The 68,730-nt window shown below is 39.8% G+C and overlaps 9 protein-coding genes across 13 annotated transcripts; 5 read left to right on the top strand and 4 right to left on the bottom strand.

Moving 5' to 3' along the window:
- Window positions 1-10,558: 10,558 nt before the first annotated feature.
- On the top strand, window positions 10,559-14,708 carry LOC104456556 (putative kinase-like protein TMKL1). Its single transcript, XM_010071371.3, has 2 exons — window positions 10,559-12,069; window positions 13,594-14,708. Exons 1-2 carry the CDS (start codon window positions 10,668-10,670, stop codon window positions 14,232-14,234), a joined length of 2,043 nt encoding a protein of 680 aa, XP_010069673.2. The 5' UTR covers window positions 10,559-10,667; the 3' UTR covers window positions 14,235-14,708.
- An 832-nt stretch (window positions 14,709-15,540) lies between these two features.
- On the bottom strand, window positions 15,541-17,717 carry LOC104456555 (protein LATE FLOWERING). Its single transcript, XM_018861697.2, has one exon. The coding sequence runs from the start codon at window positions 16,292-16,294 to the stop codon at window positions 15,728-15,730; it is 567 nt and encodes a 188-aa protein (XP_018717242.1). The 5' UTR covers window positions 16,295-17,717; the 3' UTR covers window positions 15,541-15,727.
- A 239-nt stretch (window positions 17,718-17,956) lies between these two features.
- On the bottom strand, window positions 17,957-28,534 carry LOC104456554 (sterol 3-beta-glucosyltransferase UGT80A2). Its single transcript, XM_010071369.3, has 15 exons — window positions 28,502-28,534; window positions 27,975-28,302; window positions 25,837-26,024; window positions 25,059-25,301; window positions 24,321-24,432; window positions 23,219-23,389; window positions 22,061-22,124; window positions 21,837-21,894; window positions 21,576-21,753; window positions 20,940-21,070; window positions 20,536-20,638; window positions 20,315-20,391; window positions 19,340-19,387; window positions 19,092-19,241; window positions 17,957-18,401 (listed from the first exon to the last, which is right to left on the bottom strand). The coding sequence occupies exons 1-15, from the start codon at window positions 28,532-28,534 to the stop codon at window positions 18,234-18,236; spliced, it is 2,052 nt and encodes a 683-aa protein (XP_010069671.2). The 3' UTR covers window positions 17,957-18,233.
- Window positions 28,535-33,051: 4,517 nt separating this feature from the next.
- LOC104456553 (thioredoxin-like protein 4B) lies at window positions 33,052-37,568 on the bottom strand. The gene is made up of 4 exons (XM_010071368.3): window positions 37,247-37,568; window positions 36,972-37,129; window positions 36,316-36,382; window positions 33,052-33,264 (listed from the first exon to the last, which is right to left on the bottom strand). Exons 1-4 carry the CDS (start codon window positions 37,376-37,378, stop codon window positions 33,166-33,168), a joined length of 456 nt encoding a protein of 151 aa, XP_010069670.1. The 5' UTR covers window positions 37,379-37,568; the 3' UTR covers window positions 33,052-33,165.
- A 1,065-nt stretch (window positions 37,569-38,633) lies between these two features.
- LOC104456552 lies at window positions 38,634-43,399 on the top strand. Of its 3 annotated transcripts, none has more exons than XM_039299016.1 (3): window positions 38,634-38,789; window positions 39,824-40,003; window positions 41,701-43,399. In XM_039299016.1, the coding sequence occupies exon 3, from the start codon at window positions 41,711-41,713 to the stop codon at window positions 42,890-42,892; it is 1,182 nt and encodes a 393-aa protein (XP_039154950.1). In that variant the 5' UTR covers window positions 38,634-38,789; window positions 39,824-40,003; window positions 41,701-41,710; the 3' UTR covers window positions 42,893-43,399. The 3 variants fall into 3 exon arrangements, with proteins under 3 accessions (XP_039154950.1, XP_010069667.1, XP_010069665.1); XM_010071365.3 differs by having other exon boundaries at window positions 39,824-42,910; window positions 43,013-43,399; XM_010071363.3 differs by having other exon boundaries at window positions 39,824-42,910; window positions 43,003-43,399.
- Window positions 43,400-46,582: 3,183 nt separating this feature from the next.
- Window positions 46,583-48,495, top strand: LOC104456551. Of its 3 annotated transcripts, none has more exons than XM_039299303.1 (5): window positions 46,583-46,876; window positions 46,986-47,061; window positions 47,172-47,644; window positions 47,809-48,064; window positions 48,165-48,495. In XM_039299303.1, exons 1-5 carry the CDS (start codon window positions 46,871-46,873, stop codon window positions 48,182-48,184), a joined length of 831 nt encoding a protein of 276 aa, XP_039155237.1. In that variant the 5' UTR covers window positions 46,583-46,870; the 3' UTR covers window positions 48,185-48,495. The 3 variants fall into 3 exon arrangements, with proteins under 3 accessions (XP_039155237.1, XP_010069664.2, XP_039155236.1); XM_010071362.3 differs by having other exon boundaries at window positions 46,977-47,061; XM_039299302.1 differs by having other exon boundaries at window positions 46,583-46,894.
- Window positions 48,496-49,619: 1,124 nt separating this feature from the next.
- Window positions 49,620-53,360, top strand: LOC104456550 (ribonuclease P protein subunit p25-like protein). The gene is made up of 8 exons (XM_010071360.3): window positions 49,620-50,012; window positions 51,359-51,439; window positions 51,544-51,632; window positions 51,729-51,803; window positions 52,021-52,121; window positions 52,198-52,290; window positions 52,390-52,452; window positions 52,853-53,360. Exons 1-8 carry the CDS (start codon window positions 49,887-49,889, stop codon window positions 52,951-52,953), a joined length of 729 nt encoding a protein of 242 aa, XP_010069662.1. The 5' UTR covers window positions 49,620-49,886; the 3' UTR covers window positions 52,954-53,360.
- Window positions 53,361-57,610: 4,250 nt separating this feature from the next.
- LOC104456547 (pantoate--beta-alanine ligase) lies at window positions 57,611-60,813 on the top strand. The gene is given in 5 exon segments (XM_010071358.3): window positions 57,611-58,148; window positions 58,151-58,440; window positions 59,284-59,397; window positions 59,703-59,834; window positions 60,428-60,813. Coding segments are annotated over 5 exon segments (936 nt in total). The 5' UTR covers window positions 57,611-57,865; the 3' UTR covers window positions 60,545-60,813.
- Window positions 60,814-61,129: 316 nt separating this feature from the next.
- On the bottom strand, window positions 61,130-63,830 carry LOC104456548 (vesicle-associated membrane protein 722). The gene is made up of 5 exons (XM_010071359.3): window positions 63,449-63,830; window positions 62,468-62,609; window positions 62,259-62,379; window positions 62,003-62,065; window positions 61,130-61,455 (listed from the first exon to the last, which is right to left on the bottom strand). The coding sequence occupies exons 1-5, from the start codon at window positions 63,636-63,638 to the stop codon at window positions 61,309-61,311; spliced, it is 663 nt and encodes a 220-aa protein (XP_010069661.1). The 5' UTR covers window positions 63,639-63,830; the 3' UTR covers window positions 61,130-61,308.
- Window positions 63,831-68,730: the final 4,900 nt, after the last annotated feature.

Raw genomic sequence — 68,730 nt, 5'->3', positions numbered from 1 at the left:
TTTTTACTTAAAAAACAAGGGAAAGAAAATTATTCATATGGTATTAGGGGTGTGCATGGTCTGAATGGGCGGTACCCACCCTAAAATCGAGAACCGCCTACTAGGAATCAGTTTTACAAAATTAAAACCGAGAATCACTCGTTGGTGGTCTGATTCCCTGATGGATCCATAGAATCGGTCTCACCAAACATCAACCAAGTAGCCCGATTCCTGAGTGAATCCATGAAACTAGTCTCGCCAAACATCAATCAACTATTATTAATCTTTTTATTATAAAGTCTACGCAACCAAAATGAGAGAAACCAAAATTACCAATACAATGAGAAAGAATTTTGTGGCCTTGAGCCTTGTAATAAAGAAAGCCTAGTGATGAAGAAACCAAAGTAAATTTGATCCCACAGGGTGCCGTAAGATCACAAATCCTACCAAACCGACATGATGGGTTTCATCTCGAAAGATCCCCAACAAAAGAACACTTAATGCAAACCTGGAAATACAAGTGATGAAGGGCGAATTACACACACATGGCAGTTAGTAATACAGAACTAATTGTTTCGACAGAGGGAAAATGCAACACCAAGGTAATCTAATTCTCATCTCTTATAGAACACTGGACCTCCTCCCTTTAAGGCATAATACCTTAATAAACTGCTGTCCGCTTTCATTGTAAACATACTTGAGCTCGTCCGCATCCAGCAGATCGTGTCCACAATTGCTTTTCCTCTTCCTCGAAGGCCGAGGTTTGCTCTCCTTCCTCAGTAGTTTTCTCTAGTAATGATGGAAGACATGAGCAAAGAAATTTAGGGATTTAGGATTTTTACCTAGACCGACCAAATAGACAAATAACTTACGGGATTTAGTGAGTAGATTGAAAATTAGAGGTTCAAACTTATAGCAAATGGAGGCGAGAGAGGGAGGTGATAAGTTGTGGCACAGCCGTGCATCGATCGAAGGTGAGAGGCATGGTGGTGAGTCAAGAGAGGGAGGCGATGAACTACAGCACAGCCATGTGTTGATTAGAGTTGAGAGGCACGATCGTGAGTTGAAACGTGCGTGTGGCCATGAGTTGAGATGGAGAATTCGAGATGGAGACGGCGACAGAGACAATGAGAGCTCGAGTAATTTCGAGAGAGACAAGATGGACTAGAGGACTAAGAGAGAATAATGTGACTAAGTTGAGCCCTAAATTTTAGATTTATTAATTTATAATTTATATTTTTTAATATTAAAAATTAATATATTATTATATGGTGGAAGTTATCGGTTCAAGCTTGATTATCCCTAAAACCAATGCAAGTTAGTACCGGTTCAGTTCGGATAAGCGGTTGGGTGAATCCACCCGTGGAACCAAGAACCGTACCTGTTCCCTTAAGAACCATTGGTTCCAGGACCTTCCAGTCCAATTCCGAATGGTTCGAGCAAGTCCCGATTCCTGTGCATAGTCCTATATGGTATACGAGTTATAAAGAGGTTATGCATGTGGAAATATAAAAGAATGTCTCAAGACTGGAAATTATGTTAAGAGGTTGTCTTAGACTCGAAAAAACTCAAATTGTTAATATCAAAGCGGGTTATAAATTCATCAAGAATATTTGAAGAAGAAAAAAATGATTGAGATCCTTTGAAAAGTATAACGCTGTCTTTGCTTTTATATGATAGTGTAGATAATTATTGCAATTTATTAGGCAATGGTTAAAATAGTATAATTACTCATGGATTAGGCTAGAATTACAAGTACGATGCATGATTTATAAATCTACAAGTTTCGATTGTTTCCTCAGTCCGATAACAACCTAAACTCTTCTAATAAAATAATTTCGCGAAGACAAATGTCTCAAGACTGGAAATTATGTTAAGAGGTTGATTTAATCCTGTTTTAGTTTGAAAAAGCTTGTATAGACCAAAAAAATTATAAATAAGGGCCTAAAATACTATTATTTTCTCAAATAAGGATATGAATTGGATATTATTTCAAATAAAAGATTGAAATGCCATTATTTTTTTCAAATAAAGACTAAAATGGACCTTGTTTTCAATAAAAACATAAATGCCTATATTAGTCTTAAAAAGGGCGTGGACTCATTATGTGGTGAAACACAATTTCATCTTTTCATTTTTTTTTTCATTTTTTTCTTTATAAAATTTTTAAAAATAAAAATAAAGAACACATAGAGGAGGGAGGGCTCCCTCCTATTTGTGGCCACAACCCCATCGCTGGTAGGGTGGTGGCAATGGTAGATGCCATTGCTTGCGTAAGGGCCAACGATCCTTGCCACCCACCTTAGCCCCGATTTGGATGAGGGTCACTAACTTTGACATAGGCCTAGCGATCCTCGCCCAACAACTCCCAACCTGGGCAAGGAGGTTCGAGAGTGTTGGGCAATGGCTGCCCAGCCTACACGAGGGTCGACAACCCTCACCCAAATTTGAGAAAGGGTCGCCACTCTCTCCCATCTCTAACAAGGCCTATTGGCCATTGTCACCACTAGGGGTGAGCAGCGGTCAGGGTCGACCCTGGACCGACCCTGGACCAGCCCAACCTTGCTGGTCTTGGTCCGATCCCCAAGGGGACTAGGTCGGTCCTTGGTCCTAAAATTCCAGGACCAACACTGTACGGGTTGGTCCTCGGTCCTAAGAGTTTTGGGTCGGTCCAACCCTAGACCAACCCTGTATATTATATTATATTGTATTATATTATATTATTTATAATTCTTTTATATATTCAAACCTAAGTAAAATGTCTGTTATATTATATTATATTGAGATGTTCTATTAATAGCACTAATAGTAATTTCAATTTAAAACTTTTGTTGAGTATTAATTATATGTAGTTTGTTTTGTTTTCAGGTGTTTAGAAGTTCAAGTGAATCAACAAGATATGAAGTTATATATTCATGGTTTATATTACGTATTTTGACTTTTTATGGTTTAATTGTACTAATGAATTTCAGTTGCACTTTGCTTTTCAATTTGTGTCAAATGATAGAAGTTTTTGAAGAGTGGAGTAGTATTGCCTTGGATACAGTGATTTGCTAGTCAAGTGGTGTGAAACTCATTTTTTGGTTGAGTGAACTCTATGTGATTATGAATATTAAAGATAGATGATTACAAGAACTTTCCATCTTGTCCCATATCTCGATGAGCGGTTAGTAGGTACGAAATTTTTATTATTGTGTCATCTTAGATTTGCTAAATATGTATTGGTATTTATAGTTTAATTGCACAATGCCGTATTGTCGATGGATGTGTAATTTGAATTTGTAGATTTGTTTTTTTAGAAAATATAAAAAATAAGACGAAAAAAATTATCGATCGGTCCCGGGTTGACCCTGAACCCGATCAACTCATTGGGTCGGTCCGGTCCTTGTCCTGCACTCAATAGGGTCGGTCCTTGGTCCTAAAATTGAGAACCGACACCGTACGGGTTGGTCCTAGGGTTAGTGGCCCGGACCAACCCGGACCATGCTCACCCTTAGTCACCACCCCACCAACAATGGGGCAGCGGCCACAAGCGAGAGGGAGCCCTTTGGCCTCTATCTTTGCTTCTTTTTTAAAAGAAGAAAATTAATCCGACTTAAATTATATTTGAATGAAAATACCCTTGATCAACTAAAATTTTTGTTAGGCGATAAGACTATACCCTTATTTGAAACAATCACAACCATTTCATATAACAATCACAACCATTTCATATCCTTATTTGAGACTAATATTACCACTTCAACTCTTATTTGAAATTTTTTATTGAACCAAATGATAGTTTAAAAATACACGCACCTCTCTCTTGGGAAGATTTTGTCCTCTCATAGGAAAAAATATGCCACGATTCTGTAGACAATGTGGACTGAAGTCATCTCGATTAATCGTATGGATTCTAGCTCACGTGACCAAATCTATTAGTTTACATCCTTCGTAGAAGAAAAATTCCCAAAAGCTCACTACTGGATCGCCTTTTTTCTCCAAAGACCAGCCAAAGTAGGACCTATTTTAATAGTAGGTTTGGTCCAACTTTGCAAATGAGTTTTAGGAAAATGCAAACGACTTTGACCTTAAAGCTCATTGGGAAAATGCAAATTACATTTGATAAGAAAATCCTTTGTAAAGTTACTTTTTTCTAAATAGCGTTTGGCAAATATTTTGTTGCAAATGGCTTTTGGATCTATTTTTTCTTTTTTTATTATTAAAAAAAATTAGATCCTAATTATTATAACCTAAGTAGCCGACTGAGTTCGCACGACCTTAGGTCTTATCACCCGAGGTCGTGCCACCCCATGCGGTCTTTGCCAAAGTCACATGACCTTAGGTGACCTGATCTAACCTCACCAATTGTCCTTGCTCCAAAAAGATAAATAATCACGAGGGACAAAATCAGAGAATTAAGCAATTGATTAGGGTAATTTTGGAAGAAGAAAGCTAGTTTCGACATTGTGTCTTTAGCTTTTCTAACTCATCCGTAAATGGGTTAAGAAGAACATCCAAACATTTATCCAATAGACTTTGAGCCAATTCCATAAAAAACACGAACTTTAGGTGTTGTCTCAAATTTGGCCCGAACTTTATTTTGTCTAAAAAAAAGCACGAATTTTAGATGTTGTCCCAAATCTGGCATGAACTTTTTTTGTCTAAAAAAACACAAACTTTAGGTGTTGTCCCAAATTTGGCTTTTTTTTTTTTGTCTAAAAAAAAAAAACACGAATTTTAGGCGTTGTCCTAAATCCTACTTGAACTTTATTTTATCTAAAAAAAAAAGCACAAACTTTCTCCTATGTCCCAAATCTGGCCCCCTGTTAACCTCATTTCATAGTCATTCGACATGGTATTCCCACGTCAGCAATAATATCCAACACAGCAAAATGATCATGCATTCGAATGTTTGGAGGAAGTGTTAAATTTAAATCTACCCTCCAATGAGGTGAATTGTATAGATGATTCTCATGGGAAAAATAATTCAATAGCTTCAGTTCCAAGGGATGAGGCACATAGCTAGGGCTATTAGATCAATTAACAATTGGTAAGTTGTTTGCCATGTCAGAAGCTGGGTTGGAAGCAGAAGATTACATTGCATTAAAACGAGATATTAAAAGCGTATGCATCTTGTAGTTAAATAGAGATGTGAAGCTTATTTGTAATAGGCTTACTTTATTTTGTCTCAAATAAAATTCGGGTCATATTTAGGATAACACCTAAAGTTCATGCTTTTTTATGGAATTGGCCCGATAGACTTTAGAGGTTAAAGGCCTATTAAAAAAACTAAATCAAACACATCTTAAAACACCCTGAGGGGAATCACATCGTTCCAATTGTCCCTCCAACACATTGCTGGCGCCGAACACTTCCATTCGATGAGCACGCGACAGTCAAGTGCCAACTTTCCGGCAGTTGGGCAGAGGCAACTTCGTCCCGAAAATATTCGTTTCCCCCCGATTAACCTTGAATGAAGTCCCATGTGGATCAGGAAAAAGCATCCTGAACGCCCTCAATTGAGATAATATAAGCCCTGAATCGGATTCCATCGAATTGGGCAGGCTCGTGGGAACCTACAGGATCGTTAAAAATTCCATAAAGTGACAAGAAGAATCATGGAAAGCGTCCTAATTATAGACCAAGTTCGGCCACAAAAAGCAAAAGAAGAAGAAGAAAAATTGAAGAGAGAGAGAGAGAGAGGAACAGAAATAGTACTTTTTGCCTCCACTAGAAATATTGTATTAACGGGAATAAAACACCTTTTAATGATGGTGCTTCCACCACGCCGGACTTCTTGTCAGTCCTACTGCTTTTTATGAAATAAAAATTAAATTGTCATATTTATAAAAATTACCAGTTTATGCTTGGAGAGAGAATTCCAACATCTCTATCTTTTCCTTTCTTTCCCTTTGTACTGACAGTGCATAGTCTAATTTTTTTAAATAAAAAGATATTCTTATATGATGTTCTAAATGTGCTTATTAATACATTCGAACCAACTCGCAAAAGTTCGATTGTTATATTATCAAAAACATTTTGAATTGACAACCTCAAAAAATAGTCCATTATATAAGAAAAATAGGTGTTTTTGGTCAATTCTCACTTTAGAGTAGCTTAGTTTTTAAGACACCTTTTGATTGTAAATTTCGAACCTAGTTACTTTCGGTGACGTTAATGAAAGGGTTTATAGTTGGAATTATAGTAAAAAATAAATAAATATTTAGATTGATTTTTACATATTACTTTTTACTTAATCAAAATCCCACGGCCCATGCTTTTTTTTCTAATTCAAGATATCGAAAACTTTCATCCTATAAATTCTCATTCTCCACATATATCAACAAATAATTATTTTTGCAATTTTTTAAAATTTAGATAATATTTCATATCTTATCGGAAGATTAAAAAAAAGGTACTTTTTGCTGTTGAACAATGGCGAACAAACATGCCCTATCCAATCAAAGGTGCTTTAGAATTGATAACTTTTGTATTTCATTAATTAATGGCTCTTTTAAGGGAATCAATGTATTAAAATCAAAAGGGCCACGAGACAAGCAGTCACTTTTGCCCCCCCAAAACAGGTCGAGCGTGGGAATCATGTTAGAGCTTTTAAGCCTAAAGTCAATCGGGTAAAATCATTCCATTTCGGACATGCATGAGCACCCACAGTGCAACTATGTCTCCGTAATCATTCCTCATCTTTTAGCTCCAATAAATCATTTCAAAATGAGATGAATGCAATAATGCCATGTTTAGAAGCAATTTGGTGAAAGCAAAAAGGCTTTCTAAATTAATTTATCTGTTTACTTTCTTCTCACGATGTCCGGATAATTTTTTTTATTTTTTACTTTAGTTTATCTTAATTCAAAACTCTCGAAACATTTTTTTTTATATGAAAAAGGGTTAAAGTGGAATACACAAATCATCTCAAAATGAGATGAATGCAATAATGCCATGCGTTAGAAGTGATATGATGAAAGCAAAATGCTTTCTAGATAAATTCTCCACCTACTTCCATCTCATGAATTTGTCCGGATTAATTACTGCTTTTTATTTTTTACTTTAGTTTTTTTTTTTTTTTTTAAATTTGAAACTCTCATGATATTTTTTGTATGCAAATGTGATAAAAACCAAATACAATAATTTAACCTTGTAAATCTAATATATATATCTTATAACCTAATCAAACATAACATAACTCTATAGGAAGTAATGAAAAGAAACTAATATTGAAGCACTTATAGATCCAAGATTATCCAATCAGTTAACAAAGCTACTATTTAATAACACCCAAATATTGATGTGTAGATTCATGTATAATTCTTTTATAATTTCCTGAAATTCGAATGATGTCTTAGATTTAGACGAAAAGGTGAAAAGGGTTTTTTTTTTTTTTTTCGGCTCATTTTAAAGTGTGAACAAGAAAAGTTTTTCACATGAACTTTTTCCACCGTTCAGTCCAATTCCCAAACATATAGCCTAGGTGACCTGCGATTGTCCCCACTCGGTCCATATGCCGCATGTATTTATTCTTTTGACTTGGTGTAAAATAAATGTTCCAGTGAAAAAAAAAAAATTCCTGACCTTTTCCTCCTCTTTTCACATTTATGCCCACCTTTTCTATGTTATCAAGATAAATCTTCACTTGTCACATGTCAAATCCATCTCGAGATTATATTCTCTCCAAAAGCTATACCTCAGTTACTTTTCTGCCCTTTTCGGCATTATGTATCTACTAAATTCCTATCCGGGCCTCTTTTTTTTTTTCCTTTTTTTTTTTGGGAAAGAAACCTAACATGTTATTTTTATTTATTAAAAAATTGACATATAAAAACGGCCGATATAAAGTGGGATAAATATTCTCCAGCTCAAAAGATAAAATTGAAAAAGGGAGTGGGAAGAATCCCGCAAACAAATGAAATATACAAGCAGTGCAAAGTTGGAATTTTTTTTTTTTTTTGGAATTTGAGGAGGAATCTAATGGGTTCTTTCCTCTTACAAATGATGACAAAAGATTTCGAACGAATTTGAAAAAGTCAGGGCTGCCTTTTGTTGCGAAACTAACTGGGTCAGGGTAAACTTGAAAATTGCTCCAAAATATTGAAATCCATTCTCCATCTATGTTCATTTTAAGATTTTTTTTTTTTTTTTTTATATCGAAGATCCGGCCAAACACACCTTATAGATGCTCACAGCCACCGCCGGTCCGATAGGCCCAACAGAGACCACCGACTATACCTGGAGAGAGGCTAGCACCAAATTCAAATACCATGGTCCCCCACTCAAGACATGTTAGCAACGCAATGATTCAAACTTTCGACTTCAATGTTGAAGAAGAAAACTAATACCAAGGCAGCTGCCCATTATTAGGTTCATTTTAAGATATTCATTAGCTAAAGTAGCCATTTTTTTTTGTTCAGATTTTTGTGGTGGGATTTTACAACGATAATACTATATTACTGTCCCTAGAAAATTCCTCAACTTTTTTTGCTTTTGATATGGGATAATGACCTCAAATGAAATCATTATGTAATTTAGGATTAATGTCACGAAAAGTTCTAAATTGGTACAGCTACTTGAAATAAGTATATCATACCAATCGAATTGAAAACTATCCAAATCGAACCAAATTGGCCTATTTGGTCTAATTTCTAGGTGCGTCAACTCGGTTCTTGATTCCAAGGGGGATCAAATTGATTCTTTTTTTTTTATAAATGTTTTTAATTTCTTAAAAATAACAATAACCTTAAAATAATAACAAGTCTAGTGGTTTTTTTTAATTTTTTTGCTAAGTGACCAATTTTATTGGATTGGATTGAACCGGTCTGATCCTTGATCCTAGAAACTAGAAACCAATCCTCCTGATTCGATTTCCAATTCAAAAGTGGGATTGAATCGAACTGAGACATATCACCCCTAACGCATGTAATAAATTTGTTTCAAAATTAATTATTTAATCATCATAAGCCCCAAATTGATGCAGCTATGACAAATTCATTTTTTGTTAATTTTTGGTAAATTTTATTATTAAATTATTAAATTGGATAACACGTTACACTTGATAGGTTCATCAGTTTGAGATTTTATCTTCTATTTGTTAGATGTGTATTAATTTACTATTTTTTGTGATATTAATCAAACTTAATAAAAATCAACGAAGTATAAATTTATCATAAATATAATAATTTATTATAAATATATTAATTTGGCATTTTTCATAATATTAACCCAACAATTTAATAATACTCCTTAAGTTCCTCGAACGAGGCCCACCGAAGGTACCGGTGGACCCTCCCCCACTTTAATAATGCCCACCTCAAAAGACATCCATACTCCATAGGACTTTCCCTATCCTCAGGTTACCTTCGTGGGGCCCACTCCCCTCCCCCCCGGGCCCCACCCTCGGACACGAAAGTCGCGCCACCCTAGTCGCCCCCACCTCCCCCGTCCGATCCGGAAAAGCCCCGAGTGCGGGGCCCCCGCCACGTGTGGGGTCGCTGGGGCAGGAGCACCGGCCGTCCGATGCGCCTGTCCTCACGCTTCCGCCCCCCGAAAAGACCGCACCTCAGGGGGTTAGCGTCCCGCGCACACCAAGCTCTCCTCGCCAAAAAAGAATTTTATTTTATTTTTTATAATTCCAAAGGACAAAGCGTGCGGGGGAAAAAGAAAATACAGACATGAAAGACAAGACCCTTTGATTGGTGCCAAAGGGTACCAATCAAAAATTTGGAAATGATATATATATCTGTCGTGTTAACTAGCATTTCGAGATTCCAATTAAACTTTCTTATAAAAAAGAAAATTCATTCTTTTTGAACGCAATCGAAACCAGTATATCTAGTATATTGACATTTCCTTATTTTTTTGCTGCTTAACAATCAATGATAAAAATTTTCATGGTATGAGCCACCGAGAGTTGGCAAGTCTCGTGACTGTGTACTATTTTTAACATCTCAAAAGCAATACAAGTAATTATTGATTTTGGGAATAGCCTTATGCCACCACCCTCCTTTTAGATAGATTAAAATTTATATTGCGATAGCTCGTTTTTCATTTTACATGTGTTTTTTTTGTGTAAGGAAAGAAGATGGAACCCTTTTTATTTTCTTTAAGATTCGGAATGTTAAAGGAGATTTATAAGCTGATTTATGTGTTGATATATTTATATATTAGCTAAAAAACTTATTTATTTTACATAAAATAAAAACAAAAATTGCGGGCGGTCCAAAATTCTTTTTGAGTGGGATTATTTCAATTCACAGCGACTATTTCGAAACATGCTTCGACCAAAAAAAGGAAACACTATTTCGAAACATGGGGTGCAGGGTACCGGGAAAAGGAAACTATTTTCGAAACATCAACTTCCCATCCGTCCTCGACATCGCCATCATCGTCACCGTCCGATCATCATGAATCATGCGGCGAATGGTTGTGGGGGCGGGGCCCACCCTGTCGATCCAGCGGCGGGTAATGAATGAGGAGGGGTCATGCCCTCACTTCGCCGTTTGGAGTCACGTGCCGTCAAATCGTGGCCGTCCAATCGGTAGACTTTGACAACCCCCCACCGCCATTTCAGTCAACACACTCCTGTCAGCTTTCCCCAGAAAGAGAAACCTCCTTGAAAACTGCAGTCCACCACACAAGCTACTTTCCTCTCTCTCTCTCTCTCTACTTTCTCTCTCTATTACTCTCTGTGTAAGCTTATGGCTTCCTCATTCATGGCGGTTTGGGGACTTTATGGTCCCTGCATTGTGGTCTCATTGCTCGTTTCGCTGCTCGCTTTTGCTCAGTCTTCTTCTTCTTCATCTGATGTGGAGCTTCTCCTGGGAAAGATCAAAGCTTCACTGCAGGGCGATGCAGAGAACATCCTGCTCTCTTCGTGGAACTCTTCGGTGCCTCTCTGCCAGTGGAGAGGGCTCAAATGGGTGTTCTCCGACGCGACCCCTCTCTCCTGCAACGTGTCGTCCCCCCATTGGGCCAATGGCTCCCTCTACAGGGACCCGTCCCTCCACCTCCTCTCCCTCCAGCTCCCGTCGGCCGGCCTCGCCGGGTCGCTTCCCAGGGAGCTCGGTGAGTTCTCGATGCTGCAGAGCCTCTATCTGGGCGTCAACTTGCTGAGCGGGACCGTCCCGCTCGAGCTCGGGTACAGCACTTCGCTCTCCGAGATCGATTTGAGTGGAAATTTGGTGAATGGGGTTTTGCCGCCTTCTATATGGAACTTGTGTGACAGGCTCATCTCCCTTAGGCTTCATGGGAATTCCTTATCTGGGTCTGTCCCTGAACCTGCTCTGCCTAACTCTACTTGTGGTAGCTTGCAAGTTCTTGACTTGGGTGGCAACAAGTTCGCGGGAGAGTTCCCTGAATTCATCACCAGGTTTCTGGGTTTGAAGGAGCTCGATCTTTCGACCAACATGTTTTCGGGTGTGATTCCCCAGAGTCTGGCTAGTTTGGACCTTGAAAAGTTGAATCTTGCGCATAATAATTTCACCGGACCATTGCCAGTGTTTGGCGGGACGAAATTCAGCGCGGCAGCTTTCGAAGGAAACAGTCCTGGGCTTTGTGGGTTGCCCTTGAATAGTTGCGGCGGGGGTTCTAGAATGAGCTCTGGCGCTATAGCTGGTATAGTGATTGGTCTGATGGCTGGGGCTGTGGTCTCCGCTTCATTGTTCATCGGGTATATGCAGAACAGGAAGAAAAAGAGTAGGGGCGACAGCGATGATGAATTGGAGGAAGGTCAGGATGAGGAAAATGGAGTTAGTGTTGGCGGTGGCGTTAGCGGCGGCGAAGGCAAGCTTATTTTGTTTCAAGGCGGTGAGCATTTAACACTAGAGGATGTACTGAATGCGACAGGGCAAGTCATGGAGAAGACGAGTTACGGGACGGTGTACAAGGCGAAACTTGCCGATGGCGGGACGATTGCTTTGAGGTTGTTGAGGGAGGGAAGCTGCAAGGATAGGATTTCTTGTCTACCGGTGATTAGGCAGCTGGGAAGAGTTCGGCATGAGAACTTGATCCCTCTTAGAGCTTTTTATCAGGGAAAGAGAGGAGAGAAGCTCCTCATCTATGATTATCTCCCTGTTAGAACTCTTCATGATCTGTTGCACGGTACGCCCTCATCTTGTTCCTGTCTTTTTCATGGAGTTTTGTGATCTATGATCTGTCCCGTTATGATTCTGAACTTGAGAACGTGAGTAATTATATGAAATTGACAACTGTATTTACTTGGTCGATGAATTGTACACGAAATATGCAAGCTGTAAAAACTAATGCCTCGTTGCTCTTTTTGTACACGAAACAGCCTCTGTCTAGCTTGGTGGCAAAAAAATGCTTTCTCCAAAAGTGGATTTGTCGTGATTAGTTGAAGAAAAAGTAGATGCTTGCTGTCAATCTGTATTTACTTGGTTGATGAATTGTCACTTTCATGGGTCTTGGACATAACCACGGGTTTTCCGATATTCCTTGATAAAAAGGACATTTACTAAAGAACAGGGCATAAAATTTTTGTCAAGTATAACCCTGCACCCTACTCTTGCCAAAGGTTCATCTTTCTTTAGTGTCGTGATTTCGAAAATTAAGCTCTAAGTGCATCCGAAATCAGAATAAAACCTATTCTAGAACCTGCAATTTGCACAGTTAACTTCCTTTGAAATGCAAAATCACCTAAAGCAAACTTTGATTTCCCCAACACAATATAGTGTGGCTGTTAATTTCTTCATCCGCTGAAGGGGGAGAGGACCATGTGGTACTACTTGTGCTAACCTAACCTCAAAATTTTTTTCTCAATTTGTGGGCCTTTATCAACAATTGAGGCTAATGTAAGGCTTTTCTAGCTTTGACCCTTTGCTACTCCACCTTAGTTTGATCCTACAGCCTAATGTAACTGATGTTCCTCACTAAAGGACTACCTTGATTTCCTGAGCATGGTCTTTTTTGCTTCCATCTGATACGAGCAGTCTCATGATGGTGAAAAAATGTTGCATTCTTAAATCTGCTCTTTGTTGTTCTATTGCTATGATATGATGGCCTCCCTACATTATTTTGGGGGAGTTTCTAACTTAAAAAGCTCATCCTTGTGATAGTTCCCTGATAAAAGAAGATAAATCATATTTCTGTCAATTTTTAGTAATATTTTGAGTTTTCGGAGTATTGGGAAGTTGCAAGGCACCTAACAAAGGTATTGGCCTTTTTATGGTCGAGAAATATGTTGCTGGTTGTGCCAGGCCCTCTTTGCCTCAGTAACGGAGTACTTGGGCAATTTGGTCGCATGGAATGGAATCGTAGCTAATGCCCCAGTGCATTCAGAATACTTTTTTTTGGCATATTTAGTAGATGCTCCATCAAACTATAGATTCGATTAACCACTATACAGCTTTTCGGTGCCACCAACATTTGGAGTTCGGTCTAAAATTAATGAATATTGTTGTAGCTGTGTATAAAAGTACTTATTATAGTTTGAAGGATAGGACCAGATATGGATGCATCTTGAAATGAAGAGCTAATTTTAATAGGAAGTGAAAAAGAATGTCGACATGATCTTTAAAAGCTTTTGTGTTCAGGTTCTTATGTCAATGTCATGTAGGATATGTTTGAAACTCACGAAACTATCTCAATCTTGATTATTGAACTCAGAAACAAGGGCAGGGAAGCCGGTGTTGAACTGGGCCAGGCGACACAAGATTGCGCTGGGCATAGCCAAAGGGCTGGCACATCTTCACACAGGCCCTGAAGTACCAATCACTCATGGAAACATAAGATCAAAGAACGTTCTCGTGGATGAATTCTTCGTGGCCAGGCTCACCGAGTTTGGACTCGACAAGCTGATGGTCCCTGCCGTCGCTGATGAGATGGTGGCACTCGCGAAAACTGACGGCTACAAGGCGCCGGAGCTGCAGAAGATGAAGAAATGCAATTCCAGGACAGACGTCTATGCCTATGGAATACTCCTGCTCGAGATACTAATCGGCAAGAGACCTGGGAAAAATGGTAGGAGCAGCGATTATGTTGATTTACCTTCAATGGTGAAAGTTGCGGTCTTGGAGGAGACGACGCTGGAAGTCTTCGACGTTGAGGTCACGAGGGGGATCAGGAGCCCAATGGAGGAAGGGCTTGTCCAAGCACTGAAGCTTGCTATGGGGTGTTGTGCCCCAGTGGCTTCAGTGCGACCCACCATGGATGAAGTCGTGAAGCAACTTGAGGAGAACCGGCCAAGGAACAGGTCGGCCTTGTATAGCCCTACCGAGACAAGGAGCGAAGTCGGCACGCCTTTCTAAGATAAAACCTTTCGGAATCATCTCATGATAAGTATTGACTTTTTCGTTTATCTCAATATGGTCTTCTTACATAGGAAGCATCAGTAGTTTGTTGGTGATTTTCTCCGTTATAGCGAAGGCAGACTTTGTCATAGGATCGAAAGTGGTTGGTAATTGTAATGTAGCTTTTGCAAAATGCATCTTTACTAGTTCAATTTTCATCAGAGTGGTTGGCTTCGCCTTGTGTGCTAGAAAATGCTTCAGTCGCATGACCGGGGATAAAAAAAGAAGGGAATTGTGTTTCCGGTCATTGTAATTTTTGGGGGATTTATTTTTGGTCTTATTGTTTGTTTGGTTGTCATTCTAGTTCATGGACTGATGTCAGATCGTGGCGATTTAAGTCAATTTTGTCAAATTTCCTTTTGAAATTTTACTGAAATGGCTAAATCAGCACGGGTACTCTCTCTCAATGTATGATTAGAGTGGTTTTTGTGTCCTTAAAGAGTTCATGAAGAGCATAACTAAAATGGAATTCAAATCAATTCGATTGACATGGATGGCGATCACCGAGACTGGTTCCAATGTAACTGCTGAAGGTCACGAACTTAAAGTGGGTCGGAGCTAGTACGCTATGGTTGAACGGCTCGTGGTGTGCCTTTGGTATCTCTCGAATTTTAAGAACCAAAGAGGCTCCGCAAGTGAGTTGTGTTCATAATGCACTTTCAATGCAGTTCTGATCAGCTACCCCTGATTTCTCCTTCACCGGTGTCTGATTAACTTGATTTTCTTGATGCGTAAGAAAGCTTGTAATCTCTAGTTTCATAGAAGATGTTAAAAGTTAGAATCCGTGGACATTCTAATGATGTGAGATATAAAGCATGAGTGCGATAAGTTACCATCGATCCAGATGATTCGTGATTCAAGTCTTTTCGTGATTCTCTAATCTTTGATTTGCTACTATCCTTTTTCATATGAAGATTCGCTTCATTTGTGGAAGACAGACCGGACGGTGCGCAATTTAGTATGGGAATGTGTAGTAGGCATGTGCAATTTTATGATCGGTTGTATACACAGCGGAATGTTTCTTACCACAGATTATGCTCCACTTTATACTTCTGGGAATTGAATATATGCGGACTCCTCATGCATCGCATCAAGCGGAACATATGGGAAGAACTCATATGGTTGTCATCTCTCTTCTTCTTCTCTCTCTCTGTTGCGTTACCTGATAACCTGATGTTCCCCGGACCCTGCAAAATGGTGGGTCTATGGGAGTTCCTAGAACGCTGACAATGGAAATAAAAGCTTGAAAGAGTACGAAGTCAACTGATAACTCCTCGATGTGTTAGCATGGAGGAGGAGGTCAAACGACTTATTTCTTCTCTAAGAACAAAATGGAAACCCAACCGAACTCCTAGACCTCTCGAGAAACTAAAGCATACCCCGAAAGGAAAAAAGTTTGAATCCGCCAAAATTTCACTCCCCACTGCCCAAGAAATCGCCTGTAGAGATATCTACAAGTGGAGAGACAGATCGAGATTTTTGCTTTTGTCCTTTTCACGACTCTCAAAGGCCTCCTCTTGATGCGCTTCGTGATGGGCAAGCTTGCCGCCGTCGATGCCATTGCACCCGACCACACTCCTCTGCCAGCTGAGCAAACTGGGGTCACTGTCTTCGGGACAGAACCTGCCGTTACCAGAGCAAACGCCGCCGTACACGAGACCGCCGGCGTCGAACCTAGGCGCGCTGTTGGTTCCGAACATGTCCGAAGGCACGGCGTGGTGGGCGGGCAGATAATGGGCGTGCGCGGAGACGCGAATGGAAGGGCTCACGAGTCCGCCGACGTGGTTATGGTTCGGAGAGAAGATCAGGGGCGGGGTGGCGGGGGAGAAGTTCCTGGCCATGAATTCCGACGCCCTCTTGGCCTTTCTGGCTTGCGTTCTCTCCTTCTTGTGCGCGTTCTGGTGGCCTCCCAGCGCCTGGGAGCTGTAGAATTTCCTTGAGCAGAACAAGCAAGGAAAGACCCTGCTGGCCCCTACGTCTTCTCCCATGGAGTGGACCGCTTTCTCTTCATCTTCCATATCGTCTCTGTTTGTGAGAGAGAGAGAGAGAGAGAGGGAGAGGGAGAAAGAATTGATGTCAGATTGTGGGGGAGGGAACCAAGTAACGGGGGAAGAAGTCGATGAAACGTTGCACGAAAATGAGGATTCTTTTTTGGGTTTTTAGGAGTAGGAGAATTTGGATGAATAGAGGGGAATAAAGAAGTGGGGGAGCAGAACTGGTGGAAGTGAATGGGACTGAAACTGAATAATGAATGTGGGTGTTTTTATAGGTGATCTGATGGAAGAGTGGAGAAGAAATTCAGAGGGACTTCAAAGTTTTTGTTGAGAGAGAGAGAGAGAGAAAGGGTTTTGGAAAACGGGAAGCGTCTCTGAGTGAAGATAATTTAATAAGAGTGCAAAAGACACAAGTGAGTGTATGGGCTTGGGAACAGAAGAGATAAGTGAGAGAGAGAGAGAGAGAGGGGGGTTCGTGTTCATAAAAACCGTTTCTGCATGATGAAGTCGATTGGTGGAAACAAAAGGTTTTTGGATTGGGAAATGGCATCTCTCTCTCTCTCTAGACCTGACAGCACATCTTGTTGTTTCGACTGTTATGGGCACTTGGTGTTTTTTCTTTTGTTATCTTTTTTCTGTAGCATCAAGTGTTGTAATGCTAGGTGCGTAGGCTCTCCATATCTCTCACTTAAATTTCCCCGCATCCATGCCCCCGGTTTTTTTTTAAGTGGGGGATGACTCCTATCGTTCTGCCAACTTCAAGTGTATAATCAATTCGCAGTGGGTCACATAACCCCTCATCACCCCAATAGAGATCAAGGTTCCGAGTCTTCAACGAGGCAAAGAGAGGGGCAATTCTTGATTTCTTTCTTGAAATCACGGTGGAGGGACCTCGTGTTTGTCCACGCTCTAGAGAGAGAGAGAGAGAGAGAGAATGAAAGAACGCGGGAGTAAGACTAACTCGGACGATGATGCAGGCTTTGAGAAGATCCAACATCCAATGTGGGAGGATTAAGTGAGCCAAAAGCCACCGTCGGCGAGTCCTCTGCACTTGGTCCCCTCCCTGTCTTTTTCTCTATTGTGTGAATTTGCTGAACTTAGATATAAATGGGGGAAGACGAGTTATGGTACTGAAAGGGCAACTGGTTCCTGCATGCCCTCATCTCCGCCACCGCCACTTCCTGTGTTCGATTTTGTCTCTATGCATCATGACAATGCATGCACTTGTTTCGTTTCCGCCACATGTTTCCTTACACGTGGCCACGTTCCAAGAAGTGGGTTTTAAGATTTTTAGATTTTAGTGGAGTTCCAGAAGAGCTCAGAGAGAATCAAACCTGACGTGCCATGAATGAACTCACGAACGGACCCGGAGACCCCAAAAAATGGAGAGACGAAAGCTTCCCAGCTACGACGACCTCCTTGCTTCCATCCGTTTGATGCCTCTAAGCAGCTCTCGCTTCCTTTGAAGTCCAATCCCCCATAGGCAGTCTGCTTTGATCTGCAATCCTTCGGTGTTATAAATATCAAGCGGGTCTACCAAATAATCATGCGGTGCAGGAGACGGGGAAAGACAGTTTTGATCCATGAAATCTGCACTCAAATCTCTTCTTAGTGATTTGTTCTCAGAACCAATCTTCGGGTGCAAGAAACGACAACTATGCACCTGTGTAATCACATCCAGGCGCATTGTCTGGAACATCTCAATCCACATTATACAGAAACATGAAGCACATCCAGAGACGGAAGTGCATGGACTACAAGCGCAAGAAACGGTTGCTCTGACCGAATAATTACTATAGTGAAAATAGAATAATTACAACAACAAACGGGACTTGAGCCCTAGATCTGTACAAATGAATTCATGACTATGGGCTAGTATTTTTCTGTCACTAAAAGGCATTGGGAGACCATATTCTTGAGCAAGTGTGCTGTTAAGAAAGCCGCGATCCGGACTGCTGCCAATTCAGGCGCAACCAAAACATCTACTGAGAGAGAAGAGACTTGAGTGTGGCAGCTCAGGGTCTTGAACAGGTTCGCGAGACGGCAGATGCTTAAAGAATGCTTTCACCGCTCCAGTCACCCCATCCTCGTTCTCCATGGCCTTGGCAAGCTCAAGTGCACGCTCTTTCACCTGGCATTTCTCGCATGTAAGCACATTACGAATTTTGTTTTGGCATTTAATGCAATGGCAATATCCACTTCCTTCCGCAAACATTAGTATGCACCAAACATCAATAATTTCCTTTCGTAGAATCTTTTCCAAAAAAAGGTTTCTAACCATTCAAAATGAAAAACAACTAATTTCTATGTTTCATTGTTTCTGTGGTCGAGTTAAAAGGACGGTGGATGTGAGATTTAACAGGAATCAAGAGCACGAGGAAGATTGGCTTAGGCTCAACAAGTTTGCATACTTCTCATTAGGCATCCAACCTATAAGAGCACTTACGGCCATTGGGCTACAAACCACCAGAAAAAATAAAAAATAAAAAAAATAATTTGCCGGACAGGCTCGAGCGAGTGAATTTATCAAAGTCCTCGACATAGCTAGGACGCAAAACTAAAGTCCCTGTTTTTATAGGATTTAATACAATTTCCAGTAATTTGGCACTTGAGGAAATGTTTTAGGCCTGAATTGAGCATTGAAGTTATGCTTGAGCTCAGTACATCCACACCTCTAACTCAAAGCAAATTTTGCTTTGTTTGCTGGAAATAAGTTAGAGCTTAAACTTAAGACATGCCAGATCCTTGAAAAAGCTAAGATCATCCCCATTTAGCCACAGAGCTGATCATATCAGGCAAAATGGAAACAATTAATTCTTACCTCGGGTTCCAGCATATACTTTATTGCATCAACCAATTTGGGAAGTGAGAATTCCTCTACTGGTATTGGCGGGGGACCTACACCTCTGGCATGTACTCGTTCTCCCCAGAAAGGTTGATCACCAAAGAAAGGTACAACAGTTGTTGGGCACTGTATAAGGGGTAAGGGTAAGAGAATGGATTGGCTATTATCAAGCAAAGTTCCACTTCAAACTAAAAGAACTGAATAATAAATTTTGAAACGCTTACAGCAGCTTTTAGACCAGCAGCTGTTGTTCCAGCACCACCATGATGCACCTGAAATGATAGGAAAAAAATCAAGGGAACGGTAAACGAGTCAATAAACGCTACTCTGTAAAAGGAAAACAAGAAGATCTACACATAATAAGGCATGGAAGATTCCACAGTTTCCAAGATGATATTATGATGATGAATCTGCTACTTGTATCTTATCAGCTGGTAGTACTTGCAGCAACATAAATCAACTATATCAGATGATTACATTTTCAGGTGATATGAGGAGTTTGACTACAAAGACTAGCTCAGGGCAGTAGGTTGAGCAAAACTCTTCAGTGATGGTAGCAGTAAAGTGGCAAACAAAACAAGAAAAATGCCTCTCAAGAGGCATAAATCCTGAATTTCATCATTTTTGAATGTGATTCCATTGTTCTCAGAGACCAGGCCAACCAATTAAAGCCTTAATCCACTTTAACAAATCTCTCATGATAAAAAGTCTATGGGGTGCCTTTCCGGGAGAACATCTGACTTGCATCTGCAAACAGTTTAAGTCATATTAAGAGGTCACTTAAGGGAGGGTTTTCACCAAAGATCTTCACTCAGCTCCCAAAAGGCAGTTGAAACTTTATCCCTTTATGGCATGACTCTTTGCACAAGGATCTTTAAGTAAAAATTTATAGGCAATCATTAAGAGGAAGTGATCAGCTTTGTAGCATCTTTTGCTGAATAGAGAGTAGATTTTTTCCCTTGGTCACATAACAGAGAGTAGATTGGATGGCCAGATTCTGTACATATGCTCAATTGAGTGTATATTTATTGGGCAAAAACTAAGGTGGAATCAATCAGCTACAAGACAGAACTACAAGGACATGCAAGAAGCCTGTTACACATGACAGAAAAAAACAAGTATTAATGCAAAAGCATCCCTGCATTTCTAAGACTTATGCAGCTTATAAAATAGAAAAGGAAACAGTATGCAATCCTCACCACAGCCTTGCACTGTAAAAAGAGCCAGTCATGAGGGCAGTTGTCCAACAAGTATATAAAGTCCTTAGGTTCTGCCACTGAAATATTAACAAGAAATGTGATTTCAACTAGCACGAGGTCCACTCTGGTGGAAACGATCGTAAGGTAGTGATCGAAGCCATCAGAGAACTCTTACAGAAGATTGTAACACAGATGAAGGAGCCAAATGACCAATGACTTACAGTTTCCAAGGCCACCCCATCCTTTGTTGATGATGCCCCTCTGTCCAGTTTCTTCCAATGCTTTTACAATTATCTGGGTCATCTTTTCAGGCTCTTGAACAGGCTGACATCCACAAAACAAAGGTGGAAGCAAGGTTTCAACTATCAGGTCAGGAAGTGGCCCAAGGATTTGACTTCCGAAATACGATAAACATAGCACAACTCATTAACTTTTTAAACAATAGGATATCTAAAAGATATCATCTAAAACATTATTTATCCATTAAATACCATAACAAGTCAATAAAGAAGGTAGGAAGTCCCTCAGTTACATGACTCGCTACTCTGAATGAGTGTCATGGAGGATAGTTTCATGTGAGAATAACAAAAGTAATAATTAAGGAATGAAAAGGGAAAAAACTCACAAGGCTACCGAACCCAATATATATAGGCTTTTCACCAGCTTGAAGCCACTTTAAAAGAGGCTCAGGAGGTTGATAATTCGAGGCAAGATCAAGGAAACAAAAACCAACCACATCGACTTTGGGTCCCCAATCTGCAGAAACAATGCAATGCCAAGATTAATTAGAATCATTCCTAGGATCAGATTAGATGTCAACAATACTAAAAAAAAAGCATTTGGATATGAAAAGAGGGAAGGTGGCGTTTTTTTTTTGGCTTTTTTTTTTTTTGGGGGGGGTGGGGGTGGTTGCTAAAAGAAGTCCAGTAGAGAAACAAGCATTGCCAACTACGTGCCCACACACCAGAATACCAGCATAGATGTTCATTTATAAGGACAGACATAGGACCTAAACTACCATCAGCCACAGCAAACACCATAAAATTAAGAACATATTGCTAAATATGACACTACACACGTGATTAAAAAGATAAGGAAAAGACTGCATGCAGCAAGCAACATTTATTTTTCAGTTCAACAATTACTCTATTTGATAAGTGATGCAGCTAGAGGCAGCATTGGGCGAGGTGATCCATCCTTGGAGTTTATCAAGCAATCACCAAATTAAGTACTAAAGATGCAATTAACAAACGTAATCCACCTTTTGGTTTGGGAACAAGGTGAGGGCTCCATATGTATCCATGAGGCACGTCAGTATCAGAGCCTTGTGAACCACTCAAATATGTAACAGGACGAAGCTTTAGCTTCTTCTTCCTAACATCATTTATCATGTCCCGTATGCCAAGCCAAATTAAGGAATCAACAATCTGGTAGGACAGCTGGTAATTCCAGAGGAGGTAAATATTAGCTAAAGATAATGAGAAAAATATAAAACAAAGGTAATGACACTCGATGGAATTACTCTGTATCCAGCTGGCTGCTTGACGCGAGATAGAGGATGTGGGAATTCAGTAGTTGGTCTGGTGAAAAATGATGCACACAAAATAAGGTCAGGAGCTTCTAAACCATTTCCTTGAATGATGACAAGCAGAAGGAAAAGTGAAAAAGCATCAACTGAGATCCCGTGGAAAAAAAGTGCAGAATATTTCAAAAGAGACGACTAAATGTAACTCAAATAAGACTTACGTCCATGGCATAGTAAAAAATATATGAAGTGGTACTTTTAAATGTTCCGCCACATGAGTATGCCCTAAAGAAGCATCGACCAGGTTAGACAATTCAAAAAAGTATAGAAATCAATAAAACGAAATCATAAGTTCTTTATGCATGTAGAACTGTTCCATGCAGTAGATAAATAAGCATTATAACCCATGGCAATGCACTTCGTTGCAGTAGACTGCTGTAGCAACAAGAACTCAAAGGTTGGGTCAGGAAGAAGATTAAAAAGAACGCAGTTGGCTAGAGATAATGTGTACATGTGAGAGGAAACCCATCATCAACCACCCTGCCAGAAAATCTGAGATAAGGCTGACATTCATAGTCTCTGTCTATGAACCGCCCCCCAAGAAACAGCATATACAAAGTAGTATACAAGAAACATCAACAAATGATTACAAATGAAACAAGTATTTAAAAAAAGCTGCATACTCAGATATGTCACTAGGGAAGCTAGCGTAACTCTTAGTCTTATATGCCAAACAATTATGCCATTACAATATGCATTCTGATTCAAACAGAATCAACAAGGTACACATCATTTGTCCTTGTACACACTCAAAAGCCCACTTCCAGTCACAATTTCTAGCAAAATCGATAACATCCAACTCGTTGGCAGCTGGCATGATTCATAGGGTAAATTAACAAACCAGAAATGAGGGGTATGACTAGGATTGAAACATGCAAAATCTTAGAAATTGCAGTGTCATAACCATCCTGTATCCAGCAAAAACTTGGAATTTATCACTAGAATCAATGAACTTTTCCACCACATAAGTGTAATGGTAGTAGCCATTTTAGCATCCTTGCTGCATCTACATCCTTCGCAGATTTTGTGATATTCAGAAGAAAGTGAACTAATATATCCTTGATGAAATCAGACTAATATACGTCATAATTCTCCACTAAAATGTCACCTCATGTCTAAAGAAACAGCTCAAAAGCACATAAACTTTACAGCATTTTCCTTCTTCACAGACCAATAAAGACGAATCACCCAAAAAAAAGCACATAAAGTTCAGAGCTACGAGTCAAATCTGCTACAGTAACCAAACAGAAAACAAAAAAGGTTATACAAGGACACTCCCAACAGTAAAAGATGATGAAATAGCTGAGACAAGATCTAACCATATGCTGGGGGGTTGGCGATGATGGCATCTGCTTTGAATGAAATGCCAGAATCCATATCTGGGTCCTTGCAAGCTGGAAGTAACGAATATATAATTTCTTTCATTTGATTACGTTGGGTTGGTATCTCTGAAGGCCCTGATGGCAAAAAGCCCTTGTTTTTAACCATGTCTGCTCAACAAAAATAAAGAATAATCAATTGAGAAGAAATTGGAAGGAAAAATATTGAATTTATTGACAGACTTAGAACCGATGAGGTAACTCTACTTACTACAGGAGTTCTGGTGCAAAGCCATCTCATCCAAGAAAAAACAAGTTTTCTTCCTCTAATGGTTATGGTTTCGAACATAGATTGATGAGAGGAAATCTAATATCAAAATCAAAGTAGTATTACAAGAGACTTTGAAATGTTGCTCCTTTATGTAATATGCTTTGCTCTTACAAAACAATTTGGTTTCCTCATACATGTCATGTATCATTTCCCAGTGTAGAGCTACTCAGGATTGACAACAAAAGTAGAAACAGAGACTTGCACTTTTGCAATTAATTCAACCACAATTATGACCCATTAGCCCATTTTACAGAGTCCAATGTACTATATAGATGCCAAATTCCACTTTTATGCTCACTTTGCTAGAGCACACAACAAAAAATACATCATAAATCTATTTTTTATGTCAAAGTACTCGGACATACGCAGGTTAGGTAGAGGCAAGGAAGGAGGAGACCAAGATGTCCCAGAGAAAATTTAAGTCGAGCTTCTCTTCTGAGACATCTAATGTAGGAAAACTATGCCAAGCACATCAGGAAAGAACAAAGTATATAACTACAATGAAATGTATGCATTCAATCACCATCTTTTATTAAGAAATGCTAAATAATTCTTAAGTCACAACTTCGTCAATTCAACTGTTTCCTTGAACTAAACATCAATTATGTTGAAGAAGATATACCTTAACATACAAATCCAAAGGAACAGCAAGCAATTAAAAATTGATTAGAGAGACCAAAACTACTCCATCAAATGCACTGTCCTCCTATGAAGTATCATGATTCTGCTAAACAGCAAACAGAACATGAAAGAAAGGTATGAAGTACTTACAATTAGCAAGAACTTTTGGATCACCTCCTAAAGGGAAAAACTCCAAGCCAGCAGTTAAAACAAACTCTTTAAAGTTGGCATGAGTTGCCAATCTAACACGATGGCCATAATCCTGCATGCAGATGTCGTGCAAAACAAAAGTTTGACAATACCGATCAATAGATAGCACAAAATTGACATAATCCTGCTTCATTCAGTGACAAGTGAGAAGCCCCATATTCCAGATAATTCATGAAATTTTACAAGAATGGGAAAGTGAGGCAATCAATTAGGATGATAAAAAAACCAGTCATGTGAAGAAAGCTACATTACTTCTGATAAATTAAGGCTGCTCCCCTTTTGCAGTGACCTTCCCCCTATGGTCCAAAGTTTAATTGGGGAAGTCGACAGAATCTAATTTATCTATAGTAGCATCAAAAAGAGAAAAAAAAATTCACAAAGTCTCCGAATTCACCGAGGAGTCTCCCACAAAGGAGGTTGTGTTCTCTCTTTACACTCACCATTTAGAATTTACTTGGAGATGACAGCTCTGCATTGCTTTCCTATGAGTCTAATTACTTCTATGGTGCCTCAGATACCAAACTCAAATGTATATGTCCACTATCTTCAGGAGAAACATTTAACCTTTTGAAATATCCAATTCAAGATTCCCTATTTGCTGGATTAAAGAGTGGTAGGTATCATAAAATCAAATGATCAAATAGAAGCCCCAGAACAAGAAATACACAAGCTGTTCACCTGCAAGCGTTTGCCAATAGCAACAAAAGGCTGCACATCTCCACGGGTACCCACAATAAGCATAACTATCTGCAAGGGCCGTATGTACTGAATGTCCATGGCATCAGGGGGCTCATCATCAATGACTTCATTGCAAGCATCTTTGCATTGGACATCACAAGATTGAGCTTCAACATCAACCGGAACTTCAAATTCCACAGTTCCATTATCTTTCACGGTAGCTATTCTGCTCAATAGTTGAAGCTGCACGTTTTAACACTTCAATGAAAATCTCAGGTGCATGATTAGAATGGACAATAACAATACACAACATAATTTCTGACTACACATGTACTAGCAAAACCATTTTTATAGCATTGTCAACTTGGTTGCTTAAGCAATGGATGCACTTTACTTCACACCTACCGCGTGAAAGTGAAGCATAATTACTTTCTCTGAAACATGACTGATTTTCTTTTTCCTACCGGATAGCATCGATTGTTGACTGAGTTTTAGCTTAAAATTCTGATGAAAATTGACAATGCTAGACCTTTTAAAACAAAAACTGACAGTGATAAATCCCAAAAAGTTCAGAGGTTTTCCCATTTCCAATTTGCATAATAGGCATAACATGTTTCTTCATAGGAAGAAGTCAAACTTCTCCTGGATATAAATGAAAGTTGCCATGCACAGAAAGGCCCCCACTTGCACTAACAGCACAAAGCAACAAGCATATTGCACAATGAACATTCTCCCAATAAGCATACCAAAAGAGTGACAAGTAGCACAGAAATCATACCTTCTGCTGGACAGGAATTTTGTCATCAAAAATTTGGGCTGCTTCCTTAGCAAGCAAATTAGGGGCTGTTGGTTTCTCAGTCTTTGCTCTTTCCAACCGGACCTGGTTTGAAGTTGATTCCTCTCTTTCGGAATTTGACCTTCCCAAAGGCAAGGTGTTTACTTTAGACTTAATCCTGTGAGAAAATCCTGAAAGAAGTTCAGATATACCATTAACAGATCTTACTCCTAAGCATAAGAGAGGTGATTTCACTCAAAGATAACTAATTCTCTCCAATAAGGTGAAACAACCAAAGAACACATTCCAAAATCCTATTTTCAAGCTTTCCAAAGAGGTCAGGTACTTTTCTGTTAAAAGCATGCAATGCGATTACTGAATTTTGATGCAGCAAAAAATAATTTTCTCAAAAAGGAGGCCATAACTGAGGGTAACATCAAACGTGCTTAACCAATATTAATAAAGAAAACAAAGATAAGAATCTGATTTAGAAGCTGTCATATTTCAGAAAAAAATAAAAATTCAAGCAGATTAAGTTAATGTAACATTTGGAAGAAAACTAGAAAAATAAAAAATATCTCTTCTAGCTTGATAAAAGTAAATCAGAATAGCATATTTCCTTTATCAGAGAAAACTTTTATTTTCCACAAGAGGAAGCAACCTGCCACCAAGTAATGCCAACTTATGCCTGTGTGAGACCAAAATAAGATGACCATATGGAAATGCGTAGGCATTTTGCAATGGCCTTTTAAAGTTAGCTGCGTGAAAACAAAAAGAACTTTTCAAATAAAAAGAATTTTTGATAATTTATGTGGAAGAAGCTATCTTTTATAAAATGCTCACTCACATTCCACGAAGCAATGCAAGAACTTATCAAGAAAATAGTACAATGCAACAATACACCACAATAATAATGCCACTGCGGGGCAAATATGAGCTTTCTCAATCTCAACTCAAGACACTCTCAGACTTCTGCTTCTTTTCTTTCTGATCACACCCGCATGTTCACACACCTATAAGACAATCCTATACCTATTTACACATGATAGTTTCTTACCAACACACTCTTGACGACTCTTCCATTATTTCTCATCCACACTCACACATACTCACACTGTACACCTTCTCCCACAAATACCAAGATTGGACTCTCACAAGGACTCAGTGGGATCTTCTGCTCATAACCCCTGCACACACACTCAAAGAAAGGAGACCCCAGCTATCTACAGAGAAAGATGTTCTCCCATGGCTACAAAATCTGTGATCCTAGGAAAATAGCTTTTACATGTGAAGAACATTCGCCGTAAATTCCATATCTGTGTTGAGATGTCTTCTAACATGAATGACTGCCACATATGATATCCCAGTAAAATTTGCGCTTTTTGCACTCCACATCTTTTATGAGCTCGTCCAAACCATTGCTCATTTCTACGATTACAAAGGTAATAGAAAGTTGCATGTCAAAGTAACTCATCGATTGACCTTAATAAGCTCACTCATCCATGTTTACCTAAAAGTGGTACAGCAAACGTGGTTACGCACAAAGGAGGACAGCATCCCGCCTCAGAGTGAAGCACAAAGAAGTAAGAGTTACGATTAGATCACACAAAAGTCACCCCTTGCTATATTTCCAACCATTTCATCTATTTTATTGCCATTGAAGGAACAAGCGAGGCGTTTCCATGAACTATGCTGCTTCGATGGTCTAATTTCTTCCTTCAAAGAACCGACGACAACTTAATCGAGTTCGACAGTTAACTTATTCTCTCAGAGTATTAAGTCACTCGTCATTGTTCGCCATCCAGTTGACTGTTATATGAATCTCAATTTGTACCCCAGAAATGGAGTCGCGACTTTCTAGTAGAATTGCCAATACAACGAATCAATCCACGTCCTTTCGGTGCAAGAGCAAGCATCAGTAAATCTATCAATTCCAACAGCAAGCGCGAACCAAAAACAACCGCCGACGTCATCGGATAAAGGAGGCTCCACCGACAAACACCCGACATGAAGCTCATCGAGCAAAAACAAAGCACGACGGAGGATTTCTCTCCTCCAGATTCCTCCGGAGACAATCAAATCAGACGCGCACTTAATCGCGGCAACTAGTTCCAGACTCGACAGGAGCATCACGAACACACCTGGATAACTGCCGTCGCCGTCATTGGAAGCCTCGGCAGCGCCGGCCACGTCTCCATTGTCCTGCTGCTCCCCCCCGCTGCCGCCGACGCCGCCGTTATTTTCCGCCGCCGCCGCCGCCGGAGCTTCGGAGGAGGCGGCGGGGAGCTCGGGCGGGCCTCCGGCGATCCGGCCATCGCCGCCGCGGCGATTTCCGGGGCGGCCCGGTCCTGGCGCTCCAGATCCAGTGCAGATTCTTCGCAGCGATAGAGAGAGAAAGAGAGGGACGAGACGAGACGAGCGGTTGGAGCTCCAATGGGCGGGGGTGCTTAAATAGGAATTCTCGAGAATCTACTTCGATATTCTTACACAGAAGAGAGAGAAAATACAGAGAGAGAGATAGAGAGAGAGAGAGAGTGCACGTTTTGAAGGAGGCGAGTGGTGCTGGATTCGGGGAGAAGCGTCACCGCGGGTCCGCCGGAGCCAACCGTCGGAGCTCGTGGGGGGCATTTTGGTCAACTCATGTGCTCGCTCCGTCGTCGGAGCTAACCGTCGCGGGGGGTTGGGGGGGCGGTTTGGTCATTTCGCGAGCCCCGGGTCTCTTTCTTCGGCACTTACTTACGTGTAAAAAATGATGATAAAAAGGGGAGGCGATTTTTCGTGATTTCAATCATTTTTATTTTCGGCCAAGAAAAAGAAGAATTCATTTTTTTATTTATTTTTTATCTGGTGATCATACACACGTCAGGTGGGAGTGACTACCGGCAGTCAAAAAAGCTATGCCGTCTCCCAAGGAAAAAAAGAAGAGAAAAACCACCCACGCAAAGACATAATGATTGCCATTCTAGACTTTATATTTTGGTCGACCTACCAATTATTAGAGTTTACTCTTATAATAATCGTGGAAAGGTCGAGTGCACTCTAGTAAATTTTGGGGTGGACAGCGTCACCGGCTTTAAAGTCCTATTTGTTCATGATATCAAGGATAATTATGTAAATAGCCACCAAATTTTAAGCCAACGCGCCATATCTTCTCTCTAAACTTTTAATTTGTTAACGTAACATCTGAACTTTTGATAAATATTTTATCTAATTTCTATACTATATGAAAATATCTATTATTATCATCTTATTAATTTAAGTTCAAGAATAATATCGACTATTTTTATATAGATAATAGACTAAATTGAACATTTACAAAAAAAAAAATGTGATAGTGCACATTGAACTAAAAGTTCGAGAATCATATTGAATATTGAATTAAAATTTAAGAATTATTTATATCATTTTTAATAATATAAATAGGCAAGTACAAGGTTGGGACCAAAATAGCTGTTCATGTTTTAAACTTTTATGCTCGTTGTACTTCGAGATGTTTGCTTTACGGATGATGTGGGGTTGTCTTCATCTCAAACTCGCTAGGACGAAGAGATTTTGATATATGGTATTTTTGGAATGAACCTTTAATTCGAATGAAAAAGTCCCTTTTTGTACTATCCGCCAAAATATTCAGCTTAATTTTTCAAAGATTAAGAAAGAAAAACAAAGTTGGTCGCTGACGTCACTGTGGGTGTACTGTTATATGTGTAAATTATGTGATCAGCTCAAATAAAGTGAAAGTATACATTCAAAGTGATTTCTTATGCTTCCAAATCAGGTGGACCTCTCTTAGGACTTCCAGCTCCAGCCACCTCAGATTCAAATCTTCTTTGATTTGACTTTTGGCTATTATCACAGCCATGACGTTGAAAGCCAAGACATTTCTTATACGAAACTTCTTGAATTTGCAAAATATGTGAAGATCGACGTTTCCGCTTTGTTTGGGAGAGAGGAAAGGGGAGGAAAAGGGAGGGTGAACTAGGAAAATGAAGTAAATTTCGAGATTTTTGTGAGAAGCATCGGAGGGGTATTTAAAGTTTCATTTTTCATTATCTTTTCATCGTGTACCTTGATGACGAAATGACAAATAATTTATAAATTTTGGTTCAACATGTAATATCATTATTGGATCTTTAAATCTGTTCAATATGATCTTTAAATTATTCCTAAACAATTAAACTTTCTTAGTTCTTAAATTTTCAATTTGTTCAATTTGGTCTCTCAATTTTGAGTAACAAAATCAAATTCGTCATTTAGTACTATTCAAAAGTTTTTGTAATGACACCATTGTCGAGATTTTAAAATACTTTTTTCATTTTCAATCCATTTCCTAAATCAACAAAAAAAAAAAAAAAATGGCTATTTTTATTTACTTTTAACTTTTTTTTTTTGGTCTTTGTAGATATTGTTATAGTTCTATTTAACTATATTTTAATTTACGATCGCTGTAATAGTAAAAATATGACCTCATTTTAGGGTCATATCAAATTCATAAAAATAAGTTTTTTGATAATAATATTAAGAAACGACATTAATTTATTTATTGATTTCTTGTACTTGTATAAATCTAAATCTTGATCCTACTTTTTTAGATAAAACTTTCGAGTTTTTTATTTTGTGTTTTCTTTTCTAAATTTTGTTAAATCTATAAATTAGGAAATTAAAATAGAAAGAATATCAACCCAATACAACTCTAAATGAGGTTATACCTTTACTGTTATAGTGATAATTAACTAGAATATATTTAAATAGAACTATGTGTAATGTTTATAAAAACCAAAAATAAATAAATAAGAGAAGCGATAACATGTAAGCATATATATATATATATATATATATATATATATATATATGTTGATTTAGAAAAAGGATTGAAATGAAAAGATTTCTAAAATTCATGCAATATTTAGTAATTATGAAGACTGTCGACCTTCTTTTTTTTTTAAGTTAGAGATTAAATTTCTGTTCAAAAAAAAAAAGTTAAATTAAATTGAATAAATTCAATAGAATTAGTTGAAAGATCTAACCGAATGAATTAAAAATTTGAAGATAAACATCACAAAATGGGCTAGAGTCTAGAGGCTGTGTGTTATTTTTTCTGCCCAAATAGAGCCTTAAAATTGCCAAGTAGAGAATTCGAATGTAGCTATTTGGAAAGGCATTATAAGCCCAACATTTTGGGCATAAAACTACTTGAGTTGTTTCGTAATCGATGGATTTTAATATGCATTTTAACTTGTCAAACTCAACTAAGGCCCTGTTTGGTTCGACTTTGAGAAATGTATTTAGAAAAATGCAAATACTTTTGGGTTAAGAGAGTTTTCTCAAATGCAATTAACGTTTAGTGAATTATAATTTTAAAGTGCATTGGAAAACAACTTTAGCTAAAATATTATTCGGTAAAAATTGCATTTGCAAATGAATTTTTACTAATTTAAAAAAAAAAAAAAAGATTTTTGTAATATATATATTTTTAAGTCTAGTCGTTGACCGACCAAATCTAGCCGCCGACCATCAAATCTAGCCCATGGACGGCTAGATCTAGCCCTCGAATGGCCTTTCTTGAGGTTGCCCACCTCAGGCGAGGTTGCTTAGGTCGTGCAACCCTAGGCAACGATCGCCTCGGTCAGGTGACCCCAAGCGACGGCCACCTGAGTCATGCGATCCTCGTCGCTTGAGGTTGCGTGACCTCAGGGGGTTGCCTGGGTCATGCGATTCAGGTCATCAATCGCCTAAGTTGTGCGATCCTGCGACGCTTGAGGTTTGGCGACGCTTGTTGGGGTCGAGCGACCATTTGCAGGGCGAGCGACCTCAAGCGCAACGCGCACGACCCCTTGGCTAGCGGTTGTTGGCCTCCGATCGGTTTTTTTGTGTTGCGGTCTTCGGAAAAGATGAACAATAACTAAGGCCAAGACTTGCATTTAGAAAATGCAACTTCCCAAACTACCTCGAGACCTACTTTTGTACTAAAGGCTTTTAGAGTCCTTTAGAGATGTAATTGTATTTTTTTAAAGTTGAGCAAAAACACAAATCAAACTCGCTTACATTTGGCCAAGGGACTTTAGAATCCCAAAGCTCATTGCAAATGCCGAATCAAACGGGGCCTAATTGCTGAGTCTCTTTGCCTATTCGAATATTTGTGCATTTGCAGTTTGTGAAAACATATATTTATTGCAGATCATTAAGCTGGTCCTCCTGCTTAAGCTCGATCTTGCACACTTTTATAACTAGATAATCACATCAATTGTTTCAAACCCACGTCGATATGAACTCGTCACGGTACAATACTTACCAATCTAGATTGCGTACATAGCAAGGCCGTCTAGACCTCCATTTTCACGCCATCTTGAGCATCTACTTAGATTGTGTACATATCCAGTGCACCTCGGCCTCTCAAGTGTGTGATCCAGCCTCCCTGCATATGTTCTTGTCGTGAAGGAAAACGAAACCAGCTAGAAAACGAACATCGCACGTTATACCGCTGTTTCTGCATCCCGTCTCACCGTACCGACGAGGAAACTAAATGTAAAACACAACACAAAACAGAAATCTTTCTTTCCCGCGATTTACTCAATCCCATAATTTCAGGCAAAGCGTAACCCTGCAAGGACTCCGAGGCCCGAGCCAATGGAAAACTAGTAAGTTACTTCGGTCATGAGCCATCTATTGATCTATTGTTGAACTGCTGCTTCTGGCTGGTTTCCGTCACGTCTTCCCCTTTTGACCGAGCAAATATCACGTGAAAGATGAACGGCCCCAGAAAATTCTGCGCATCGTTGCATGAATGTTCAACGTATTACATACGCTTGCATCACATTATATTTCATATTTTTAGCTTTTCGCGCTCTTGATGGCCTCCGCATTTGATGGGATTAGTATTTTCTTCGTTCGGTATGATGCGTCGTGTCATTCACCGTCATTAACATCAAACCAAGAAAGAAGAATGTGAGGGGCTGCTCGAACTGGAAATGAAAATACGGGATTGATTTGTTACCGAACGACATCCACATCAGTCAGCTTTCATACATATTCGGTCTAATCCTCCGGAGAGTATATCATCACCCGTGCAAGAAACCTATTTCTTTTATCAGACCATGTCCAGACAGAAAATATGTACACATCTGTAATTTTCTCGACTGGGTATTTATCCGTTGAAAGCAAAGGTTAACCAATCCAGGATCTTGGAGGATTGTGCAAGGAAAGCAAAGCTATCAAGAGCAGTGAGACAATCAAGATATAGTGAATTTAGTTGCAATTTATAAACCAATAACGTAGGTGGGATGTGCGACCTACATATATACAACATGAGAAAAGGACAGCGATGAAATGTGCTGTTTATATGTCTTTGTACAGCAGCTGGTATCGGGGTATTCTCTCTGGCGGAAGGGGACAGTTCACAATTAGCTTGCCCTTCATGGCACCCCTGTAAATAGCCTGCAGGAAGGACAAGAGTTTTGCCGTCAGCATGTGCTTACATCCGAAACACTTAGAGAGGTCTCATTCAGTTAGAATTGCAGAATAATTCCAGTGAGGAGATGCACCATCGCATATGACTAAAGAGACAACAGGAATTAGGATTGCATATGATATGGGAAAAGTGGCCATTCACAAATGAGAGGAATGCAGCGACATCAGGCAGCTTATTGATGTTATTACCCAAAAAACAGTCTACAGACAAATTTTACATTTCACTCTTGGCAGCAACTATCACACTTCTCATTTGATCAACCATATTCTGTACAAACACTGCTTATTCAAGCCAACTTACTCACTCAAGTTTGCATTAAAGCATGCATTGAAATAGATAAAGGAGGTTTTAGCACCCTTTAGGCACCAGATCATTGTGGAACTTATTATACATGATGAATAGACAAGAAAAACAATGAAATCCATGACAACATTATTTACAATTCTAATCTAAGTTGCCACCTTTCTGTCCTTCAACTCTCAGCACTCATGATGTCCACTCAGTCCACTGTCATCAGCTGAGAAACTTCAGGGCCACATACATCTTTACACGTCCCCTAAAGGGTATTTACTCCATGCTCAAGCAGGTAAACCTTAGTAGTCCAGAATGTTATCAAGCCATATCATCTTTATGATTAAGAGGGGGAACTCTTTCTCTCCATCCCACTCCTTCCATCCACTCTAAGCTTGACTCATTTAAAAGGTGAATTCCCTCCTCATCCACTCTAAGCTTGACCCATATAAAAGGTCAATCATCCAATGTCCCATCAATAAGTACATAAGAATTTAGAATTTGTCATGCCAGTCCACAAAAGTAGATCAGCCACGGATCATTGTACAGATGCCATAACCCACCGTAAAATTTATTATGCATGTGGTCTACGATATAAACAGATATGTCTGCTGCGCTCTCACCTTTAGCTCTAGGCATATCTAAGTTTTAATATCTGAAAATTCTCCCTCAAAATCTGGAATACTCTACACAAAATTTGTCAGTTTTCCTGAAATATTCCAGAGAACCGCCAAAAATAAGAAAGAATTTCACAAGCTTTAGCACTTTCAACTCCTAATCAAATAGATAACCAAGACTAAAGGTCCATAGGACAGGTGACAAAAACTATAAAATTGATGATCCAAAACCTAACCGAATCGTTTGTATTTCACAATTTTGAGTTGGAAATTGTTGTAATCGCTTCATTGTGTTTAAGTATCATATATGGGAACTCAACGAGCCTTAGATACACACAATGTGCCTCCACTTAATAGTTTAAACTTTTGAATTGAACATTTTTATATGGTACTAGATCCAGGTTTTGTCCCTGTTTATTTTGCATATGTGGTTCCCCATTCGTCATTTCCCCATTTGTCATTTCCACATGCCTTTGTCAGTCTATTTTGCACATCAGAGAGGATACTGAAGTTTTAATGTCACTTGTCTATAGGCTTCCACTGGCCTCATATATATATATGTAATTTCCCTCCAGTTAATAGCTAAAGTCTTTTTGTTGAACATTCTAACATGATATCAGAACTGGATTCCTTCCCACATGCCTTTTGTAAATTCCACATGTTGTTCTAACTTCGGTTTATGCGTGAGAGGGAGTGTTAAAGTATCTTACATTCCTTGTCCACTGTGTTTCAATGAGTCTTATATACATAATCTTCCTTCACCTAGTAACTTCAAGTTCTTTTCTTGGACATTGTATAACACATCAATTTGGTTTTGGCATATTGGTTGAGATAGACTCATGAAACCAAACTGATAACTTTTATTATGTAAAGCAGTTTTTGTAGATTGAAAAATCACTTGGTTTGAACATAGCAAGTGGAAGTTTGCTGAGTTGGCCTTTGCTAATGGATTTTTAAATCTAGATAAGGGCCTATATTAGAGTTTAGCGCGTTCTGTCAAACTATTTTTTAAACATTAATACCATCTTGGTTCTTATATTATATGTTTTTCGTCATATGATCATGGAGGATTGTCTAAAATTCATTTTCTATTTTTTTTTTTCTAGTTTGATATTGTAGGTAAAGCCTATCATTAGCGTGAGGGGTTGGCGCAATTAGTTTCAAACAGATTTAATACGATATCAAACTGAACTATCCGGATTTTTGGGATTTGGGTTGAGATTTTTTTAAAGGATGATCTCAGTTTGGGTTGAAACTATCTTCAAATGGAACCACAAACAACCCTAGTCCACAGAAAAAGCACAGCGTAAGAACAGATTGGTGGACAAACTCCCCCTCTTTACTTACACATTTTACACCAACCCAAGATAGAGTGTGACTTTCCTCAGATTATCATCACTTCCAAACTTCAGACACACCTTAAATCTGCTGATGTGCGAACCGAAAGATCCTTACTGGAGCTCAAAATCTTCCAAATGAACTCCGAAGAAACATGTGATGTTTCTTTTAAGACCTATAACAAGCTTCAACACAAATCACCTTTACTCAAGTTTGGCTGCAAAGAGCATGCCTTCAGGCTCTACCATGCCTCTGGCACTCTGCTAATAATGGACTAGAGAGTAAGCAAAGCTATCCTCAATCTCCACTTCAGATTATAGAGAAACCTCTTCACCACCTACCATGCCCTAAATGCCCCCTAACAGACATCTACTATAACGAAACCTTGCTGATTTACGTGCCCATGTTTACTTAGAGAGATTAGATAGATCAGGAAGCAAGCAGCAAATCAGACTATGCCACATAAGCTGTGCAAGCTATATTAACCAAAACTTGAGCGAGAAACAAAAAACAAATGCAGCATCACATCTTTCGTATCTCTCCATTTTCTACACAAACCACAACTTCTCCCTCAATCAGTACTGGTAGACTAGTATCTCAATTAGTGAAAGCATTGTTATTGCTAGACCGTGGGAACTATTCCTTCATGATATTATTGTCACAGAATCATCTATTTGTTTGGTGACATTTTGAGGTATGTCCTCATAAGCTACTGTCAGAGAAGCAATGCTGCAATTGCAACATCCAGTAAAACAGAATGGGATGATATACCTCTACGACATCAATGAAGTCTTGTTTTCTGTGAAACGCACCAACCCATTTAGTATGATCTGCAGTACTGAAATATCACCACAGAGTAAACAAAAAACATCAGTTCACAAAAGCCATAAGAAATCCTTTGAATGAAGCACAAATCGGTAATATAAACAATTTGCGCACAAATCACACGTGCTAATGTCTCTAAAGTAGCTAATGAAAGAAGATGAGAGAATGGAATAAATCAAATTAACATTTTCTGCACATAGGGGAATAATGGATCTGCAAATGCTCAAAAGCTACTCAGTTGTGTGCGACAATGCAGATGGTAAAAGAGGTATCATAGCAGAACAGGACATTCATTCAGCAAGAGCTAACTCGACACGAGGGTTTCATTTAACCAAGGATGGCCCTCATTACCTTAGTCCATTGATTGAAACAACTCAATCCAACATGACGTGATCAAGTAACGCCCAGTAATCGAAAACACTATACAACGCGAAGGAGCAAATTAAGCAAAAGTTGCTCAAGCCTATACTGGAACGGGGTAGTTTCATCACAAAAATTGTTGAAACCCTCGAAAAAAAGCAATTGAAAAAGGCAAAAAAAAAAAAAAAAAACAACAACAACGACAACAACGACAGTAGTTGCCGGAAAGGAGACATGCATACCCGGAATCCATCTTCATATGATGGGCGTTGAAGAAGAACACGGTGGACGGAATCAGAGTAATGTCGAAGTACTTGACGTAGACCTGCGCGTCCTCCGAATCGACGTCCACGAGCGCGACCGCCGCGAACTTGGACACCTCCCTCGCCGATTTCCCGAGCTGCACCAACCAAAAACGAGCATCAGCCAAAAAAAAAAAAAAATCTCATTCGCCGGCGCAATCGAGGGCGCTAACGGAAGGACAGAGAAAGGAAGCTCGTCCGCGCGGGAAACTCACGATGTCGTCGAGCTGGAGGCAGACGGCGTCGGAGGCGCGGCCGAAGCGGAGGACGAGGACCTTGTCGATGGTGTCCCGGATGGCGGCATCCACCTCCCGCTTCTTCGTGAGAGCGTTCAGCAAGTACGCCATCGGCGGCTCCCGCCGCGATCGGGGAGATCGGATTCGTCCGACGCCTCGCCGGAATCGGACTCGCGGCGTCGGAGTTCTTGGCGGCTAGGGCACTCGACGGCGGCGGCGGGGCGGCGAGGCGGCGAGGCGGCGGGGCGGCGTCAATCGCAGAAAATCGCGGCTTACATCTCGATGGGGACCGTGTTATTCGATCTAATAAAATACCAAAATCCAAAGAGAATTCCCTCGAATATCAATTAACAATAATTTAATTATTTTTCCATATTGCCAATGAAATTTCATTTACAGCAAATCCCAGCGGCGGGGCATGCGCTACGCTCGTAGGTAATTTCGGGTTATTGGTAGCGGGAAGATCCAATTGTAAAAGAAATTTATGTAAATTGAATCATTTGGAAAATATTCTTTTAAATATAATTGTTAGTATCGTTTGAAATAATTAACCGATTAAAATTACATTTATTATTGACGACCATTCATGTTCATATAATTTCGTGAATAACTTTTTGTCCTTTCATTTTTTAGCAAACAGTACTAGGTTATTGGACCACGCAATTACATTAGTTGTACCTTGAAATTGGACTAGACAATCCTGAAAACTAGTATGGTCCCCAATTCCAAGTGTAAAGCCATTTAAGAACCAATTTGATCGAACCGAATTTGAATCGGTTTCATAAAGTTTAAAAGCCCTAATTTTTTTCTTAACATGTTTTTTTCTATCTCTATTTTCCCATATTCTCTTTAACCTCATTCAAAAGCTTCACAATTCTTTATCTCTCTTTTCCGCTTTCAACTTACTCTCCTTACTTGCTCACTTGCAGCTCACCCTCGCAACTTGTTCTTGACTCACTTTACTCATTTGCCCCCATTCATCTTTTACTTTGAACCGTTTTATTACTCATATTATTTTACTATAAAAATGACATAAAAAAGAATAAAAATAACTTATCGAGTAGACCTTAAAACTAGATAATGAAAAAAATAGTTTCTAGGTTGATTTCAGGGTAATCATGGTAGATTTTAAGTTTCAAAAATCAGGAATTGATGGTTGGTTGCAAAAAGGATCAGAAAAGGGAGGTAAAATATGGTTTAATTTAGACAGCGTGTGTAGACATATATTTAATTTATAAAATCCTCTGTAAATTTTTGCTTTGAAAATTTTATTTTGACATCTTGGCATGAGTAGGCGGCGGAAGCCAGCGCTCACATTCTATAAATAAATTGTAAAAAAGGAAATTCATTTATTATTTTCACAGGCTATAAAACGAAACGGCAGATGACTCAAAATCTCGCCCCGTCTCTCCCTCGTTTCTCCCCAATTTCTCCCTCAACTCAAGCGAGAGTCCCCCTCGACGCGATTGCGGAGGAGATCGAATCTCGAATCTCTGCGGACGGAGCGGTTCCGATCCCATTTGTAAACCCTAGCACTCTGTTTTTTTTTTTCTCCCTTTTTGCCGCCGATCGGTGATGAACTGTCGATTTTGGAGTTGTTTTTTATGATTCTCGATGCTCGATGATTGTAAATGAATCGAAATCTGGTCCGATCTGTGGGTTCTGTGGGGTCCGATCTCGCTTGATTTCGTCCGGGGTGATTGCGGACGAGGAAACGATGAGATTCTTTTGTGGCTGTTGCTGGGGATTGCACGATAGGGTTAGGTCGGATGATTTTTCTTTGCCGGTGCCCGTGGGGAACGTCTTGACGGTTTGTGAAAATCAGATCCGAGTGTTGGGATTAACATCAAAGATTAATTGATTATAATACGCTGTAAATTGGTAAAAAGGTTGATTTTTTACTTTTTATTTTTATTTTTTCACTTGGGGGGATGGATGTAAGAACGCCGTAGCCGTAGCTTCATTTGAAATCATCTTATGGCTGATTGATCTGGTGGGGGTTGGATTTATTTTGTGGGGCAAGAAATTAAATCATCTGCGGGGCTTTGATTCGTTATGAATCTTTAGTTTCTCCATTTGTGGGTGGCCTTTAAACACAGGTTTTTGACATGGTATAGGTTGCATTGTTGCTGAAATATTTTGTATGTCATGTATTGCTCTTATGCGGGTAGACTTATCATTCCGATTGACCATCGCTCATTATAGCTGCTGAAATGGAGGAGATGATCTGACAGAAAATAGATTGTTCATGGACCTTGCTTGCAAGGACACCCAAAGTCCATTTTTATTATATATATTTTTTAGTTTAATAAGCTCTCGGGAAGTTAATCCTAGAGAGTTCCTTACATAATTAAATGGGCTATTTGTTTTATCAAAACTCATTAAACTCGACACCATAGAGAAGTGGTTTACTTAGAGAACGGAATGAGCTTGTATCTCCCTAAATTGGACATTCTCCTTGAGGAATTTACTGCGTTCAAATAATTTTTTTTTTCAGTCTATAGCATACAAATCCAATAATGTGACCGATGCTTCTCTTTTACTGGATGACTGCAGGTTGTAGAGTCCGTGGGTGATCTTTTCTTACCTGTCTTGCGAAACAAAACATTGCTTGATAGCTTGCCCTCTGTTTTCCCCTTTAAGCTCAATATAGGATTTGTTGTTCACAGTAGATTAAACTGACAAGCTATAAGGACTCGGAGGAATTGTTGTTACTCCACAGATTTCTTGGTCTTGGTAAGTAGCCATCATTACAATCATCCAGTGACGTACTTCATGATATCAAGTTTCTGTTTCATGCGAATACTAATGAGTTCTCTCCTAAAGCTTTTCACTGTTGGAATTGGCATGTTTTCAATTGCAGTACGATATTAATTGATGCATATTTGTCTTCATGTACTAGACAAATTCCAATCTTGTTGGCAAATTTGGAAATCAGATTCAGATAGAATGATAAGTATAATTTCCTTTGTCTAAATCAAGAAGAAGCAGAATTTTGTTTGTGTTAATATGGCAAAATAATGCATCTACGTTTGTTAATGTAAGTCATTTAAGAAAAATCCAGATTATTCAGAATAATTAAAGTTTTACAGGAAGTACGATGTATAAATGCCCAAGTAGCTGTCTCTGCTTACGTTAAGTTTTTAATTCGTCTTCAGCTTAGGTCTTTCAGGTACTCATTAGGAGTCATTCTATTTGAAGGGTATCAGCATTTTGGTATATTAATTGAGCATGGTGATCAACCTATGAGTAGGATTGGATCAAATGAACTTTTTAGGACATATGCCGCCTAAGTATGCTTATGTGCAACTTCTTCTATAACTAGAATACAATCAATGATGATTTTTTATACCATTTTTGGAAATAGATTTACCTAAATGTGTTGTTGTTTCTGTGTTGGAATTGTCAAACTAATAATGGAGAATATAGAGAGAAATAAAATATCATGTAGATGGTTATTGTCAAAATTTGGGCACAAAAGGTGAGAATGCCTCTGAGGAAAGCTTGCCACCTGGCAATATAACAAACTTTGGATAGTCAGTAAGCAATTAAACTACCTCATGCCTTAAAAGCAATAGGCATTCTTCTCCTCCTCCTCCTTCTCCTTCTTCTTTCCCTTTTGATTTGAAAGTCAAAATGACATTGGTATCAAATGATGGGTGTGCATCACATTGGTCAAATCCCTTTAGAATTGTGAGTTATTGCAGCCTAGGCGTGCATTTAGTTTAGTTTTCTGACTATACTGTTGAGGTAGTTGCCATAATTTAAATTTCTCCGTGGAAAGCGTCGTCTTTTAGTTTCTTGATATTCAAGAGATGGTTGGAGTTCACAGTGAACTTGAGAGCTTTCTTCGACCTTTATACCAAAAGCTGACAATGATTCTCTATAGAATATTTCTATGGATAAGTTCTTCACCTGATCATACCGGAGATGATTGAGACGGCACAGAATTAGGCTGTGATTGTGTAACTAGAACTCTTCAGGTTATAACATGACTACTCTTAATTGGTTGCCAGAGTTCTTGACGAAAAAAGAAGATGTGATTGTGATGATTAAGTATAGACAAATCACAAGCTTATAGGAGTGTGTGCGTTTTTCTGTTTAACGAGGTTTACATATAGAAGTGGGATCTGATTCAGTTTTTGGTTGAATAACCGTAATAATTGGTATCATCTATTAATTGGATCTGCTACTAAATTCCCGAAATTACGATGTCATACTTGTATTGAAGCGTTTACAGTACAAAATGTACGCCACAGCTTTAACTGATTGATTTTAATATCAATTCTGGAGTTTCTTTGATTCCATATGCAACCATTTTGTGGTTTACCATTGCTTTCAAGACTATCAACATAGTATTATGCAATTAATATTTAATTGTCGCTTCTATATGGGCATTCTAATTAGTTCAATATGCTGAGTAAATACTACAGTGTATGCAAGATGGCTGGTGTGAAAAGAAGGGCTTATAAAGATTCAGATATTCGTGCTATTCACAAAGAGTTGGATGAGGTGTCTTGTCCTATCTGCATGGACCATCCACATAATGCTGTTCTCCTACAATGCAGCTCACATGAAAAGGGATGCAGATCTTATATATGTGATACAAGTTACCGACATTCAAATTGCCTAGACAGGTTTAAGAAACTAAGAGTCAATTCTAGGTGCAGTCCAACTTTACCTAATACTTTGCCTAGAAATGCAGACCATTCTAATGATACTTCTGGTAGGACTTCGTCAAACAATGCAATTCATTTTAATGATATTGATAATACAAATGGAAATCACAGTGCAACAGTTAGTGGATCACTTGAGGGGCATGGGGATGATAACAACGGAGAAAATCACATTCAGAATAATGTTGCAAGTGTGGAAGTTGAAATGGAGGGTGATCTGGAGAATGGTAATGTTGAGTCCTTGCAAGAGAGGCCCGATCTTCAAGTGGCTAATGGGGAAGACTCAACAGAATCAAAGGTTGATATGCAATGCCCATTATGCCGTGGAGCCATATTAGGCTGGGAGGTTGTTGAAGAAGCCAGAAGATATCTCAACCTGAAGAAGAGAAGTTGCTCACGTGAGGCATGCTCGTTTCAAGGGAACTATCAAGAATTACGGAGGCATGCTCGTAGGGTACACCCTGCTATCCGACCTTCTGATATTGACCCATCTAGAGAGCGAGCTTGGCGACGCCTCGAGCACCAGAGAGAATATGGTGACATTGTCAGTGCCATACGTTCTGCTATGCCGGGTGCTATAGTTGTAGGGGATTATGTGATTGAAAATGGAGATAGATATGCTGTTGACAGGGAAAATGGCTCAGGTGAAGTCAATGGACCTTGGTGGACTACTTTCTTTTTGTTTCAGATGATTGGCTCCATGGATTCTTCAGGTGAGCCAAGATCAAGGGCAAGGGCTTGGATGAGGCATAGACGCCCGGGAGGATCTGAAAGGAGGCTTCTTTGGGGTGAGAACCTGTTGGGTTTGCAGGATGATGATGAAGATGACGATGACAATGATAGTGATGATGGGATCCATGTGCTAAGTGATGGGGGTGAAGATGCATCTCCAATCCCTAGAAGACGTAGACGTTTGATGCGCTCAAGGTCTGATGAGGATCGGTCGTGATGCAGGCCTGCTTTTATGGTATCTTCTCTAGCTTTCTGGTGCTGATAGTGCCTGAACTCAGGAGCTTTTCTGCTCATGAAATGGTACTTTCACCTGTAATATTTCTTCAGTGATGTGCAGAAGCTGCCTTCCAACGGAGCAGGATCTTTGTTGTTCTCAAAAGCACCTTGCTTGAAAGCTGCCAACTGGTATGGAGCATCAGTATGAAGTTTCAAGAGTGGTCTGAAGGAAGAAGTTCGTATGGCGTCGTCTCACAATTTAGTATCTGGGTCCAGAATGCGTGAACTTCCTGTGTCTGGAGTTCATGCATTTCAGTTCCCCTTCTTCTATAGTAGATATCCTTATCTCATGTTTAAGCTATATGCGAATATTTATTGGTTTGTTTCCATCTTTGTAACTCAATGTCTTATCTTTCTTGGAGAAGGATTGGAAGACTTAAATTTGTGTATATTGTACAGTTATTCTCATCATTCATGGTTTATCCAGTTCTCTTTACTGGGTGGTTAATCTTTGGATGGACTAAAGACTATTGGTTTCTCATGCCCTATTTGGTTCCCCTTCCCCAAGGGGCTTTGAGCCCCCCAAGCCTTTGGGAAAAATATAAGGTGGTCGACAAGTGTTTTTGGGACTCGTTGGCCAAATGTTAGCGTTGGGAATGCTATTTTGAAGGTTTAATGATATTTTTCTTTTCAATATTGCCCTCACTGATAATCACGTCTTCCACTTTTGCCTAAAAAATTCATTGTTTGTCTTCTTCCTTGGGCTTGTTGCTTCATCATTGAGGTGAGGTCCAAGTCAAGGTTGCCATCATCGAGGTCGAGGGTCGTGTGTGTCGTTGAGCCATTCATCGGAGCTACTGTGGTTTAAGGTTGAGGTCGATGGTTGAACTCAGATCTGACCCTCGACCTCGGTGTAGTACATACTTGGTGTCGGCATCCTCGGTGACTGTCACTTGGATGCGAACGGTCAAAGGGCTCGGATGGTTTGCGGAATTGGTTGCCAATGAAGCTCGGATGTTGCAATGTCCGAATTAGAAACTCTAGAATCAACGAGATTAGTTGCCAGTGAAGTGAAGCTCCGATGTTGCAATATCCAAATTAGAAACCCTAGAATCGACGAGATTGGTCGTTGATGAAGCCTTTGTAACTTGTTGGGTTTCCTCGGGGTTCACACAACCTCAACTGACGGTTACCCCTGGTCGTCGTCAATACTTGTCTAAAGTCGACGTCGGCAAAGCTCGCCCCTGATCCCAGCCTATGTTCATGCTTGCCCCTCACTGTTTTTCTCTTTTTCTTTTTTCCTTTTTCTTTTCATCTTGAAGTTGCTTTTCAAAATATATACCAAAATGAGTATTCAAATGCTATTACTCTCAACAAATGCCCTTTCATTTTAAGATAAAGTTGAATCAAATGGGGCCTTGATCCTTTTTGGTTTTACGTTTTTGGTGTTCTCTCCTCCGGTCTTTCCTTTGGGCGTTGAATGCGCTCTTGCATGGTATTATACTCTTATTATACGATCGCTTTTCGTCGTGTATTTTTCTTCTCTCTTTTATGCCTCGTCTTTTACACGGTTCACTTGATTCCACGAGTCATCGCCTTTTGAGAAGGCGCTTCGCCCTAAAGGAAGGACGGCATGCGTGAGCATGGTCCTTTCAATGACCCTCCGTGGTCGATGTTAGATGTTGCTGATTTGTCTTTAGCCTCAGGCGGTTGTATGTGAGTTAACTGTTGCTGCCATGAACGATTCTGAATTTTGAGTCCCTGCGGCGAGCTTCTTTCGGTATGTAACATTGTGAATCAGGTCCGACCCAGAGTCTGGAATCATGCTGGTTTTTCTTTATCAAGGAGTGGTGTTAACCGAAACTTAAGACCGGAGAGGCAAAAAAGCATATGCTACTTCATCGTATTTACTGCTGCGATTATATTTAATAGTATGGTTATTATATGTTCTGTAATTCCAGCTTTAATTGTTACAAGTAACGACCTTTTAATGAGCGGATTTTTCTGCCTATGTGCGGAAATGGTGCTTTACAAACCACGTCAGATCGATGACCACAAAGCTAGGGATGCGATAAGTCCTGATAAATCCTGTTTCACAGACGCGACTCGCAGGTCTAACTGATCTAGGAAAGCTTCCTTGATATAAGGGGAAGAGCACCTTCAATTGGATGCACACCTGACATTGGAGAAACGGCGATTGATGCAAGAATTAGGAGCGCAAACTCATCCGACCAGTGGGACGAGGCCACGTCACCCCAAGTCCAAAAGATGGCCAGGAGAGTGCCACGTCACTGCGACTGTTGGGAAGGTGTCTTTGTTTGTAGTTTGTGCAGTATACCCTGCGAGAGTGATGGGCCAGGAAAGCTTGAGCACAGGATGATGCCAACAAAAACGAGCCTCTAATTCTCTGCGCACGATAAATTAATGGAGTGTCTTAGTTAATAGGCACATTTTCCTACTCAAGCGCCCCCCCACCCCCCAACCCGCCCCATGTGAGCCCCCACTGCATTCTTGTCTGTAACCACAGAAGTCAGCCCGTGCATGATGCGTTAACATCCTCAAATATCTCCTCCCCACATGCTCTGCTATCAACCCACATGTTGAGAGAGAGAGAGAGAGAGAGAGAGAGAGAGAGTCTATGACAGCATTTCGAACAAGAGGACCATATTGGGTTGGTGTAATCTTGTTGAAGATCTGTAATTACAGCAAAGTTTGTCGTTTTTCTCATTTTGACGAGATTACTCGATCTTATGAAATATCCCATTGATCTCATCGATTAGGCATGATCCGGAGACAAAACCTAAAGAGATGGACATAGATGGGGAGCTGTTTTTGTGCTTTGTGATATAGGCCTTCTAGCTATAGTCGTGGATGGTGTGTGGCTCTTGGCTTTTGAGGACATGAGTCACTGTTTTATTATGCACTCTGAGGATCAATGAAAGGTTAAAAAGGAACATCTTCCTTTGACATGGGCTTAGATGGAGAATTTGGCTTCGATAGATAGATGGAAAATGGACCATGCCAGGGTTCAGGGAGAGGAAATCATGGGCAGCGGCATGAATGGAGTGATCGAGCATGTATGCAAATCGCCGCAAGTCTTTGCCGGAATACATAGGTTGTTACCTCAAACGAGAAATCGAATTATGCCCATAAGTTGCATCAAACATCCCTCATAGGAGATCTTGGAAGTACTGGTATTCCCAGGAGGAGCTTTCATTTTCGTTATCCTTGCAAATAGTACTTCCCCTTCTTTTCATGCCGTCCTTTTGTCTAATCTACTTGAAGGGTCAGCTTTCTAATAACCCATCTTCGCTAGTCACAATGTCGATTGGCACGGCAACATGTCACACCCAACAGTACCAAGCCAATCCCATAACGAGCACGATCCGCTTCACCCACAGCAACCATCACTGCTGTTTTTACTCGAACCAATGCAAGCCAATCCCTAATTCACTAGCAAGAATGGCAATGATGGGTAAATGGTCCAAGGAATTTGCGACCTGCCTCTCAGGGACCGCGCGGATCGATGTACCCAAAAACCGTACATACAGATGTATGGTAAAGAAGAACGCCAGCGTGGCCTTAAACAGCGAACTCACCTAAGCTAAAAAAAAACCAAATTAAATGCAAAACTCTCCCTCCTTCACACCCACCACATGATCCCCTTATATAAATAAAGTTGCCCTCCCATGTTACCAGCAATCATAAGCCAACCATCCCTTGCTCACTGCCTGGTTGTCTCCCCCCCGTCCTCCCTTAGATTCAAATTCCATGAGCCTTCTTTTGTCCTGACCCTCCCCAAAAGAGCACAAAGAACAAGCCACAAGACATAGGGGGAGGAATCTTTTTGAGGCATAGGGACAGAACAGATAGATCTCTTCTCTTCTGTCACGTTTTGACCAAGACCAGATCACCACCATCTCTAGCACTGAGCAGCTATATAAGCAGGAGGGCTTTGACAATAGCACAAAGCAGAGACATGCAGGTACCCACCATAGTCATTGTAAGAGAAAAGAGAACATTTTTCCTATAACATCAAAGCTGCTGCTCATGCAAGTCCCTTTTACTTGAACCTTACATAGCAGATCCTCCAGTGGCTATTCAGGGTATCACAAGAGCAAGCAAAAGGGAATTCTTGCAGCTCAACGGATAGTAAGAATACCGCCTCGGGTAAGAGTCTCGACAACTGTATTTTTTCAAGAAAGATTGACAATAGTTGCTTGTTAATTACGTGGCGAGTTTCTGATCCCGTTATGCAAACGGCGTCCTTTCCTTTTCAGATCAAGAAACTAGTAAAGGGAAAAGTATAGTTCTGTTCAAGAAGTCCCGAAGAGGAAAGGAGAAGGCCAAACCGGGCCACCCAAGATGCGCTTCATTCGCCATATTATGCAGAAAAGATGTTGCTAAGGCTTGCTTCTACAGCACCATCAACTTGAGGAGACTCAGCAGCTTACACCGGAGACAAAACTCGATCCACACAAAAAGAATGAAAAAAGAAGATGTCGCAAGAGGGCTTGGCATTATCGGCCAAAAGGCAGATTCTGGAGCTGCTCATGGTGGGAACAAGGTTCTGCCAATCAGTGACACGGCATTAACCTCTTCAGCAACCAGCGCAAATGACCAATCCAGCGCTTCTGAGAAGAAGGAGAAGGTTAAGGGCGATAAGGCGAAGGTCATCTCGAGAATGAAGGAGCTCATTAGATGGGCCGCAGCTTCGAAAGCCGAGAAGGGTGGAAAGTTCATCAGCCGAAAAGTGAGTATTGCTTTAATTAGCTTAGACTTGGCATGCCAAAATGAAATAAATCAGATACACCTGCTTCGTCCATATTTCTGACAAGTCGAAGCATCTCATCAGCTACCATCACATCTAAAACGATCGCTTTTCACAGTCCTAATTGGAATCGAAACATATTTCAGGTATTACAGTTCCGACAACGAGGAGCCCTAAAGGCGATACCAGACGACGACCAATTCAGCAACGAATCTCCAAAGATCAGTTTCAGGTGGGACGTGGAAAGCTGCTCTACCATTTCCACATCTTACTCGGCCATTTCTCTGGCTTCGGCGAGGATCGATCCAATCGCTAGCCGATTATCAGCGGATTCACTTCCGCCGCAGATGACAGATCAGTGCCTTCGAAGAAAAGGGAACTGGATCACCACAGACTCAGAGTGTAAGTGTTCTACAAATCCATCAAGCTATACTCACAGCATGTTTTGACCGCAAATAAAGCCGCAAAGACTGAACCCGACTCTCTTGTTCTTTGTGGACAGTTGTGGTGCTGGAGCTGTGAAATGCCAGGACGAGAAGAGGCTCCATCTGTTCGGGGCGCAATCGACTTGCTTCCGATGCGAAAACGGAACTTCTGCTTGTCGCTGGTCGTGCTGAAATCTTCGAGCCTGTTCGTTTCTCGAATGGAAAGATCGGAAAAGTGAATGTAACCTGCGTAAATTACTTCTTTTTGTAATGGATCGATCAAGTAGGTTTCGGATCAGTGTGTACATAAAGACGATTCAAATTGCCATAAGCTAATGTAGTCACTGTAAGATCCAACGATCTAGGACATCTTCATCAGGACAGCTTCAATCTGAATTCTGGGCAAAATCATGCATTGAGACTCCAGCCAGCCGGTCAAAAAGGATGGCCAATAATCGTGCCCAAATCGAGGTTTTTGCGCCGACACGGCAATGCGATCCGAGCTAATGTCACATCGCAACCAAACTGAGCTCGAAAACAGTACAAAGCCAATCCTGAAACTTAGAATCACTGAACTGAATCATAAGAACATGCTGGCAATCGCCCACCGATGCGAAAACAACAGAATCAGATGACAAGTACGGCCCTGCAAACTGGGATTACTAACACCTTCGAGAGGGGAGCAATCCCACGTTATGTCATAGAGCAAATGAATGATCAAAGTGCGACCCGACTGCAAAAAAACAATGCGTTTCGTCGCATTGGCCACTTTTGGTACGCAAAAGATCGTTCGATTGGAATCTAACTCGAATGACCGATTGATAAGTTTAACACTCCCAAGTCAACCTTTTAATTCCATGTCCTCCATGTGAAGATGATTCAACTGAAAGAACTTTCATTTTTTCCATTTTCTCAATTTCAGCCCCTAAACTTTGAGATTATTACGCATTGACACCCTCCAAAAAAGTTTGGATCTTTAATTTTGGTGATAATGACATAAATGATCTCTAAACTTTGGTTTAATGTGTAATTTAGCCCACAAATTTTTAATTTATTCAATAAGATCCCTAAATTTTCGCCTAATACTAAATGTGATTCTTCAACTTTTAATTTATTTAATATGACCTTTAGACTTTTAATAAAAGTTCAATGTAATATCTGAAATATATAAAAATATTTAATATAATCATTCCTTTAATTTAAGACGAAAATAATATTAAATGTTTTTATATAATTTAATTATTAAATTGAACATATATCAAAAGTTAGAAATTAAATTGAACAAATTAAAAGTTCAGAGACCTTATTATTATTATGTGTAAAGTCAAAGTTTAAAGATTATTTATAATATTTTTCCTTAAATTTTAATGGCCGTGAACTTTGGAATCGGTCAGGTACGGCAGTAACTATCCGTCCCTCGCCCCAACGGCCAATGGCGGGCCTGCGTCCCGCCACGCGGTCACGCCTTTTTGGCGCGTAAAACTCCAGAGGAAGATAAATCTCTCCGTTCCCGTACGCCCGCGAGGGCCATAACGGAATCGCAAGCTCCGACGCAACCCCGTTGAAACGGAATCCCCCTCGCGAAAACGGCGTCGCGTCGCGCCGAGGCCGTTGAACCCGGAGAGAAAGCCTCTCCTCCTCGCGCTCTCAAGAACAGCAACACCGCCACTCTCTCTCTCTCTCTCTCTCTCTCTGCGCCGTCGTCCTAGGGTTTCGGTTCCGGAAAATCTCTCCCTCGCTGCGCGCGGATCGCAGTGAAGGGGGGTAGAGAGAGAGAGAGAGAGAGAGAGAGAGAGAGGATGGACAGGTACCAGAAGGTGGAGAGGCCGAGGCGGGCGGCGGAGCCGGTGCGCGAGAACGAGATCCGGATCACCGCCCAGGGCCTCATCCGCAACTACATCGGCTACGCCTCCACTCTCCTTCAGGTCCCCCTTTCTCTCCGCGCGTTTCTCTCTGTTTTGTGGCCGTTTCTTCGGGGGGGTTTTCCTCGTAAGGGAATGGAGCTGTTCGTGCTGCGCCGGACGCGGTCCGCGGTGTTACTGCTTCTGATGCGGTGCTCTAGGGTCTTGTTATGATGGAGTTCGATTGTAGATGCATGCTCTTCGCTATCTCCCTGTCTTTTTGGGTTTCGGTTTGTTTGTTGTGGCGTTTAGAGGATAGGCGATTTGGTTTTTTTGGTTTCATTAGGGGAACTTGCGGCGCGGCATTGTTGGCGTGAGCATGGCCAGGGAGTGTCCTTTGAGTGTCTTGCGGGATGGTTAAGGTTTTGATTCGTGTAGGTTTCTACAGTCCGTGCCCCTTTTTTGGTGGAAGTGAGTGTCGAAGTAAGTAGCGTAGGAGACATCTTAGGTGTTAAACTAAGAATCTTTGATGCGTTTCATCGTTCGATTGAGTGTGCAATGCACCATGCCTAAGCATTGAATATAGGCAGTAGCATTGGAGCTAGGATGAAGTCTTTGTTCCGTGTTACTTATAGAGGGAAGCTGAGTTCTTGGAAAGGTCTTATGCGTTTGATGGGAAAAGGTTGGATTTCCAGGCACAGGGATCCGGCCATTGTATTGCCCTCACTTTGCCATCAGCTCGCAAGATAGAAAATGTGTCGCACCTACTGAGAGCTGCTAATCTGTAGTAATTGTTTTAGAACAGCTCTTGTACTTTATGTCCTCCGTGGAGGCATAACAACCCCGAAAGGTTCAGAGAATAAATCATTTTAATGATGAGAAGTAATTTGATTTGGAGTCCTGTTATATTAGGACAATCAATATATTCATAGGAAATATTTTAGATCAATACGAGTTGCTTGCATGTCGATTTTCCATTTATGTGATAAGTTTTGCTTCTGTATTTTGTCCTATTCAGTGATAATTGTGTTCCCCACTTATCAAGCTGTTCAGTCTTTGGGTGCATTCCATTGGGTCTTTCGCTATCTTTTTGGATGCTTACTGCTATTAGGACATCTTGCAAAGACTAGAGGGGTTGGTAATATTGTCATGGCATGTTGTTTGGTTTTATTTCTGGTTGAGTCTTTACCTTTTATTTGTGTTTTCTGTTGAACTTTGTGATGGAAGTTTGTCATTCTTCATGTCTTGAATTTTCTGTGGAATGATCATTAAAATTTTTTGCACAATATTTATTAGCGAGTAAAGAATTATAGAAAGCACTGTCTTACAAGGTGAAAATATAGCTGTTTTTACATTGAGAATGACTACGTTTGTGGTTCATTTCACTTTTCCAACTTAACTGATGATGTAAATGGATTTCACATATGAAGGAAAGACACATGCGAGAAATTGTTTTGAAGGCAATGGGACAAGCAATCAGCAAAACAGTAGCCATCACAGAGATTATTAAGGTGAGTGTCAGTTCCAATGTCCTTTCTTAATTTTAATTTCCCTTTTGAAAGGAAAAATGACGTAATTAAATCAACATCTCATTAATGCTTTCCTCCCTGAGCAGAAAAGAATACCTCAGTTGCATCAAGATACTGCTATCAGCTCAGTCAGCATAACTGATGTGTGGGAGCCTATCGAAGAGGGACTTGTACCGTAGGTTCCTACCATAGAATTTTGCCTTGAATAATTGTGATTTTTACTCTGAACTGTGCGGAGAGGGTGTGAAGCCCTTTTTGAATGCTCATGCAGTGTGGAGATGACTCGGTATGTCTCAATGATCTCAATCACCTTGTCCACTAGGGAGCTTAATGAGAATTCACCTGGGTAAGTTCGAGGAATTCACTACTGGATGGAAACTATCTCTCTCTCTCTCTCGTGTTAAGTATGCTGCATTCTGAGCAGAATTAGTGGTATATATTTTGTTTCGACTGTTATTATGTCTGTTTACTTATGTAATACCTCCTTCCCTCATTGCTCCAGGAAGTGTTTTAGATAATTTATTTGTCTTGATTAATTTTATATAATGAAAGTTGATTTTCAGCTACCAAGCACCCCTTCACATGGAGCAAGCAAAGCCACAGACCCGCTATCGGCAGCTTCAACCTGGACAAAGACGTGTAACCTACAATGCTTACAATGAAGGTAAGACCAGTTACACTTATGACCTGCAATAGTTGTGCCCTTAGACATTTTCAATTGACTGCTTTCTTCGTTGTAGGCTCATATGGCTGGGGAAGGGGTCGCGGCAGAGGGAGAGGGCGGAGCTGGAACAGAGGAGGATATGGAAACTACCAAGGTGGATACTATGAAGGTAGATCTTCATATTGCTGTACAATGTGTAACAACAGCTTTTGAGTCACTCTAGTTTTAATTTTTTATAGTTTATTAATCTTTTATCATCATCAAATAGATAATGGTGGCTATGCAAACTGGGGCCGAGGGGGTGGCAGAGGCAGAAGCTGGGGCTACCGTGGTAAGCTTGATTACTTCTTATTTTCTTGTTCTGCATATTTAAGGAGAAGTGGTAGAAGATTAAGGGAGTACTCCCTATCCTTTCTTGCAGTCATGTCTGTTTTGGTACAACTTAGATAGATCCTCAAACAATTAATCAATTCTGATCTGGTTTGCTATATTTGTTTACTCTCTCTGGTTATCCGATCCTTTCCAATGATCAGTATGGAACACTTCACTCCAGTGATTGATTTAGATGGCATCTAGTCAATGTCCAGTATTTCTTTCACTTTGTCAAGAAACATTTGGTCCAGATCCTACTTTTTTTACAAGTCATTTGCTTGTTGGGCTTTTTGTTTTCAATTGGGCATATACTGGAGAAAACAAATCCATGCCTAACACTTGGCTGCGCCTGTCAACAGGCACTGGGTATGAAAGGGGCAGGGGTGGAGGGGGCAGAGGCTATGGACGTAGTAGGGGAAGGATGGGTGGTCGATCTAGAGGTGGTGGCTACCAGGCATAGTTGGAGACCAGTCTCCTCATCTATCTGAATACTTACAGTGACCAGTGAGTTGAACTTCTGTCAAAGTATGGTGTTTATAAAAGGCAAGTACCGGCTAACAGTGTTCTTTGGTGGGTTTTTTCCTTGCAAAATGGATGAGGAAGGTCTTTGGTCAAGTTTTGGCTTCAAGTCTAGAGTTTTAAGTCCTTCTGGTGGAATTCTTTTCCCACCCGTCGGTTCTTTTGGCCAACCATTTTTCTCTGGTGTTTGCAAACCCCCATCTCCTTCCGATCTCTCCCACTCTCTAACCTCCCATGTACAAAGTTATGATGGAAGATGCTATTTAGTTTTGGACTTGACAAAATGATACCATTAAATTCCACGGATTTATGTGAATATATGCCGCCTTTACAGTTAAATATTCATAAGCGTATCTTTCTTTCTGTCTTTCGTTGATTCTATGTTTCCTTTTAGATGGAAAGGATGTGTAAGCATATCAGATTCAGCACGAGACCAAAGAACATAATTCATACTGGATACTTGTTCTGGCAATGTTGTTGCTACCCAAATCGTTCATTGGATAAGATATTTCCTTGCACAAAATTGTTTATTAAAGTGGAGAACCCTTTTTGAGTATTGCAACGATGCTCTGCCATGATAACTCGAGACTTAGCCATGTTCATCGATCACTCCTCTTTACTTAGGCTCCTTATCTTAATTTGCTCCGGTGAGGGCAATCCCGATCCAAGCCATCTCCTCTTTCCCCCACCAAATTCATTCTTACCTGCCTGTCCAACTCCGCTGGGAAGACAAAAAAAGAGCATCCATGGCTCTAGGCATTGTGATCGTGCTTCCTCAATTCCAAATCTTACCTTCTCTCTGGTTTTTTCTTGTATGAGCACATGTGCACGTAAGGCATAAATGAGGCTTGGAACTTCGGAAAAAAATCAACTGGGATATTCCATTTAATTTTATGGGTCCCGGTTTATACGAGGTATGCACTTCCTCGACGTAAAAGATTACGGAAAAATGCCGCAATTGGTCCCTAAACTATGGTTGAATATTTGGTCCAATTTCATCCTTGAATTTTAACTTATTTAATGTGATGGTTTAATGTGTAATGTTGTTGCTAACTATTAATTTATTTAATGTGATCTATAAATGTCGATTCAATATTCAATTTGGTGCTCTAAACTTTTAAATATTTTCATAAGGTTTAGAAATTACATTGAACATTAATCATTAGTTTTAGGATTATATTGCTCGAATCAAATATTTATAGATGAAATTGTCCGTTAAATGAAAATTCATTGACCATTTGTCTTTTATCCTGAATATTAAAAAACTTTGTGAAAATATCGAATATCATATTTGCATTTTGTTACGATGATGTGCCTTGTGTCGAGGAATCATAAGAATATCATTCATTGGTATGCTATAACATAATCATGTCAACGCACAATATAATTGCATTGTTGTATAAAAGAATGAATAAATTTGCGTGGGAGACGGAAGTTCACTGGAAATCACACGTGAAAGAACATATCTTTTCACTAATAGAGAACAACTCGGATACTTGACTTTATATATTATGATTTTATTTATGATAGTTTCAATAAATTCTATGAATCTGATAAAAAATTCTCATTTAAGCTCTATTTGTTTTACTAAAAATAACTTTCAAGAAAAAGCTTTTGAATATTCCAGCATTTGGTTTACAAAAAATAAACCACACAAGGAATACATTTTCGGTCAATGGAAAGAACATTTTCAAAAGTAGAAAAAATGATTTTAAAAAGAAGAAGATAAAATCATCTTCCCATCTTTTCTTTTGCCCAGACCTAGAGTCTCCACCATATACTCTTTTTACTTTCCTTTTATATATATATATATATATAGTTATTTTTTTCCTTTTCCTTCTTCCTTGGTTGGTTGTTGGCCATAGATGAGGATGAGCTCGCCAGAGGTCAGGCCTCGCCAATCTGGCAAGACCTCCGGCTTTGACCTTTGAGCTTCAATCACGCCGTTTTGAGCTTCAACCTTCAAGCTTCGAGATTTGAGCTTCAACCTTCTATCTCTCTCGGGTTGGGTGAGTTTATCTTTCGCCTGTGATTGGTCACTAGTTGTCGCTGTGACTTGCAACCGACCAAGGAAAAGGGGGAGAAAAAAGAAGAAATGATAAGAAATATAAAAATAAATTAAAACGGAAATGGCACATAATAAATAAGTTGAACTTTTTTGGTAATTTTTCCTTAGAAAATCTAAATTTCCATACCAAATAAGGAAAATCATTTTAATTTTTTTTTTTCAAGTTTTAGCCAAACATTTGAAAATATTATCATTTTTCTTGGAAAAATAACTTTCTAAAAATATTTTTTAAATGTTATATTTTTTCGAAATAAACAGAGACTTACATAAAAAGCGCAAATAATTTTCATGTGTCAAAATCAACTGACTCTAATTAATTATTAGAGTTAATACCTTAAAAAACCCAAAACTGGTACACTTATGACAAATTTACCCCAAACTATTTTTTTGACCATGAAAAACTCCAAACTGGTACACCTATGACAAATTTACCCTGACTAACTATAAAAAACCATAAACTGGTACATTTATGACAAATTTACTTCAAACTAATTTATTCGACCATAAAAACCCAAAACTAGTAAATTTGTGACTAATATACCCTCCGAAAATTAGATTAATACCACAAAAATCACAAAATTATAAACTGTGACAAACAGTGTAGTGTAAAATCCCAAATTGATATACCGGTCAATTGTCACGTGTTATTTAACTTTATAATTTAACAAGAAAATTTAACTAAAACTAACCGAGAGAATAAATGTGTCACAAGTGTACGACGCCGTTAGGGTAAATTTGTTAAAGGTATACGAGGTGCACGCCGCGAGGGGAGCCCCTTTGGGGTTTTTGGTAGTCAAAAAAATAGTTTGGGGTAAATTTATCACAAAAAATGTTTATGAATAGTTTAAGGATCAAATTGAGCCGATCAAAAGTTCAAGGGGTAAATTGACATTTATCAATAATTTTTTCAATGTATTAATTCTAATTATTATCCATTGCTATTATATATGCCTTTTTGCACGTGGGTGGATATTCTCTATCCCTATTTATGCTCCCTTTCAATGTCATCATTGTCTGAATAATTGATCAATACAAAATGTGACAACTAAGAAATTTGTCACTTAATACAACAATGATTGAAAATAATCAAAATATTGATTGGGAGTACAAGCACGATTATAGAATTTTCATCCGTTTTAATATTGAATAGGGACAGGAATAGCCCAAAAATGAAAATAGAGAGCATTGTGTAAGATATTTCAAAATCTATCATATAAAATTGATAGTTAGATGGATAGACAAAAGTAGAATGCCAAATTGCAAACAAACAAATACGACATGATGCTTGATAATAATAGTTATATTATATCAATTGATGTATTAATTTATGAAGACGTGTCTGAATTGGCTTTCACTTTTTAATTTTAACTTAATTTATTCTTGCAATGCACACACTTTTGACTTTTTTTATCTCAAATTTGAAACTCCTGAAATTTTTAGGGCTATTGAATGTTACTATGCAGACAATCCATACTTGTTTTGCAATTTGTTTTTTGGGCTTTGGTAGCATAATAACTCATGGTGAGCTATAAATCTATAATTATTTTTTATTTGATTTTTTTGTCCAGACTCTAAAATAGACTAGTATTCTTATCATAAATTAAAAATTATCATTTAATCATTATAATTTTTTAAATCAAAACAACACTAGTCCAAATAAGGATGAGAATAGTTCTAGAGTAGAACTTAGAACCTGAGAACTGGACCGGTAAGAACCTGTAGGTTCTAAGTTTCAAGGTATACATGATAAGTTCGAGTTCCAAATAATGAAAAACTTGTTCCAACGAGTAGGTTCTAGATTCTTAGTTGGATGAATTTGGAACCTAAAACTTATAACCTAAAACCCATAACAAGTTTTAATATTTTTCTTGATCCATGTTTCCGTGCGATCTTTCGATATTCCATTATGTTCAATGATAAGTGTATAATTTGGAAGTACTAATCCAAATTTCTATTTTATGACTAAGATTTTTACTTTATTAATGTTTAGATTTTTTGTGTTTTTAAATATAAGTTATGATTAGTGAATTGTAATCATTCAAATAATAATATAAGTGGGACATGGGTAAACTTTGGAACCTATGACAGAATAGGTTCCAAATTCTAGGATATGCAACATATGTTTCAAGTTCCAAAAAATGAGGAACTTGTTCCAATGGAAGGATTTAAAGTTTCAGATGAAACTTGTACGGAACTTAGAACCGTTTACCCCTACTTTTATTTAATTAAATTCGTTGCCAACAATTCATTCTTTTGTTGATAGTTTGATTCGTTTTGTATTCTCTTTTATAAATGACAAGCTTATTTATTATAAGTACGTTCATTTTCATTTTATTTAACTAAAAAAAGAAAAAAATATTGAATTTTGAAATTGACCTTAAAACCTACAACGAGTTTCAAAAATTGATAAACTTGTACCTAAACATAAGCTCCAGATTCTAGAGAGACCATGTAAGGAATTTGGAATCGATCACTAGGTTCGAAGCCATCTTTAAATTGTCAATAAACAAAGGAAAGTACAGATGTCGCGTCGCCCTTTTTGACTTCAACCCAACCAGCCGCCGCACGCACGCCTGCATTTTCTCCTGCTCTGCACCTTTTCTTCCATCTCCTTCCGCTTCCGCGGCGCTCTTCAATGACTCAACCACCGAACACCACCTCCAGAAACCACTGAAGACCCGCTTGCATTCTCCTTCTTGCCCTACCCAAATTCCTGCTGCTCTCCCTCTCCCATCCGACCCCACGAAATTCCCTTCTTTCCAATCCCTTCCGGTGTCCTCCTCCAATGGCGGCGCCCCCCAAGGAGCCGCTGGTCATCACCGACAAGGCCGAGATGCGGGAGTGGTCGAGGTCCGCGCGGCGCCAGGGCAGGACCATCGCCCTCGTGCCCACCATGGGTTTCCTCCACGAGGGCCACCTGTCCCTCGTCCGGGAGGCCCGCCGCCGCGCCGACGCCGTCGTGGTCTCCGTCTACGTGAACCCCGGCCAGTTCGCCCCCTCCGAGGACCTCTCGACGTACCCATCTGATTTCGAGGGCGACCTGGGCAAGCTCAGGGCCGTCCCCGGCGGGTGGACGTCGTCTTTCGTCCCCAGAATCTTTACGACTACGGTCAACGCGAGGTCGGTGGCTCTGGCGTTGAGAGCGATAATGGGTCCGTGTCTTGTTTGGAGGAGAAGGGCATGGGGCACGAGGCGTGGGTGAGGGTGGAGAGGTTGGAGAAGGGCATGTGCGGGAAGAGCAGGCCCGTGTTCTTTCGAGGGGTGGCCACTGTGGTCACCAAGCTGTTCAACATTGTGGAGCCGGATGTGAGTGTTTTCGGGAAGAAGGATTACCAGCAGTGGCGGATCATTCGGCGGTTGGTGAGTCTCTTCTATTCGAATTCGAGCATCGGTAATTCGGGTGTGGCGGGACAAAGGGCTGAAGCTGAGAAAAGTACATTACTCTTCCAATTTGTATGATAGCCTTGCTTGTCGAATGGAGTCATTGTCAGTGCATATGCCAGTTTCGGAGTTGTTGGCGGTTTTTGGCGGTGACTATGACTCAATTGGCAGAGTGGTGGTATTAGATTTAATTTGAAAATCTGATGGTGTTTTAGTCATAGGTGAAAGATTCTGTTCTATGCTCCTGGGAAGGCTGGTTGCTAATGATTTGGATTGCTGTTGTTCTTTTGATGTTCTGCTGCCACATATGGAGATGCGTTTACTTCATATTTCTGAACAGAAAGTTTGAGGCTGCTTGGCTATGAACGTTATTTGTGGATTGGGATTTTTACTCTGTTACAACTATGTTGAGTAATTCAACATGAGGAGCTTCAACGGTATTGTGCATTAGTCCGAAAATTTACTTTTCATGTTCTTGCTATCAGGTGCTAGAATGGTAGAAATGCTATGATTAATTGACGTTGCCACCAGTTACTTTAACATTGTTTAAACTGATCGAGAATCGATTTGCCAATAATGTGTTTTGCATCTGACACGATGTTTATTATTCTATTTCACCATCTTGCCCTTAACATGTAAGTTTACAATATGAGCTTGGTCATGTTCACTCAACTAGTTCTTCTGTTTCTTTTCTTGGTTGTGTAGTCGATCTAGTTTATTCACACTTGCATCTATTAAGGGCCAAATGGAAATCACTCCGTTGATGATTAACAGAATTGTAGGTATTGTTGCTAATCATTTCTTTCCTCATGCCTGCCACAGGTTCAAGATCTTGACTTTTCCATACAAGTGATAGGTTCTGAGGTCATGCGAGATCATGATGGCCTTGCGCTAAGCTCACGCAATGTGCATCTCTCACCTGAAGAAAGGGAAAAGGTTCTTCAATGCTCTCTATCTGATTTACCTAAGTAGAATCTGTAAATGCTCTTTATCTTGTGTCGTGCAAAGAGATGGAGAATCTTTTATTTCGTCCTTTTAGTACACTTTCCCTCAGTTTTCTGGCAAAATTTCATCAACAATTCTCGACTTTTATTCATTTGTGTGAATGCTTTGTATGACATGTTACCTTTCAACTAAGTTTTAGCCAGTATTTCTTCAATCGAGAGAATTATTGGATGTGCAGTTGCTTATATGATAACTTTTAGTTCAAATTTTATTTCAACATCTGCAGTACCATGCAGGCATTGTCCATAAGCAGGTCATTGTCAAGAGCTAAATCTGCTGCGGAAAAGGGTCAAGTTAACTGCCAAAATCTAAAGGACTCCGTCATCCAAGCAATACAGGAAGCTGGTGGGAAGATTGATTATGCTGAGGTAAGGTGCTAATTTATTTAGCCAAATATATTTGTCTGTATGGTGGAATATCTCAGTCTGATGATGAGATAGAATTGATATTGCTTCATTTACACTATGGGATTAGGTCAAGATATAGTTGGTAGAATAGCCATGGTTTTAAGGGTGATAGAACATATCACATGGAGACAAATGCCTTTTTCTTTAATCCATTGACAAAGTTTCAGTATGAGATGTTTCTGTGATTCGGTTGGTGAGGACATGGTGTAGCCATAGTGGCATTTGACAAATTTGAGAGTGATAGGTTGCATTCAACGAGCAAGGAGCTGCCATCTTTGCCTTCAAGTCTACTGTTCCTATGAGTTGAAATTGGGATCTGATATTTGCACAAGCAAAGTATTTGGCCATTTTCAATCCATTGAGACAAAAGGAATCCACAAAGGCTCATTACTCTTCAAGTCTGCTGCAATTCGTTCCAAAGAAAGGCTTCTGTTATCTTTCTAAATGAACGTTGGTCCCTAAGGACCGATGGAACATCAAAAACTGGCAAATAGATGGTCATCGCTCATTAGATTTCCAACGTATCAATAAATTTCTTGGTTACATATCTGCAGATTGTAGATCAAGAGAGTTTAGAGGCAGTTGAAGAAATCAGGAGCCCCGTCGTCTTCTGTGTCGCCGCCTGGTTTGGGAAGGTCAGGCTGATTGATAACATAGAAATCAATGTATGAAGGAACACCTTTGTGCTCGTCATCTCATCATGAGGAAGGGTTCTCTTTTTCTTTCTGCTTCTGTGGCAGCCGAAATGACTGGTCTCTGTCGGTGGCATTTACACAATAACTGCTGTGTTAACGCATCATTTTTGTTTTTCCCCCGATTAGCAGAGTTACTCTGATTTTGACACAGTTCAGAGGCTGGTCACTTGAGGATTATCAGCCCTCAATTCATTTTATGAAGCATCCGTGGAGCTGACACGGTCAATATACAAACGACATTGCAAGCTGGTCCGACTTCATCAGTCGTATTGGCTCCAACGTATTCATCGGTTCAAAATGTCAACACCCAAAACCAGGGATTCAACAATGTAGACATGTAGTCTAGAGAATCGCCAGTCCGATAATGACAGAGTGGACAGAATCAGGAAATTATTCACAAAATGAATCTTCCTTTGCTATATACTTGCTAAATGATGAGGTCACCATCGAGAAAATTCAGAAATCGGAAACAGGAGAAGGACATACTCCCTTATTCATAGTCGAAAGAGGATTGGCAATCGGTGCCCGTCCAAATTCCAAGCTGATGAGGACAAAGAACTCTACCAAAATAAGACTAATGGAAATCTCAAGAACCAGAAAGTTAAAAGCACACGTGAGACTCGCTAGAACAAAAGTTCAGAGTACAAGACTATACACAGCAATTAAATACTGTCATATAGAACACGCGTCCATACTGTGTGTGACTTGAAATTAATGCAATCTCTCCAAAGCTCCAAAATTTATTTACATTTGCCATTGCCACAAATGGATAAGACGATGATGAGAATCAAAGCGATCAAAATGCCGAGTACGATCAGCTTGATCTTCATGTTCTGCAGCCACATCTTCCTTCTGATCTGAGTACCCTGCTGCCTGAAATCTTGTGCCTGAAAGACGAGCGTAAGTGCAAATCCAACTCCAGCTTAAGAGAATGGGGAACTCTCCAAAAGAAAAGCAATTATTCCGACAAATTTTGAACGGTAAGAACTGAGAAAAATTACCAGAACGGAACCCTTTCAAAGGACGTCAATATCACCCTTGGCAAATTTATTGAATAGTACTAGTGCTTGATGAGAAAACCATATAAAAGCAACTATGTTTTTCACCCCATGGATTTACTTAGGTGGATACTTAAACAATGCACTAATTTTGAATGGAGAGGCGTACACATGCACAGGTCTTGACATGTTAAGGTACGAGTCATGTATCCAACACAGTTTACACAGGCTATAAACCAAATACAATCCTTTAATCTAATCTTCTCTCTAAATCAGTTATTATCACCACTTTAAGCTCAAGTTCAGATATATTTTATACAAGAGGAGGTTCTTACAAACTTAACCAGAATACACGGGACAAGGATGATCGTGTTTAATTGAGATGTGCCCATTTTGACTTCCTAGAGAGTCATCAAGAAGACATGCATTTCCCTACCTGGGATCGGAGGTTCTCAGTTTTGTCGACCAGAAGCTCAATTTTCTCTCCACGATCAAGAACCTGCAAAGCAGAATAAAATCAGTAAGAAATGTAACCACACATTGCAAGTTTGTAACCCTTTAAAATTTGTATGAACTATGAACCAGATTGATGATATACATCGTAAAATCCGAAACCCAATAGGAAATTCAGAAATCAACTTCATATTCAGATAATCAGCGAGCAACCGTAAACAGATGTTAATTTGCCTTACTTTCTCGATATTTTCCATCATAACTCCTTTTACTTCTGAAACCTGGGCTTTTACTTTAGCAAGCTTGCTGATCTCCTCTGGATGATCCACACAGTACTGCATCTGCTCCTTCAATTTGGACCTATGTCAAGGACAGAGTCTTAATTCCAAAGTATATTGCACAACTGTGTAACAAAATCAACTAGACTTGATTAAGAAAAAGAATTCACCCAAATTCCTTGTTTAGGCTTTTGGCAACTGCAGTTGCAGCTTTTCCACCGCCATATCTCTTTGTAAAATCATCCTTGACTCGCTCAAGGAAAGCAATTGGAACTTGCCGACCGACAGATTCAACGGCCACCACACAGTATGCTGCAAACAATTACTTGTCCAGTTTAGCATGCTACCGAGGTAACCTAAAAGAGACCCAAATCCAAACCCCAAAGACAAGGCAAGGAAATTCAAGCAGTAAGCACAAACAGTTAATGGTCCCATGGTTAACTGATTAGGTTCCACAACATTAGTGTAATTTGCATCCATAAATTCACTTCTTTCAGTCAAGATATGCTTTGCTACCTCGCCAAATAGTAGAGGAAATCATCCTGTCTTAGATTCTATTTTAACATGAGTATGAGAGTAACCGTTGGTTCCGGAGCTTGTGCAGGCGCAACCAAGACGCCCAGCACTATCAAAGTCCAGTGCGTGTGTCCGTGTGCAAGAGTATCATCTCCATGGATCAGCCGGTACTACCTATAGAACCATTGTTTCAATCAAACTTCAACAGAATTCTAGCAATCGCATGGAGCACCTGAAGGATTACCAAGCGCCCGACTGCAGAATTCGTCGGAGGGCTTAGTCAAAGCTTTTCAACCTAAGTCAACGTAACCAGACAGACCTCTACCGAGCGGTGTTTCCCTGCAAACTTTTCCGTGGGAATACATCGGGAGACGCGCAGACCTAATCATCATTCGCTTATGGAATACTATCTCCCAATCGCGTTGAATCGAGACGAATACAGTCCAACCGTCCCGATCACATCATTTCCCCATCGCACACGATCGACTCTCCCGAAACGAAGCACGCGGCAACAGATCGGACCGAATCGAGCGGCGCTCGCGCGGATCAGAGGCGCGGAGGACTTGGAGGACCGGAATCCAACGGAGATGGATCGAAGGGGAGGGGAGGGGGGAGGGGGGAGGCGATGGACTTACTGAAGCCGTCGTCGACGAGGAAGTTGAAGGTGTGGCCGTCGCAGCTGTAGGTGAACTTGTTGTTGGTGGCGGGGAGCTTCTGGAGGCACTGGAAGGCGACGCTGGTGAAGTTGCCGGTGAACTCCGTGTAGTCCGCCAGGATCACCGTCCCCCGCGCCACGAAGCTGTAGATCAGCGACTGCTGCCCCATCCCCGCACCGGCGTCTCTCCGCTCTCTCTCTCTCTCTCTCCTCTCCTCCTCCGCGGCTCTGCGACGGCGACCGGCGACGACAGCGGCGACGGGGAGGCTAGAGAGAGAATCGGATTTGAATATGTCTAGAGAGAGAGAGAGGGAGAGGACTTCGGTCGAAGCAAGGTAGCGTATTGAATTTTCTAGTTTAGGAGCGATGCGTGGGGGAGGGGTGGGGGTTTGTTAAGCTGACCTCGGGTTTCATCGGAATTAACGTGAATGCCACGCTGTCGCCCGCTCATCTTTTTTCTTTTTCTTTTTTTCCCCGTATTTATTCGGATATTTTGAACGCGGTTTTTTAGTTTCGCTTTTTCTAGTCGACAAAACAAAAGGATTTCATCCGGGTTATTTTTTGATATTGATTGATTGATTGATTGAGAATTTGAGAGGATGAAAAAGGCCTCTTTTGTTTGCCTTGGGACGATTTTTTTTTTTGAAATTTGAATGACATGGAGCCCAGCTTTTTTTTCTCCTTCCTCTCTTCTCACTCGAGAAAAAAATAAATGTCATCAAAGATAAAAATAATAATATAATTTTCGTCATTCTGCATTACAATTCGAAATTGTAACTAGTTGAAGATTTAGCATAAATGACTAGTATATTTATACATAAGTAAAAAGTATAGCTTTAATCTTGTGTCTATTTTCTTATACAATTTTATGTGGCTCCGCTTTGTATATATTATTGGATAGCGTCATCAACTTGTAGGTGCTTTGCTTGGGCTTATAGCAAGATGGTTGGGATTTACACTAGAATCTATGTATCTCCCTTGTTAGCTAAGTAAATAAGGTGATCAAAGATTCTAGATCCAAACCTTGCTCGATATGTCACGTGAAGAGATTAGGTTGAGATAAAGCGTATTTCCTACAAATCCCTTGTCTAGCGCATAGATGATTTACCTATTTGCATTTAATTGCCCTATGAAAAGCTATGGTACAAAACATTTCGAAGTTGAATTAGTGAATTAGGCGTATCATATGAGTTTCTATTCTAAAACGCTACTTAGTAGCAAGTATCTCCGCATTAAGATAATTACCCAGGGCTTCAGTTGCGGCTAATTTTCAGGGGCTCGAGCTTTTACCAAGATCGCATTGAAGACTTCATCGTGTTTTTTGTTTGGTTCAACTTTGGGAAATGGCTTTGCATTTCCCCAAGTATCTTCATAAGAATGGGCATTTGGTGAATGCTGAAGTGTTTGGGAACTCTTATTTTGATGTAGCATTTTGCAAAATAGCTTTGAGGTGAAAAGAAAAGGGAAAAAAGAAAAGGAAAAAGAAGGAGGAGGTGTTGACGCGAGAGGAGGGGAGCGAGGGGGAGGCAATCGGAGCTAGTGGGGGAGGCGGCCGGTGGCTGTGGTGGGAGGCGGCGGGTGGGCGTGGTGGTGGGGAGGCGGCGGGTCGCGCAACCCATTCGCGCGGCCTCGGGGTGACCGGAAAACGCTTGTCTTAGTAGCAAGTATCTCGGCGAGCACTTCGGCGCTCGGCCACCGTGCCTTGTGGGTCGCGCGCCGACGCGCATTAAGATAATTACCCAGGGCTTCAGTTGCGGTTAATTTTCAGGGGCTCGTGGCCACGGCGATGTTTACCAAGATGATGAACAGTCGAGGGTAAAACAAGAAAACCCAATTGAAGACTTCATCGTGTTAGTCCGTTGGAATGCTTGGTCCGGGTCTTTGACAGGACGATGGAAGTTGTAAGAACGTCTTGAAAAATGAGCTTCTGGGCATGCATCTAATAAAGCCACATTCCAGATTCAAGTAAAAAATTAGGAGGTTTTATACTTTAATATGAAATTCCACTTACCAAAAATTGAGATATTGTATCGATGATCAGACATCGTTCAACCAATCTGATGAGACCCAAGTTTTCCTCCCTAGGATTCTCTTCTATTGCAAGGGCAGAATTGGTTTAATGTAAGGTAAGGGCGAGACATTTCACCAAGAAACAATGAATAATTATTATTATAAAAAAAAAAAAATGCCTTTGGGGGAGACGTGAGAAATTTAGAACTTTGAAGTTTTTGTTTTCCCTTAATCTCTCCGTCATCCATGTCGGTTTGGCCGACACGATGACGCAATCGCGACAATTTTTCCGAATTAAATAAGAAGAGCTTCTTTTTTTTTCTTCTTTTTTTTTGTCTGGGGGGAGAGTGAAAACTTGGGGTCCTCTGTTTGGTCGAATATGTTTGTATTTACTTGTTTAGTAGTTTCAATGCCACTACTTTTTGTCTTGCATCGTTAATTTTTGCGCTCTTGGATCTTTGGGTTGGTTTTGCCAATTGGCAAGGGTCTCGCGTCGTGCGCTGATACGTAGTTTTTTTGGTTAAAATAGATCGCGCGACTCGGATTTAAACTTGACGAAGGCTTTGATATATATCATGGAGAGAGAGCATTGATGTCCGGAACTTGAAGTGGTGAGACACGATAAGGCGACACGTGGACGAGGATGGTGGCGATGGCTGGTGCAGTGATGAGCCAACAAGCAGCGTCGCGGCGATGAAGAAGAAGAAATTTTTTTTTTAATAAATCAGAATATCAGCTTTAATCGGGTTGGAAACTTCACTTCATGCACAATTTGCTTTGGGGATGAGTAGTTCAAGATCCTACCCATTCAAATATATTCCTCCCTCTTTGGAACATAACCCAAAACCTACTGTCGTAAATTTTAGGATTGATTTTAAGATCTATTCAAGTTCCACATGTATTATTAATCGAACGATTGTAATGAATCATCATATTTAATGACAATTCACTCATCACAATTTATATTTAGACACATAAAAAATATGAAACATTAACAAATAAAAGCATTAGTCATAAAATAGAAATTCAGACTAGTGATTTTAAATTACATACTCATCAATTTTTTTTTTATCATAGAATATTGTAGAATTGTGCGAAAATAAAAATCAAGAAAAACACAAGAACTTGTTATAGGTTTTACCTACCTAGAATCTGAAACTTTCTTATTAAAATAGGTTCCCCAATTTTTGGAACTTAGAGTGACTTAACGTACCCTAAAACCTGAAATCAGATGGATTCTCACAAATCCAATTCTTTGGTTCTGATTTTTACCTTGAAACTATCCATACCCCTAGTTTGCCAAGCTAGTACGCCACATTAGCCCAAAAACTGGATGACATTGAACTCAGGGGTCGCATTTCATCGATTTCGTAAAACAATAAAAATTAAGAATCTACATTAAAAACCGAGGAGAAAGTCCAAGGCCGCTCATATAATTATTCCTATTAGACGATGGACAATATGATAGTTTAAACTACAAATTTAATCATATTAATAAATCTCTCTTATGTAGATTCTAAATATAAATAACCTTTCTTATCTTGCAATACTTAAAATCTAATCACTGCAGAACTTTCAAAGTCGATTTTGCCATGTTCCACACGGACCTCTCGACATAAAAAATTCAGAATTAGGAACTGATATTTAAATTAGTCGACTCAATTTTTATCCCCACGACACCATTTGTTCATTTTTAATTATTAGCAAAGATGTGCAAGCGTTGCGCTTGCGCATATGCAAGAAAGAGACATAAAATTAAGAAAAGCCATCCCATTCAGCAACATTTGAATGGAAGAAGCTGAAATAAAATACGCGAGAAAAAAATGCACCTTGCAAAGGAACATGAAAATATAAAATTATAGGAAGATTTCATTAATTTTACACATTTATCCATGAAGACGATATTTATAAAATAAGTAACAGAGATTGTTTGAGGAGAAGATACTTGAAATCACATAAAAATAGGAAATTTCTTTTTACTTTATCTAATATATATTGCTGTGTAAGTCCTGAATTTTTTTTTTTTGGGTATTCGATCCACATTGAGTTTTGATATTTGAATCGAAATTTATGGCAACCCAACTTAAGATATAATAATAATAATAATAATAATAATAATAATAATAATAATAATAATAATAATAATAATAATAATAATAATAAAAGGAGGTTTGTTGTTTGTAGCGGAGGGCTTGGGCTTTGACGGCCCAACACTAATCATTGGGAGGCGCAGAGCTACCTACAATATGGAGCAGTACAAATATAATTTTTCTCAACTTATTAGGTTTTAAAAAGAGACAGAAAAAGTCTTAAGGTTTTTCAAATTACTTTTTTTAACTTTTGAAAATCTACAGTAGATTTTGCTTTTCATTTCTCCGTGATTTTTCCAGTAATAATTTCCGCGTAAATTTGTGTGTGTATTTTTGCTTTTCTCGTTTTCAATTTTGTCTCAATTTCTGCATTAGTCATAACAATATGGAATAGCATGGATTAGGCCACATCATACTGTCCTTTCTGAAGATCGAGACTCTTGTTGGTCACATTCTTATTTATCTTAAGTTCTATTCTTTTGTTTCTCGAAAAAAAAAATCAATTTAGTAAAAACTAAGGGTCTGTTTGGTAACTTTTCTTTTCGGAAAACAATTTCTTTTCAAAAATAGTTTTTTTTTAGTTTCTATTCTTGAGAACAATTTCTTAATAAAAGAACGCGTTTGATAACTACATAAAATTTATATTCTTTGAATGAAAAAATAATAAAAATGTGTTTGGTATGATTTACAATATATAATTTCTTTTAATTTTTTTTTATTCTTCTTTATTGTTGCCATTGTCGATCATTACCACTCGCTGCTGACGGCTGCCGTCGTCGCCAACCACTAACAATTGCTGACAATGGACTGTCGCCTGTCACCACCAATTGCCACTGTCGACGCCGCCGGTGCCGGCCTCTAATGGCTAGCGGTGACGGTCAGTGACGACGATGATCATCGGCGGGTGGTGGCGACAATCAGTTGCCGCCTATTGGTCGATCGGCCAGCCGGCGAGCGGCGGCATCAACCATCATCGGTGCTAGGTGTGGCGGTGGCGACAATGGCGGCCGGTGGTGGTGATGGCAACCAACAAGAGTGGCGGCGGCGACCGTCGACCGCCGGCGAGCGGTGGCCTCAATGGTCATCGACGGTGGGCTATGGCAAGCGATGGCGGCAGCAACGGCGATCGACGGGTGATTGGTGGGTGGGCGGCAGGAGGTGG

The sequence above is a fragment of the Eucalyptus grandis genome, chromosome 8 (assembly GCF_016545825.1).
Source record: "Eucalyptus grandis isolate ANBG69807.140 chromosome 8, ASM1654582v1, whole genome shotgun sequence".
Taxonomy (NCBI): Eukaryota; Viridiplantae; Streptophyta; class Magnoliopsida; order Myrtales; family Myrtaceae; genus Eucalyptus; species Eucalyptus grandis.
This window is presented reverse-complemented; position numbering and strand designations above follow the sequence as displayed.

Excerpts from the sequence above, each read along its gene's own strand:
- LOC104456556 (XM_010071371.3), top strand. The coding sequence starts at position 10,668 with ATGGCTTCCTCATTCATGGCGGTTTGGGGACTTTATGGTCCCTGCATT. Across the intron at positions 12,070-13,593 it reads TCTTCATGATCTGTTGCACG|AAACAAGGGCAGGGAAGCCG; the intron begins GTACGCCCTCAT and ends TATTGAACTCAG.
- LOC104456555 (XM_018861697.2), bottom strand. The coding sequence starts at position 16,294 with ATGGAAGATGAAGAGAAAGCGGTCCACTCCATGGGAGAAGACGTAGGG.
- LOC104456554 (XM_010071369.3), bottom strand. The coding sequence starts at position 28,534 with ATGACCAAACCGCCCCCCCAACCCCCCGCGACG. Across the intron at positions 21,071-21,575 it reads CCTTGTTCCCAAACCAAAAG|ATTGGGGACCCAAAGTCGAT; the intron begins GTGGATTACGTT and ends TTGTTTCTGCAG. Across the intron at positions 19,388-20,314 it reads TTTTACAGTGCAAGGCTGTG|GTGCATCATGGTGGTGCTGG; the intron begins GTGAGGATTGCA and ends CTATCATTTCAG.
- LOC104456553 (XM_010071368.3), bottom strand. The coding sequence starts at position 37,378 with ATGGCGTACTTGCTGAACGCTCTCACGAAGAAGCGGGAGGTGGATGCC. Across the intron at positions 37,130-37,246 it reads GCCTCCAGCTCGACGACATC|CTCGGGAAATCGGCGAGGGA; the intron begins GTGAGTTTCCCG and ends TGGTTGGTGCAG. Across the intron at positions 33,265-36,315 it reads ACTTCATTGATGTCGTAGAG|GCTATTTACAGGGGTGCCAT; the intron begins GTATATCATCCC and ends TCCTTCCTGCAG.
- LOC104456552 (XM_010071365.3), top strand. The coding sequence starts at position 41,681 with ATGCTGAGTAAATACTACAGTGTATGCAAGATGGCTGGTGTGAAAAGA.
- LOC104456551 (XM_039299302.1), top strand. The coding sequence starts at position 46,871 with ATGCAGGTACCCACCATAGTCATT. Across the intron at positions 46,895-46,985 it reads AGGTACCCACCATAGTCATT|TGGCTATTCAGGGTATCACA; the intron begins GTAAGAGAAAAG and ends CAGATCCTCCAG. Across the intron at positions 47,062-47,171 it reads TAGTAAGAATACCGCCTCGG|ATCAAGAAACTAGTAAAGGG; the intron begins GTAAGAGTCTCG and ends TTTCCTTTTCAG.
- LOC104456550 (XM_010071360.3), top strand. The coding sequence starts at position 49,887 with ATGGACAGGTACCAGAAGGTGGAGAGGCCGAGGCGGGCGGCGGAGCCG. Across the intron at positions 51,804-52,020 it reads CTTAATGAGAATTCACCTGG|CTACCAAGCACCCCTTCACA; the intron begins GTAAGTTCGAGG and ends GTTGATTTTCAG. Across the intron at positions 52,291-52,389 it reads CCAAGGTGGATACTATGAAG|ATAATGGTGGCTATGCAAAC; the intron begins GTAGATCTTCAT and ends ATCATCAAATAG.
- LOC104456548 (XM_010071359.3), bottom strand. The coding sequence starts at position 63,638 with ATGGGGCAGCAGTCGCTGATCTACAGCTTCGTGGCGCGGGGGACGGTG. Across the intron at positions 62,610-63,448 it reads CCTCGTCGACGACGGCTTCA|CATACTGTGTGGTGGCCGTT; the intron begins GTAAGTCCATCG and ends AATTGTTTGCAG. Across the intron at positions 62,066-62,258 it reads TGATGGAAAATATCGAGAAA|GTTCTTGATCGTGGAGAGAA; the intron begins GTAAGGCAAATT and ends TCTGCTTTGCAG.